This window comes from Pholcus phalangioides, unplaced genomic scaffold (assembly GCF_987345545.1).
Source record: "Pholcus phalangioides strain wild (caught in Gottingen) unplaced genomic scaffold, Ppha-v1.0 ptg000024l_1, whole genome shotgun sequence".
Taxonomy (NCBI): Eukaryota; Metazoa; Arthropoda; class Arachnida; order Araneae; family Pholcidae; genus Pholcus; species Pholcus phalangioides.
Window position 1 is genome coordinate 27,055,573 of NW_028301616.1, and position 60,948 is coordinate 27,116,520.

The 60,948-nt window shown below is 33.8% G+C and overlaps 2 protein-coding genes across 4 annotated transcripts; one reads left to right on the forward strand and one right to left on the reverse strand.

The window, feature by feature from the left end:
• Positions 1-6,817: 6,817 nt before the first annotated feature.
• LOC149069115 (uncharacterized) lies at positions 6,818-39,337 on the reverse strand. 2 transcript variants are annotated; one of them, XM_089250895.1, is made up of 17 exons: positions 39,071-39,337; positions 36,628-36,778; positions 31,522-33,014; positions 29,531-29,709; positions 28,256-28,350; positions 26,918-27,170; positions 24,891-25,036; positions 24,323-24,725; positions 20,851-21,015; positions 19,760-19,820; positions 18,336-18,455; positions 16,632-16,833; positions 16,231-16,434; positions 14,225-14,312; positions 12,379-12,490; positions 8,811-8,864; positions 6,818-7,247 (listed from the first exon to the last, which is right to left on the reverse strand). In XM_089250895.1, the coding sequence occupies exons 1-17, from the start codon at positions 39,089-39,091 to the stop codon at positions 7,125-7,127; spliced, it is 3,870 nt and encodes a 1,289-aa protein (XP_089107021.1). In that variant the 5' UTR covers positions 39,092-39,337; the 3' UTR covers positions 6,818-7,124. The 2 variants fall into 2 exon arrangements, with proteins under 2 accessions (XP_089107021.1, XP_089107022.1); XM_089250896.1 differs by lacking the exons at positions 6,818-7,247; positions 8,811-8,864; positions 12,379-12,490; positions 14,225-14,312; positions 16,632-16,833 and having other exon boundaries at positions 16,261-16,434; positions 39,071-39,328.
• A 456-nt stretch (positions 39,338-39,793) lies between these two features.
• On the forward strand, positions 39,794-59,248 carry LOC149069116 (centromere protein L-like). Of its 2 annotated transcripts, none has more exons than XM_089251117.1 (10): positions 39,794-39,997; positions 42,604-42,731; positions 43,034-43,115; positions 45,790-45,837; positions 46,237-46,394; positions 50,864-50,951; positions 53,794-53,917; positions 54,036-54,138; positions 58,415-58,477; positions 58,569-59,248. In XM_089251117.1, the coding sequence occupies exons 1-10, from the start codon at positions 39,919-39,921 to the stop codon at positions 58,647-58,649; spliced, it is 954 nt and encodes a 317-aa protein (XP_089107243.1). In that variant the 5' UTR covers positions 39,794-39,918; the 3' UTR covers positions 58,650-59,248. The 2 variants fall into 2 exon arrangements, with proteins under 2 accessions (XP_089107243.1, XP_089107244.1); XM_089251118.1 differs by having other exon boundaries at positions 53,794-53,899.
• The last annotated feature ends 1,700 nt before the right edge of the window (positions 59,249-60,948 follow it).

The following is a 60,948-nucleotide window of genomic DNA, read 5'->3' on the forward strand; positions in this document are numbered from 1 at the left end:
AACATTACACAGAACATCAGACAGATTACATTGTCATCAAAAATGTTGCCATAAGTCAGCAAAATTCCTAATTTAGATAAAAGTTGCAAAATTTAGGAGGAAAAAACGTTATGAAATTTTATAGCCATAATAATTATGAAAACGCTGTTTTTTCATGGTTTTAGAAAACTTTGTAAATTTAAATAAGCATCATTGAAAATCTGGACAAAAAATGCATAAAACAATTCGGAACTGGAAATAATGGGATCTCCCGTAATGCGAGACACAAGAGGTCCGCCGAATTGTTTCAGACATTTTACTGCTCCTTGGGTTTAGAAAGCTTGAGGAAACACTGTTCTTTACCAGGGGGGGGGGGGGTGTTCCAAACTGACATTCGCTACAGGACGTAGGGAGGCGTAGAATTGACCTTTACCATGGAGGTGTCCGCGATGTATATTGAATTTTACCAACGGTGGGTCCAACATCACCAAAAAGGTTGGGAAACACTGTTCTGGAGTATACCCAAATACTGGGACATTTAAGTTCTTTCTACTTAATTATTAAATAAGTCAATTTATTTTTCTGGTAAATTTGTTGCGAAGAATATTTGAAAGAAGGTGGGTCTCCGGGACCTCTAGGGCTGGTTCTCCAACCTGTCTAGACCAGGGCCATCTTAAGGGCATCTTGGGACTCCGGACAAAATTATTTTTCCGAGGTCAGTACTCCTGCTAGAAATGCCTCTATTGCCAGTTTGCATGCTTGCTTTCGAAAATTTCAACTACATTTCATTTTTCATAGGGCCCTCACCTGTCCTGGAGGTGGGGGGAGCATGCGTTATGGCACTGGTCTGGATCGGACAATAATTAGTCAATCAGTAGTTTTTGTAATGATCAATGGAACATGAAGTTTCGAGTTGTCAATATCGTGAGATCAGGGCCGCAACTGGCTTGGTCAGCCGGTGCAAGCACGCTCTTTGGCGTCCCCTTGTAATGCCGGAGGGGAGATTGAAGCACTTTGTTTCAAACTGGTCATCGTGGCTCCTGGGGCATCGTCAACCTTTGTCAGGGGTGAGCTGGAGATATTGATTTGTGTACGTATTTACGTTCGTATTAAGTGGTTGTTTTGCAAGTTAAAATATCTACAAAACTATTTCGGGGAGCAGCAGAAGAATGAAGAATTGGGCAATGGAGCCATGAGTGACAAAATTTTGAGAGCTACTGGATTAGAGAGCGAAATTCATGCCCTCCCTCGGTCCAGCGTCAGGGTCTGGAGACCGGCCTGGTATGCCCCCCCCCATTGGCAAACGGAAGGGGGGGTTGGGATTCTAACCCCCCCCCCTTGAGCCCAGATTATAGTGTTATTTTGCAGGAAAAAACGTAAACCCCCCCAAAAAGGAAAAGAATCTGAGACCCCTTCGAGAAAATTCTGCGTACGACTCTGCCCCCTCCTCTGGTTGCGTCCCTGCATGAGATAAATGTTTGCAACATGAAACAGATTTTTCACTTGTCATATTCACACCAGTGCCGTCTTAAGGCATGGGCCCGCCCGGGCACGGCCCTGGGGCCTCAAGAGAAGAAGGGGCCTCACAGAAATGAGATGTGGTTGAAGTTTTCAAAAATTTGCCTGGTAGGGCCTCAGAAAAATCACTTGACCGGGGGGCCCATGATGCTCTTAAGACGGCCCTGATTCACACCTGTATGAAATCATCACACTTGTATACGGTGATCATTTCATTAAAACAATAGCCTTCACATTCATATATTTTTCAATAAAAATGATTGGACTAGTCCATGTAACACGCACAGACCCCTAACATTTCCCCACAAGGCCAATCTAGAGCCGCCTCCAGGGGCGTGCCATTGTTGCGGCCGTACCCCAGGCCTCGCCCTTGAAAGGGAACTATGCAGCCATGGTCGTACAAGTGTATAAATACTAGTCAATTTTTTGTAAATAAAACCAGATGGTTAGCTCAAGCTATAAAAATCTGAATAGCGTAAGGAATCGGGGAAAGAAGGGGAGGGGGACCACTCGATTATTTTCACACAGGGCCCCGCGTCTGACAAGGACGGCCCAATCCGCGAATTTTATCTGGACCAAATATACACGTATATAACAAATTTTCGCATATGCAGTCGAATCCCGTTTTAACAAGCACCGTCATAGCGAAAAAATTCTAGTTTTAACGAGCAGTTTTCCAATTCCCCCAGATAAGTTTACATAAGAATAATGCAAAATCCTGGAATGCCTATAACGAAGTGATTTCTCTGGTCTCTTGGAGTTCGTTATAACGGGATTCGACTGCACTGCTGGAAAACGCTTATCGGGCCAGTCCGCGGGAAACGAATATTTTTTCCCACTTCGTTATAAGCAGGTCCGACGGTAAAGATAAGATTAGGAAGATATATTTTTAATATATATTTATATATATATTATAGAGATATTGAAGACGAAGTTAAATGTATAAAATATGCATAAGATAAGCAATATAACCATGCAGAATATCGTTGGTTTACTGTAATGTTCAACCTGTACACTGTTACTGTATGTTCAAACTGATTTCATAGATACGCCCTCGAAAAATACTGTAATTTGCCATAGTCGGCCCGCAATATGGCCCACAAGCCGAAAAAAATGCGGGAAAAATCTTCTGAAAAGTAGTTACGGCACATTCTTAATTAATTTATTTTTATAATATATTTCCCAAATGTGAAACCTCGATATATACTCTTTGGACCGTGGAAAAATATCGTTCTAGGATGGTTATCGTTATTTTGAGAGGCAGCAATTTATAATTTAAATACAGTAAAGCTTCGATTAACCCTCACTCGTTTAACCGTCAGTTTTTGTTATCCGTCATAACCTAAAACAAATATACGGAAAAAAACAGCTCCAGGTTTAAAAGGTCCAAAAAGATCTATAGCCAGTGATCCGATATCGGATCACTGCTATGGTCTGTGCAAATGCCACTGGCAATCATAGATTACTCCTGCTTGTAATTGGTAAATCCAAAAAAACCACGTGCTTTCAAAAATTTGAATATGAACATGATGCCTGTTAACTATTATGCTCCAAAAAAGGTGCTTGGATGGACCAAACAACGTTTTCATGCCTCAAGCTCACGTGGCCGTAAAGCATTTGCCGCAGGAAGCACTGCTGTTAATGGAAAATACAACTCCACTTATCCAGCCTATGGAACAGGGCATAATTGAAAATATGAAGCGGCGTTACAGAAAAGCTTTTTTTTCGAAGACTTGTTTTCATCGGATGATGAAGAATTTTGGAAGAGATGCAACATAAAAAGATGCTATTTTCAATATCGCCACTGCCTGGGCATTTATATTGATCGTTTGTGAAATTAAATACAATATGTATGTATTGTTCATTTTTAAAGGATTTTATTTTCATTTTCGTTCCAAGCCTGCAGTGAAATCACGTTACTGTACAGATGTACTGTACTGGTCCGGACGGTGACGGATAATCGGTTTTACCGTATTGTCATGACCCCCACAAGGCCGGGGCTGACAGGGCTCTAGCCCTGAGGCCCGGGACAATTCTCATAATTTTTTGCTTTTTCACGATATACGTGAACTATAGAAGGGCCAGTGAGAAGTCTGAGAAGGGGGCCCGCGAAGATCCGAGCGTAGGGGCCCTACCAGTGCCGTCTTAACGCATGGGCCTACCCGGGCACCTCGAGAGAAGAGGGGCCTCACAAAAATTAGATTTGGTTGAAATTTTCTGTAATTTACCTGGTAGGTCCTCAGAAAAACCACTTGGCCCGGGGGCCCATGATACTCTTAAGACGGCCCTGGGCCCTACTCCTGGATGTGGGGGCCCTGCGTACTGTCATTTATAAACAAGACTTGGAAAAGTATCGTTGTAGAGGGATTTATCATTGCAGCGAGCTTTCACTGTACGTGTATTCTTTTTCTGCTGTTTCCGTGAATGTTCAAAAATTCGCGCGATAATTAACCAGAATAAGTGATTCAATAACGTAACTTCTGCTGCCATCTGCTGGCAGAATTTACAAACTGGTATTTAAGTACATTTGTTTTGATGTACGGCATAGATATCTCGATTCGAACACAATATAAATATACTACAATCAGCGTACTATATTCAAAATCACTGATTAATTACAACACTGATTTGAATAATTCAGTACATCAATTAGTTTGCGTAAATCGTATAAAACTATAAGTACCTGCATTAAAATTATAACAACCAAAGAAAACTTAATGTTAACGCGGTACAAGGAATTTCGTCCGCACTAGAGTTGCTGGCCATTTAAGCAGGAATTAATTAACTTTCCTTAATTAGTATCTCGTATAAATCGCGGTGAACTCGCAGTTTTTATATCTGATATATTAAATAATTCAATCAGATATTAATAATATGAGATTAATTTAAAATTCTTCCAAAGCAACAGAGCTGGTTAATGACTATTTTATTTTTTAATTAATAATTAACTTAAGGTACATTAGTTATACAGTGATATCTCGGTTAACGAAGACTTTTGTCACAATTTTATCCCAGAATTGACAAAAATCCAGAATTAATGAGAAAAATCCCATAAATGATGAAAATTCAGAATTAATGAGAAAAATCCCATAAATGATGAAAATTCAGAATTAATGAGAAAAATCCCATAAATGATGAAAATTCAGAATTAATGAGAAAAATCCCATAAATGATGAAAATTCAGAATTAATGAGAAAAATCCCATAAATGATGAAAATTCAGAATTAACGAGAGAAAAAACCACAAAATAGAAAATATATTTGGTACATTTCCTAATAAATTTTAATGTTATACTAATCAGTAATAGACTTTACACAGCATGTGTAATGCACCTATTACAATATTTTTGTAAGACTTTTGTTCGATTCCTCAGTGCGTATTTCACATTTTTTTACTATAAAATGATTTATGAAACGATGACACGAGAGAAAGTTTGCATGTTTGATCAACGTAAAATCATCAAATTTTCATATTTTTAAAATTTTATTTGCATTAATTTAATTTTCATATTTTTTCACTTAATTTTCATATTTAAAATTTCCTCAAATTTTGATCAACATGAAATCCTCAAATTTTCATGAAGATTTCGTACGTTTGCAATGCAAAATTTTATGCATCTGATCTTGCACACAAATTTTTTTCAGACAAACTGCAACAATTTTCATCCTCGTTTCTGGTTGGTGACACAAAAATGTTAAATAACACTAGAGGTTTAGAAGAGACATTTCTCCAAATGTTAAGACCAGTCGTGGCCCAGGCTCTGTCCTACGAGGGATGTAAGCCTTTTACCCAGAGGGGTTCAAATGTTAAGACCAGCATTCAATTACCATTGACAACATCATCAATATACAACTGTTATTAAACAGGATAAAATCATCAGTTCACTTCAGTTTTTTTGCAAGAACAACTCATCTTTAGTTTTGTGTATTGGAGTTGCGGTAACTCAAAAATTAGGTTTTTGATGACATTATCAATGATTTTGCTCATATGAGAGTGTGAGAAAAGCATTGTAAGACATTTCATGGAAAATTTTAAATTGCATTTTTCATTCAAAAAAATAGTGCATATCCTTTTCTCAATGTAATTACAAACAACATGTAGTGTACTTGCTGACGTACCAAACCTCTTTGACTACAGTTGGGGGGTAATACCTCGGTTGCCCAGGACCCCATCATGTCAAAGTCGGGCCTTGTGCTCACAAGGGTGAGATTGACAGAGCTCCAGCCCGGGATGATTTGTATCTTTTTTTGTTTTTTAGACTACAAATTCATAATAGTGGGGCCTGTTAAAAATCTGATCAGGGTCCCACCAAAGATGCTTTCCTAGAAGCCCTGCTACAGTATGTGAGGCAATGTTCGGACTCACAGTGAAAACTAAAAGTTCTTTCACAAAATTTGAAAAATTCAACCAATAAGATAATGGGATGTATTTGTCGAATGTAACCTATGAGCTTCATTGGCTGGATTTTTCACGATTTATAAAAGGGATTTTATGAAACTTTTATAGCATAATTCCAGCCTAAGAAATATTTTTGGTGCTCTTTCAACTTCATCTTAATGAGCTTCAATGATATATTGCTATATTACGTGGTGAATATGATAAATCCGGTGGTTATGCAAATAATTAGTTATTATGCATAATCACCAAGCATTTTGGTAAGTTTGATAAATTTCACTAAATTTACTATGTTTACTGGAGATTATGCATAGTACTCAAACGCTGTTCATAAATTTGATAAATTTCTCTAAACTGATCACTCTTACGACTAATTACACACAGTACCCAAGCAAATTGGTAAATTTAACAAGTACTAAAAAAAATTATCACTCACATGCATAATACCACTGTGATGCAATAAACATGATAAATCATACTACATGATAATTCATACATGTATTATCATATCGGTGTGCAATCGTAAAATTTGTTATTGTTACATCAGAGTCAGACTCCGTTCACAACACATACTAGACTCATTTGGAATTTTCTCCATATTTATCAGATTCACCAATTACACTGGGGTATTATGCATAATCACAGATAAAGGCGATGAATTTCAAGTATTCATCAAATTTACCAATGACACTTGGGTATTATACATATTTGTGGTAAAAGCAATAAATTTATCAAACTTACCAGAATGATAGGTAAGTATGCATAATAACTGATTTATCACATTTACCTTAACAATTATGAGTTGTGGCTACTGTAGCTCTCTTCATTCACAAGTTATTTCAGGTCAAAAGGACTTTTCTATTCCCATTTTATAAGCCAAAATATTAACAGATTTCACACAGAGAAGTGATTTCAAATCACAAGAACAAGATTGAAGAATGCTATTTAATAACAATGAAACTCTTATTTTACAGTGTTATTTTACAAATATTTTCATACTGTTTTTTTTTTTAAATAAAAGATTAAAATTTTTCACGGGCACATAATACGTGTGAAACATTCAAAAATATTGACTTTTTTTATGTCATTATGTACAAATGATTGACTTTAATTAAGTATCGTAAAAAAAATACATGAATAAGTGATAAAATTTGTTTGAAATATTAACACAATGGGGTATACAAAATGAATAAAAATGAAAACATTTAAAACACAAAACTTCGAAATCAGCATCATCTAACATGAACTTCTGCCAGTTCAAACTTTAGGACATCATCCAGCAGTTTCTTTGTTTTGACATAGCAAAACATGGGTCCAATAACTTTACCCAAGATATCCATGACATTACACTGAGGCTGTAAAGAATAAAATCCAAAGTAAATCTATGTGTGAATAAAACATTCCAAGTTCATAACACCAGTGTTCCCCCACTTTACATGATTAATTGGTTCCACAAAACAACTGCATAAAGTGAGTTGAATGTAACATGGCTATGATAGGATCGTTTGATCATTATTGTTGCACCACGGTCATTTTCTGCACACAAGGGCTAATTAGACCGGGATCTACAATTTATTGCTGACTGCGAACGGCAGGCTTGTTTTTTATACTCAGCGACAGGTTGGTGCGCTAACTCCTTGATGGGGGACTCCCCGCGGTAGCAATTTTTTTCTGCGGTCAAGTCGCTGTTTTTTGTTGTACCCCTGTGTCAGGAAAGTTTTCTGACAAGGACAAACTGGGTATCGAACTCGCGACACCTCTAAACATCCTTTGTAATTTAGGCGAGCATCTTATCGACTGGGCTACAGCACCCCGCTATGATAGGAATAAGGGGTTTTCTTCAGATCTTGAGCATATAATTTACTTGCTTTGTAATTAAACAATTAATTTGTTTTGAAATTGTTGTGACAGGGTATTGAGATGGGTATCGGGTTACAGGGATGCCTCACGTTTTAGTTGCAATTATATTCTTAAGATATGCAGGGTCATTCTAAATTCATGGGACAAACTTTGAGTGGTGATATGACTCTCAGACGTGTCAACTTTTGGAATTTGGAATCCGGAGATTCTCCCGAGGGGGTACCCCCCGGCACTCATAGACTGGATCAGAAAAATTTTCAAAAAAGATATTTTTTAAATAAATTAAGACAAAGTTCCATTATCCCCCCAAGGCAGGTTCTGCATTGCCCCTGCGCGGAATATAATTCCGTGTCAGTCTTTCCATGCAGAATAGAGAGATCACATCTACATACTGTTCATAAAACATAAGTTTCTTTTTGTGGATGCTATCAGTGATTGATAATCTTGGATATATGAACTCTTAAACGCTTTATATATAGCTTAGTTTTATATTTTTTTTCTGAAGACATATTTAATTGGAAGAAAGAATTTAAAAACATCTTGGCTTAGGTAAATACAAAGCTGCTGACAAAAAAACTTGTGTTTACCACACGGCTGTTAATGGAATACAATAACGATTACTCAGGAATTTCTGCAACCAAGGACATGCCCGATGAATGACTGCCGATAAACGCTATGTAAACAAAGTCACGTCTTTGCCAGTTGCTTAAAAGCTGTCACCAAGCCTTTCTTTTACAGTTGCTCGATGGAAATGACCATGGCTGTCTTCTATGGGTGTTTTCCCTAACAAGGACAGCAGTCAATGACGTCACGAGAACGTGAAAGCTTGAGTAAAAATAAAATTTTCTGCCAAAATCCGGAGAGCAGGAGGAATAATGAAAAATCCGGAGTCTCCTGCCTAAGTCCGGAGAGATGGCAGGTCTGAATATTGGAATTATTTTTTAGAAAATAACGGCTTAAAAAACCAGGCATGGGAAATTATCATGACCATAAGCCTTATACAGTGTGAAAGTGTTAACATAGTGAAAAGATAAAAAAGTTAATAAGAAAAATATTACCTGATATGCTCCATCTGGAATATTCATAACTTTCTTTGTAGTAGCGCTAGTCAACTGGAAATAAAAAGAAGCTTATATAAGTTTTTTCTGATTGGTGTTAATGCAATATCATATGGAGAATATAATCCATTTCAATTGGGAAGAGCAGGATTTGTGAAATATAATCAAAATATAGTAGAGTCTAGAAATTATTCGAGCTAATGTGGACCAAAACCAACTCAAATAATCTTAACCAGGAATTCTTAACAGAGGGTCTGTGAGCTTAGATGAGAAAGCATAACTTACTGTTTTAACCTTAATATACAGGGGTTCTACCAAAATATATCCTGTAAGTCCTAATTTTTTCTTTATCTCATCAATCTTTTGTCACAAAGCAAATATTTCACTTTTTTGTTGGCCTCAGAGGAGAGACCAGACAACAACTTTATGACTGGGTTTTTCAGCACACAGGGACTGTATAAAAATGTATATATTTTTTATTCTGACATTATATTTTCACTGCCAAAATTAGTAGAGATTGCACACATAATGTTGCACAGGTAATGTTTGCCCACGGGAGGGTGATAGGGTAAAGGTGAAAATTAACAACCGCTGGTCACCACGTGGCAACTAGACATTTGAGAGTGGAGAGTGAGATTTTTTGTCATCACTGGTTTTCTTTGAAAGTAGGGAAATTTCTTAATTTTCAACTCCATCGATAGCCCCCCCCCCCCCCCCCAATGACTATTTTACAAATTCAAAAATCAATTTTCTTCAACTTGACCACATCAATATTTATGACCATATAAAGTAGATTTTTGTTTGAGATTAGGCGTGCTTGCCGTGAATATTCCTCATGAAACAATGGAAGTTCAATTTTTTGGAACAGGATATCACTGCTTCGTCACCAACAACTCTCTTCCGCTTTCATTGTGAAACTTATCCATGAAAAATGTTATAAAGAAACTTGATAAATTATTAAACTTTTTAAATTTAGCAATTAAAACGTTTTTGGCATAAGGGCCCACTTGAGGATTCAACTTGCAGATGTGTGGACAGCCAAACAAAGTACACCTTTACACCTATCAACAACAAGGTCGCTTCACTTCATTTCAAGTTCAGCTTGATATTCATTCTTTGGAGATCAGTCTTCTCGTGACATCATTTTGTACTCGATAGGATAATAGAATTCAGAGAAACCTCCAATCAAAAACAAATCTTGAAAAAAAACCTTCGAAGAAAAAAAAGTTTTTCGTGATTCACCATAACTCAATATTTCTGTGCTCAGATGGAAAAATGTTATGTCACTTTTTCAAAATTTCACAATGGCAAATTTGTAAATAATATTTTCCCAAAATGGGATACTGTGGCTTTTTGACTTATTACAATTTGCCTTCTTTGTTTCCTTATAAACTGAAAGAGAAAGACAAAATTTTGCCCCCTTCCAAAATTTTGACAAACAAGACTCCGGAATGTGAAGAGCGCCATTTTTTTGGGAAAAGTGACATAATATTTTGCCATCTGAGCACAGATTTTATGGTAGAAAGGTAGTACTTTCATTAATTCTGAATTATCATCATTTCTATGGACATTCCGTAGTAGTAGGTAAGTGTATGAATGTAATACTTAAACACATTTTGAACATATTTAAAACTAAAACCATACCTCTACGACAAATGGTTGATGAGATAAAGGCAGAATTGGGAGTTACAAAGAATTAATAAATTAATTATAATTAATTAATTAAATAATTATATTGAAGGTTATTCTCTAAAGGGAGTCCATAACTTCATGACACAAGAGGTCTGTGGAACACAAAAGGTTAAGAACCATTGGTGTAGAACTTGTTATATTTCAAGCTTGTTAGTGATGTGACATGATTACTTTGGCCACTTTCAACATGAAATGAATGAATAACCACGAAACGGGCCGCCTTCTTGTACCTGTACCCTCGTCTTTGAAAATTCAGAAAGATGAGCAGTTATACAATAAGCAGTAATTTTGAAACTTGCTGAAAGTAACTGAATGATAAGAGATTTTCCACAAATTGGTAATTGGTATATGATTATTTTCTGTTATTCGATTACTTCAAGAATAAGTCTGCAGCAATATACGAATGAGCAAAGATGCATGTGTAACGCTATAATTAAAAGAAATATTTTAGCATAACACGTGTATGTCAAAATGAACAAACCGAAGTAATTTTTTCTGTAAATTTTGGAAAAATTGGTTGAAAACTTTGCATGTTATATATAAAAAACATGCGATGAAAAGAAGACTTTTAAAAGAGAAAACATTCATATTTTCATGAATATACATACTATTCTCACGAAAATGCACAGAAGTATTGCACAAAGTTAGTACAATATTTTGTTACAGTTACAAGTCATTTGCTTTTTTTTCTGATACAGGGGTGATCAAAAATATTTTTTTCTTACTTAATTTCTTATCGGTTCCTTAAATGCACTCATGACTAAATTTTCACTGGAAATGGTCATGCACAAATATATCATATATATGACCAAAATTTCAGAGATTCATATTCAGTATTTTTCTGGAAATTTGAGAAAATGTCTTAACTCGCAGATGGACACTGACTTCGCTATATAATGTGCATAATACATATTATAGCTCCCCTTCCACTTCCCACTTGATCTTCACTTATAGCCCCCTTAGAATATCCCAGAAATACAAGGGGAGGGGGCGATGCATATAACCTACAGGTCCAGCTTCAGGACCTGGGGTTTATGTGTGTGAGCAATGCATGGCACACATCAATTCATGGTAAATAGTGTCTTTAACATGATTCAAGGCTACACAAGGCTTCAGGCAACATGGGAGATACACATAATACACAAACATCCTTCCATCTGTAGGTCCGTCATTTTGGGGAGGGGTCAATGGGGCTGTTACCCCCCCCCCCCCCGGATTTTTTGAAAATACACTAAAAATGGTATATATATATATATACATACATACATACATTGAGTACATGTTCTTCGTCGTCGTCCCCCCCCCCTTCCTGGAAAAGTTGAAATGACAACCCTGTCCATCTGGATGCACTTATAAGTAATTAAAGCTTATTCAAAGATAGATTTATTTTGTCACATGGATAAGTGTTTGAGGAAGAAAAATAGATCATCATTAAACACAAACTACAGCCATTTCCTCTTGCAATTTGTAGGCTAAATTATGACATTTGTTGCTCAACCTCAGTGATGTTATCTTATTATCAGTCATTGGCAACTCAAATTTGCAAATATGTTTTTTTGGAAGTCTGAAGCTAATAAAAGCCAGATGACTGGTTATAAATATCAACAAAATGTATTCTCAAAACGAAATTGCTGCAAGAAACCCAAATAGAGGTGCTGATTTGCTGTTATTTACACTCACTCATTCTATGACCACCTTTTAAAAAAATATGAAAAAATTTTTATTATGCGATTTGTCAAGACATGCTTATCAACTAATATTAATAAAACTATACAACTAATAAAAATGTATAATTTCATCTACATTGAGCAGCTAGAGAGTAACTAAAACATACACTTGTTAACATGCAAAGTAATCATAATGTAAAGATACATACCTCAACACTTGCTGACATTTTGGGGTCTGGAATCTCAATAGTCACGCTCATATTCATGAACATTTTTGGAGCAATCTGCTCAGCATTACAAGATGTACAGAACATTTTCTTCCTGTGTGAAATAAAATTTAAAGGTAAATATACAGTGTGAAACCTGTGTATAATGATACTGTCTATAACAATAAACCTACTGCTACTTACTTCACTAAACACCAACTATTACGGCCATATCAATATATACAGCAATTTACTGCCATTAAGGAATTGGGTTGGAAATGAAGGCGCCATCTACTGGTGGTCGTCCCAAGCTCATTAGGGAAAATTTCTTATCTATAATCTTCCCCAGTTTGAACCTGGGACTTGACGGCAACCTTCACGGTGGTAGACGAGCATCTTACAACCATGCCACTCAGGCTACGTCACACACAATAAGCAATAAACCTGCCTATAATGTTTTCTTTTTTATCCCGGCAGAATTCCTATTCAATAAGAAATAGTGAAAATGCTCAAACTGTCTATACACAATTTTTTCCCTAAGTCTCTACAGTATAATTATTGACTGGTTTTACTGAAGTTTAAATTCTTGAAATAATTCATACACAGTTAACATTTATTATGTATGATGGCTACCAAGATATATTAAAAAGGTTTTTCCTCTAGCATGTGATAAATTTTTATCTGGACTTATCAAGCTTGTGAACAGACACTTTTGAATGTATAATGTAGCCTTTACTCAGTGTCTTAGAAACATGATGTAAAAACTGTTATTTTTGACTGTTTTTCCTCAAAAAAAATAAATGTTGATGAATGAATGATTGAGTTATTTAGCATTAAGTTAATAAGTTATCACGACGAATTCAGAAAGTAAAAACTTACTGTAAACATTTTTGTATAGCATTACCATAAAACAATTTTTAACACAAAACTAAGTTAACATGGAAATAATTGATATGAGTTATTTAAAAATATATACAGGGTGATTCTGAACTCATAGGGTAAACTTTAAGAAGTGATAAAACACACTTTCATCATAGAATGTGCAGCCAAATATGAAGTGTTCAAATGCACAAATCACTATACTATGAACTACTTAACTGTACATGCATCTCGTACTCATTACTCTACAGAATTTCTAATGAATCGGTATATATACACATACATGCAGGAACATATTTTTGTGTCTGTGCATTTGTGTAGCCCTAACCTAATAATGTTGTCAGAGTCATGCTTGTTCGATGTCATGTTGGTTGTTGGTGCTGTCATCTGCCTTCCATATTTCAAAGTGAAAAAATATAATCCTTGAATCCATGTTATGCAAGTATTATGTTGAAGGTCTGCCTGCAGAGATTTTTTTAAATGGGTGATCGGCTTGCATTTGCATGCAAACACTATGATAGGACTTATTAATGATGCGTGCACATCAAGGACAAATTTTGCTGACAAGATAATTGCAGGTTTCAAAGACAGCAACAAACATGATGCCAAGAACATGGGCCTAACAAAAACAAGTCAAGAAAGGGGAAGATTTTCTTGGAAGAAAGGCAGGCAATGGGCTCTTTCCAATCCATTGGAGTATAAATTTCGCAAAAATGAGCGTGCTTCACCCTCGGATAGTCAATGGCACACCCTGAGAAGTTTGGTACTTGCTTTTGATGAGCTGATGCTATACATTTCTCCAAAAACATTCTCCACCACCTTTGCTATTGTGATTCAATCACACATTCTATGACTAAAAGTGTTTGCTCAAAACCCATTTTAAGTTTTCCCCCATGAGTTTGAATCTATCTACTTTTATTAAGAGAAAACAAATAACTGAAATTAAAATGTATATCAAAATCTTTCATACTGCGAATTCAAGAAGAGGTTTTCTCCAGAACAGAAATTGCATTCCAACCAACATACTGCGTTTTCTTCATCTACATCAGCCACTTTGCCTATGAATCATTTTATAAACAAAAATATTTAACAAGAAGTGACACTGTATCCATGTTATATATATACAATGCTAGAGATGTGAGGTGTTTACATGTGAGAATATTCTCCTGCATGTAAAAATTGGAGAATAATCGAGAATATACATTTTTCTTTTAAATAATTTAAATTTTTTTACAAATTTTGTTTAAATTGTAAAATATAAATTAATTTTCAATGCTTGAATTGAAATGAAACATTTACAACAAAACAATTTTTGGTATAATCACCTCCAATGACAACTTTTAGTTCGAGAATATTCTCCAGGTCATGATGAGAGATTTTAAAAGTTTGGTTATAAAGATTTTAGAAACCTTTAGATTAAAATCTTAAAAAATTATATAAATTTTCAGAAATAAGTTCAAAACAAAAGAAATTAAGCCACAGTTAATTGATAAAGGAAGCAATTATTATACAATCACCTTCATTCTAAGAAGATACAGAAGTGTTGTTTTCTTCAATGCACATACACTTAAACTCTATATCACTCACATTTCTTTAAAAGTTGTGCAATTCAGCCCTGCTGGTTTAATTTTCTTGCTTTCAAACTTTAATATTCTGGTCTACAAACTTCAATATACCCATCTTCTTGACGGGAAGAGAGATGGGGACAGAGAATATTCTTTAGCATATTATCTCAAAGGACTACTATTATAAATTACCAGAGAATTTCTTATCAAAAATAATAATTATTCTCAAGTTATTTATCAAGCTTGATTATTATAATAGGCCTACATGTTATTATGTAAACTCTGGATAATATTCTCTGGAAAGATTTCAGTAACTTTTTTTTTCAAGCATAGAAGAAGAAAACATGTCACTACACATTTGTGCGCAGAAGTTCATACAGTAAACACAACTTAATGTCTTCACATAGGCACTAAGGATTTCTGATAACTATATCTGACAGAAAACCAAAAGAAAATACCATCGCCATACCTCCAGCTTTTGCTTCAAGCTGGAATCCTGTGTTTATTATCATTATTCAGCCATTATGAGGAGTTAGAATCAAACTCTGATGTGTTTTATGAATTATGATAATATTTTTAATGTAAAGTACGTTTCATAGATCCCTTGAGAAAGTCTTTTGGCCAAGTAACATTGAAACTGACTAAGAACTGAAGGAAGGGTTTTTATGTTTTTACATTATATTTATTTCTACTATACGGGTGGACTATTGCAAAAGAAACTTCACGTGTACATAGATTATAGCTGCTACTACTGCCCAAATAGGGCATTGTGAACTAAGTACAGACACAATTGTTGATACAGTGATAAAGTGTACACCTTCTGACCTCCTACAGTCTTGCAGGTTGATAATGATAATTTATCTGGGAGGAAGTCTGGTTCAAATCCTGAGATATATAAAAAAAAATTTCCCATGTTATGATATTCGTCCGTTCTGTATTTTGCAAAACATATATGAATGACAATGTAATCGATAATTCTAATAAGCAGGGTCTACTGTCTTATTCAAATGGGCTTCTTCCAAAAGTTTCCAGTAATCTGGCTATTTTGATAATCTGGCCCACTCTGGTCTGATACGTGCCGGATTAGTGAAAGTCTACTGTAATACTAATTGAATTCATTCATCAAATGAAGAGATTTATCAATTTTATTTTTTCCATATTTATTTATAAGCTTGAATATTTCATTAAATTATCATTTTTTTAAATTGTACTGAAGAACCTCCCTTCCTTCCAATTGCTAACTTGCCAATGCAAAATCCAACTCACTTCACACAATTTTGGATTACGTGGTTATTTGGCGGAACCAGTTAAGCACATAAAGCGAGGTATGCCTGCATTAAATGTTTTTCGTACTGAAAACTTGGAGCAAGCAAAAGTTATAATAAATGAGTTATGAAGCATAAATTATCACCATGAACTTGAACTATGTCAGCTACACCAGATGATGATGACAGAGATTTCCACGTACACTTTGAAGAATCTAGAAAAGTGAGTGCTATGGCATCTTTGGAGGGTATTCCCAAGCGATTTGAAAGTTGACTGGAAGACATGAATGAAGTTCCCACAAGAGGTGAAACTATTGAAACCCTGCTATAACGGTCAATATAGAGAACACCTGGTGAAAAATTAATCCAGATTTCAATTTGTTTTCAAAATGTAATTTGTCAGTAAGTCCACACAGTTAAATATCATTTATCATAAAAAGGAATCTCATCGCAGCCATATTTTAAAAAAATACTTTGGGCGAAAAAATCAACTTATTTACATTAATTAGACAAGGGTGAAAAATTGATGCCAAAAATTGCTTTTCACCTTTTTTCATGACAGCATCAACAACAGCAATGAGGGATCCAACACATACTGAAGCAGGTCTGAACGACAATGGACAGAATTTCATCCTTACATAAGGTGATACCTCATGATCTTTGACAGAATGATCAACAAGATAAAATGTGTCGAATACATGGGAGACTATTCTGACAGCACAAGTTATCCGTTGATATTGACTATTGTGCTATACATGAGAAATAAAGAAAAACAATCAAACATGCAAATAATAGTGTTGTCCGAAAAGTATGTAGACAATTTGTATCTTAAAGATATCACACTAAACCAGATTTCTTAGATTCTCAGCTACAATCTAAACTGAGTAGAAATTTATGGTTTCTGAAATGAACAAATCAAAAAAAATCATTTTCTGGAAGAATTTATCAAACATATGTTGAATTTCACATTTAATTAAAGGAGTGTTACATAAGGAAATAAAAAAATACTCCTACCTGATTTATACACAAATCAATTGGTTAAACATAATAAATAGATTTTTTTTCCTTCATAACAAAAGCTCCACTAATGACACATTTAGAAAATTTTCTATTATTTGGGCACAGAGAAACAAAGGCAAAATATTCAAAGAAATTTCAGGCTATTATGACGCCTATTCACACATTGGTGACGTCTTAATATACTTGGGTGAAGTTGATCTACTCTTCCATATTATGAAGATCTTTTATTTCCATAATAATTTAAACAACTAATTTGATTGTATAATGTAAAACTATTCTAAATTAAATTTTCTGTACAATGCTAATATTTTGTGATAAATTCAAACCAGAACCATGGGAATTGAAGTACTAGGCAAAAAAAAACATTTATCTTCTTTTCGAATGAGTAAGTTATGCATAGAGATGGCTGTGAAAGCCATGAATTGAGCAATTACCATATGTACCTGTGTATAAGCCAGGGATTGAGAAATCCCAGAGTGCCATGGTGAATAAAAAAAATTTATTAACACCAAATTTTTTTTATGTATGATAACTGAGTTGAAGTCTGAGGACAGAACAAAATTATCAAGAATTATGCCAGCATGTCTACTAGCATGGAAAGGGGTCCCTTAAGTCCTGGACAAGTCTAAGAACACACTATTCTGAACTGACTTTATTTAGAAAAAAATGTTTGTTGCTTAAATATTTTTTTTATTTGTCAAGCCCTTGGTATGTAAGCGCAGTAATTATTATTAATTTTTTTTTAAATTTCTTCTCATGTCGGGGGGAAGTTGGCTCATACACAGGTCAGTTTTTGAGGAAAAAATTGCAACCCAAGTTTTATCAGCACCCCATAGCAGGGTATACTAATTCCGGCTTGCAAAGCGAGTTTCACCCGACCAGAAATAACAGAGCCATCTTGACGGCATTATAGGGAGCACCCAGGCCAAGCAATGCACTGAGACTCACAAAAAGTTGGATATAATTGATGGTAATTCTTATGCAAGGTCATCTAAGGCCCCCTCAGGCAGTGCACAGGTGAGCCCCATGCATGAAGGCAGCCTTGCATAAAAGACATTTCCAAAAAGGATCAATTCATTAACACGATACGTATGCCAGTTTGTGGCCAACAAACTGTAGCCATCTTGTCCACTTTGCCAGTAGACTAAAATGCTGTGTTTTTATTATTTTTATACTTAAAATCTGCTGGAAAATCAATTTTTAAGTACAAAGATGTATAAAAGCATATTACCTCTGCAAATACTCTGTCCAGTGATTCGACACAGTAAGGTACAAATGGAGGACATGATTCTTCTGTAACACTTGAGATAGAAACTTCGGTACATGTCTTACTGGCCTTATAGCATACGATCTGCAGAGAAATTCAAACTATTCAATAACTAGTTACTCAATCTAAGAAAAATCTTTTTAGAAAGACAATTTTTTTTAGGAATACAGCTGGGGAGGGGGGACCTCCATTCATCTAAATTTTAAACTTAATCTGAAATCCTCGGCAGACTTTCTTCTTGTATCATTTATTCTCGTATTTTTTTCTAATTCCACCCCATATTTCTCCTAAGATATTGCATGTATTACTTTTTATTGTGATCTAAATGTACTATTACATTTTTATCTTACCGTCATAATAAAAAAAAATTGTAAAAAAATCTTAATTAACTATCTCCATTCAAAATGCAACCATGTTCTTATATTCTATCCCATATTAAGTTTAACTATAAGTGCATAAAAAATCTCAACTTGAATACACAAGTCTACAAAAAAAATACTTTTTAAAAATTGTTGTAGCTTTGATCACTAATTTTTATATTGTTTTCAATGATGATTCCAAAAATGAAATCCATTTTTTTCTATCATGTAAGGTTTTTTCACAAAATGATTTCATATTTTGGGGGGAAATAACTTAGATCCAAATATTTTGGAACTTTTGTTATTTTATCATCTCGTAAATACATACTTCACATTTATATCCCAGCTGTCATAATAATGATAGGTCCTAAAATCAACCTACAATCAATAAAATATATTTGGTAGTATGATTTCATACATTTATTCATCATGTAGTTTCAATGTGATTTGTATACTACTTATGTATTACTATTGAAATTCAATTTTCACTCTATCTCAGAGAGAAGACATCATTTGGAAGCCTGCTGTAGTTTTAGCAGAACTTCTAGTGGATGTAAATAAACACGTGTTTCTTTGTTCTCAAATTCTCGTTCCTGTGAGTTTTTACCCATCTTCAAGTCCTGGCAAAGAACCCAAGAGATCTGAATGATGGAACAATCTGGTGATAGATATTCAAGGAGCCTAGTCTGTGCAATAATATATAACAACAGTACTGGATATGATAAAATAACTATCATAATATATTATAATTTGTTATTAAGAATACGCCAATTATCTCCATTTCGAAGATGCGTAAGTTTTCTACGGAGTATGTGTATTTAAAAAAAAATAACCATCATGCATACAGAAGAAATGCACGTGATGGAGATTTTTTGCATTCATATTTGAATTTAGCACCCCAAAATTAGTCCAGGAAAACTGATTTCACTCATATTATAAAAAAAAGGTTAAGAACTGTAATAACTGATCACAAAATAAATGAATATATTAGACAAAAATATATTAGACCTAATATATTAGACAAAATACCTTTGAACAATCTTGCTCCTTTTTCATCAATTTTCGTAAATATGAGAACAACAAAGGATGTCTGTGAAATTAAAATGTAATTAAAATTTATGAAATTGATATAAATATGAGTATACCATTTTGTTTTACTTCACACACACAGTGAATATATTTTTTTAACTAAAAAATAGACACAATTGAAATATGTAGAAAAATATAAATTATAGGCCTACAGTGAAATTCCTATATAACGATGCACAAGGGATTAGAGAAATGTTTTGTAAAAAATGAGTTATTGATATCGATGGAACAGATCAAAGGGCTACAGAAAGAAGCTACAGAAAAGTATGAGATCTTATGGGTTAGCTCAGCCAAGGAGCAATAGGAGCTTATTTTTTCTGAGAAGGTGGTCGATCAGAAAAATAAGTACAGAACACTATACTTATTACCAGACAAACATCTCAAGTTGCTCACGAGCATCAAAGCATCTGAGAGTGCTCTATTACAGAAGACATTGAAAGTTTATGTTTCAAAGTACCATGTATGATATTTGAAATGTTGTAAGCTGTGTAAATCTGTAAATATGATACAGAATTTTATGTAACTTAATATTCATTTAACCTTTTTATTGCACATACAGTAATTAAAAGTAACTTCTGTGTAAAGAAAATTTCGACAATCTATAACTTTATTTCATTTAACATCAAAATTCTGTAAGGTCTGGATTATTTGAGACAGGTCCAATCAGGAGCAGCTCAAGGAAAAAAATATCTACCTGTGTGGGACCTATATTTTGGGTTTTTTTTTTTGGTTCAAAAAGCTTTTTTTTTCCCTATTTACACTCTGATTTGGCACCTCTCCTAAAGCAGGCCCTGGGTTCAATCCACATTTGCTTGGATAATTGCTATAATAGCTATCTATGAGGGTAGCATTTTAATGTTGCATCAGAATAAATTTTTTTCTTATTATTTTAGATTCAATTGATTTTTAAGTGTTTCTTTTTATCTTACCTTTGCACCTCCCCTCCAACAAGGGAGTCACATCTCACACACTGAGAATCACTGAGCTAATTATTTTCTGAGAAACATCATAAAAAACTGAAACTCACAAACCTTGTTCTAATTAGAGGCTCTAATTCTTTCAATCCATCAAATTTGAAGCACTTCCCCTCTCCATTATCGATGAGATCTCTCCAACCCTGAGGTGATTCTGGCTTATAGCCAATAAGTTGTAGTTCACAAAACTGTAAGTTTGAATCTTGCAACAACAGAGAGTACCTAAAATGCAGGACAATATAAGAACAAAATATTTTGAGAATGTCACGTGAATGCACTGAATTGCATATCATGGAAAATACAATGAAAATTTATCAGTGTATAAGTCTAAAGAAATGTTTTTTTTTAAAACAATATGTAACAATATTAATCTCACAATTCGATGCACTTTTTATTATGCTAATATATTCCATCTATAAAAACAACTCCTTTATAATGTTTCTCTGGTCTCTAGAGTATTGCTATACAGGCTTCCCATACCATTTGCATAGCAGATATCTCTGTAATAACTAAAAGTTTTCAAATGATGTGTGGTTGCTCAAAATGTCTTAAATTTTCCAAGGAATCATATACATAAAATAATAGAATATTATCTTGTTTATGTAGAACCTGCGCTCGAAACGTTTAATTAGTGAAATGAAAATGCAGCCCCGAGAAGTCATTCACAAAAGGCTGAATATTTTTAAATGCAATATTAACTGAGATATTTGACTTTGAAGTTCTCAGCATTTTTTGCCAAGGTGTGGTTTACGAATAGCAAAACGTAAATTAAATTCAAAATTTCAAAAATTACTTAAATGTCAAAGAAATGTAATTGCGAGTTATTTTAAATAAAAAAATACAATGGTCGAGTTCATTCTATTTGTGTAAAGTCCTTATAAAAATGGAAACTTTCGAGCCAATGAAATCTTGCTAACTCAGTGATTAAGTTGCCAAAACATAGATTTTATACATTTAATATCTTGAACAAATGACTTTACAAATGACTTTGTAGACCTGGATCTTCATTTCAATAATTGGAACTTTTAGCACACTGGGACTATATAAAAAGTTAATTTCTTTATTTTTTTACGTATATGATCCAACAAAAAATTTTGCAATTTTAAGTAGCCACGTGCCATTTGAGATCTTTTTGTATAATTGTATGTTTCCAAATTCAACAGTTGCAGAAATATCTGCTATGCAAACAATTTCGGACAGCTTTTGTAGGTGTTTCACTGTATATATAAGGATTATTACAATAAACTTTATTATATATGTTCAATATATTTCTGCCTTTTAGCATAAAACTATAAAAATAATGTATATAATGTATTCTCTGGTACTTCACCCTATAACTAAATATAAGTAAATACAGTTGAAATCGAGTTGGTACAGGAATAAAAATAACCTATCATTTGCTTGCATCAGCTATTGAAAAATCTGTGAATGAATATTGATCCTAATACAGTTTATGCCCGTTCTGTCAAAAATGGACATTATATCGATTGGTCAACATATCAAAAATATCAAAAGAAAAACATACAGAAAAATCAAAAATATATGAAATCATTTGAAGGATCGGGGGGAGGGGAATGGTTTCAGTGCATAAAACAAAATTTTTCAGGAGATTGAAAAGAAAGCTTTTTTTGTCGCAAATTCCTTTTCTACTGCACACGTGGTGGACTCTGATTGTTTTTCCATCTACACACTGTGACTAAAATCATTGTTTCTCTCCCCCCCCCATGCCATATCCTCCTTCCATTATTACACCGGACTGAAAACATTTTTGCTTTTGGTATTTTATTTAGTCGAAAGAGATGAACCGCAAAAATATTAACTTTGACTTTTTTTTTGGACTGAAACCATTTTACCCTGATCCTTCATTTGAGTCTTATCATATTGGCAGTAGTAATGGAACAGTCATTATAACAACCACCGACTAATTGTACAACCACTTAGCATGATATTGGTTTGAATAAATATGAGAATAAGAATAGTTAGGAAATGTGAATATAAGTATATGTACTTATTAATTTCTTATCAGATCTGCAATATATAATGCCCAATACCCAAAGGAACAACACTACTTAAAAATAGGGTATGAAAAAATTATGTTTTTTTATTTAACCAGACTTTTTTATTTAAATTGGGTTTTTTTTAAAATTAACTGACTGCTTATTTTAATTAAAACAAATCCGGTTAATCATTAGGAATGCATATTTTTTCACCTTATTTCTCAAATTTAATTCAACATTAATAAATAATAAACTAACAAACAAATTACAAGCAAGAAATATGAATAAAAATCTGTGTTTATGCAACATGAAACATTATTGAGCCCGAATTTTAACTTCATGGATTAGCATTTTTCTTGCAGAAAGTGATTTTATTCATGAGGCGCTCCCCCAATATAAAGTAAATGCCTGGCAAATATGGGTGAAATCAGTATCGCACACATATATCGAAGGGTTTCTTGATTCATTAGGTGTACAGCCAAAGGGCCATTCAGCATCAACTAAACGAAAAACATATTCTATTGACAAAATTTCTTCTTGCGGTGGAAGCATTTATTATGACACGTTTCTGACTTGCATGATGTTGCTAAATAATTTGCACATTTTTATTCATTTTAATTCACAGATTTAATGAGTTTTGGTTGAAAAACAACCAAAAACTCTAGACTTATATGCTTGCCTTGACCTCACATCAACAGAGTAGAGTGATACCTCAGCTAACAAAACTAATTTGTTCCAGAATCGCATTGGTTAGCTGAAACCTTTATTAGCCAGAACATGATTTTGCACAGGTTTCTATAGAAAATCGTTTAATTTGTTCTAAGTACTGCCCAAAATTTAAAGATGGATTTTTTTTTAACACTAAGGAGCACTATAAAAAAATATTAAAAATCTAGCCAAAGGCTAAAATGAACAGCTTAAAAATTGGATAAATGAAATTTAGAGGAAGATGAGATACTGAAGACCCCCAAAGCAGAATATACCAAAAACTGTGACATACATTGAAGAACAATCAGTGCTGAACCATTTTAAGAAAAGTGTTGAAAATGTTATTATTGGAATTTTTACTGCTAATTTTTACCGAATTTTTAATCTGCTAAAACTGGTGTTGACACAACCGAGTTGTGTTCGTAGGTGTCCCCATTCATTATTGGTTTCATCAGCTCATTTTTATCCGATACGTGCAAATGGTAAAGATAAGCTCCTGGAATGTCCAGACGGTTCAGTTCGATACTAAGAGTCCTGCACTGAAAGAACATGTGCTATAAAAATATGGGCTTTTTCAATGAATTTTCTATTAACTGAATATTTAATTTTACATGAAATTCAGCTCACAACGTGCCTATTTCATATTAGCATGTGCATCCATATCAACAAAAATGTTCATTAGCTAAATCTGTATTCATTAGCTAAAGCAGAAAAATCTTCATTCGCAAAAATATTTATAAGCCAAGACATTTGTTGGCTGAGGTATCATTATACAGGATATATTTTGGTTATAAAAATGAATGGTAACTGCATAAAATAATCACCTTGCATCAGCAGGGGAGTTTGCAGTCACTGTATTGTGACTTGCTTTCAGCTTGTGCTGAACCAAACTTTCTGGCATCACGTGACACCAAATCCTCTGTACCCGTACAGCAACTGATAATTCTTTTTGACATGTACTTTGAAGTGCACTAGTAAATGTCAGTCTAGCTGCCTCAACGTCGTTGATATAGTTCTCCACCTGTTGGTCATGCTTCTCATAGGCATCACTGCAGTTTTCAGTATTGCTGGTTGGTTCTGAAACGTACTGAGCTGTGTTATTTTTTTTTCGATGCTTGCTTTTTACGATGCACTGTTCGTGGGATTTTATGGTGTTTTTCCCATCAACTTTTCCATCTGGAAACTGTTGATGAAGTAAGTCTGTTTTGCTGCTCTGGGATTCAGACTCTGGTGAATGGAATGAAAGAATCAGAACCACAAGAGAATAGTTAGAAAAATCCAATGACACATTTATCAATAACTTTACAGTCTGAGAATATTGAAGGGACAGATTATGTTTATAATCAATATAATTAAGCTCATAAAGATTTTCATTCTTTTTGATAAACTCACCTGGCGCATCTTCTGAATTGAGATATATTACTTTTTCATAAACCTCATCTTCATTTGATTTAGCATTTAAAACTTCTTCTTCCTCTTGCACAAAGAAAGCACATAATATCACAGGATAGGACAAAGATGGTATGTTCAAAGTTTGCCTTGAAAAAAGCAAAATCGAAAGTAGTTTTTTTTAAAGGTAAATGAGACAGTGATTCACACACAGACCAATGCAATAGAGCCTCAATTATCTGAGTTAATGGCGAGAAAAGAGGACCACAAATAACTGCAAAACACAGTTATAAAAAAATAATAAAAAATAAGTTGTGATCTAGCAAAAATCAATAATATTTTAAATTAAATCTGTACACATTTTGAAAGTTAAAAATAAATAATCAGATATATATCCTCATGCTATTCATGTCAAACCATCACAATTTAAATTAAGCAAAACAAATAAAAAATAATTATTTACAGCTGTACGCACTCTCTATAAGCCGAGCCTGATTTTTGCATCAACAAGTAGGGCAATTAGCTGTTATCCCCATAATTTTATCTCCTCAATTTAAATTACATCCTCCACATCAGAAGCCCTAACTACAAATAAAGCACTAAAAATTGAGTTTCATAGACTTGGTCATTAAAAACAATAATTATTTTCTTCTCTTGTTTTGCTTTTCATTCTTCTAAGTTATTGAAACTACTAATTACCCAAAACAAGTGTGCATAACCTAAATAATTCACAGGAATACACAGTATTTTGTCAGAGTGTCCCCCCCCCCATGAATTTTTTTTTATATTCTCAAGAGGGGGATTGTTTATCCCATGAAAAAAAAACCACAAAAATTTCCGCTCTAGTAAAGTGACTCTAAGTAGCTCTCCCTCTCACACTTCTAACCAAACTGGTTTTCATAATCCTCATCAATATATATTTTATTTTATCTTCTTATTTTCAGTAGAATGCAATCTTGCTCCCCACTCCCCTTCCACCCGCTATTTACAACTCCCACAGAAACTAAATCAGTCAATCTAAGTGAAAAAAAATATTAAGGACAAAATTGAGCGTCTGTACACACGAGTTCTAATCAAAGTTACAATTTTGGCCAGGCCAAGCCGACTAAAAGTGGTTTTAACTGGTTAAAACTATTAAAATATATTGAAATAGTCTTAAAACTAATTCTGTGATAGTTCTGTTTCTTTCTTTCATGTTAAATTTTAAATTAAAATCAGTTTTCATTTTCAAGAAACATAGAAATATTTTTGCTAGAAAACAGGGCTGCATTCATTTCGACGGAGTAGTCTTAACCATGTTAATAACACATAGTTAAAGAGTCTTGACCATGCATACAATCTACTTCAACTGTTCTGGTTGATATCAGTTTTGGCGATTTTGGGTGATTAACCATGGGTGCCTTCAAATGGTCAAAACAAAGAGAAACCACAATTTCCATTCTTCATCTTTTTTTTTTAAATTTCACAATTTTTTTATCTGCTCATATATGTTTTAACTTCGTTCCACATTTTCACGTGTCATTATGAGGTAGAGGTTTTGTAAAATGTGGCAAAAACATGGTTAAATTTGTTTTTTACTAATATAATGCTTAAAACTTTGCCCCTTAATTTTTGACATTTTTTATCATGGCTTGAATTTGATCAACCTTGAACCTTTACTCAAATACAATAAAGTAATTAACTAATCTATACATATTTAAAAATATTCTTACTTTAATTCTTCAATCATTAATTAAATTAGGTTATTAAGGCAGTCTCATGTAACTACTTTTTAAGAACTGATGGGAAAAAAATTTGAGGATAGAGTTCTGACCACTTGAAGTGGCTGAAACTGATTTCGACTAGGCTGGTTAAAACCACCCTGGTCAAAACCGATACAGCGCTGGTTCTAATTCAATGATTATGAACAATGGAAATAGTGTCTGTGACCAAGGGGTTCAAAATGCACAATTTAAATACATTTTTCCCCCAGGGATTTTTAATCAACTCCACTTTAAGCAATAAAAAAAACTTAAATAATTGTTCATTACCATGGTGGAAACACATGCAAGACATTTCCTGGTTTCAGCTGCATGTCTTTGGCTGTGTATGATTTGAGAATTAAAAAGCACTGGGCGCCTTCTTTCAGATCCATGGTGGCATTTCTTGATCTACATACACCATTTTCTGAAGAAGCTGAACTTGTTTGTGAAGATGGCAGTTTCAACAAAGAACATTTTGACATCAAAATACTGTCTGTTATGCTAAGAGCATTGATTTTCATTGTTAAAGCTTTGTGCAATGCTGAAATAGGAAAAAATACTTGAATCGGAAGATTTGGCATAAATAATTTTAAAATTATCAGGATAATAGCTGCTTTTAAAAAAAATAATAATAATACCACAACTTTTACAATAATATAGGATTTAAGAGCAGAAATTATTCTGAATCTGTAACAATCTTAAATTTATACTTCAAAATTTTTTTATAAAATATAATTTTCAAGATTGAAATAATAAACTTTGAATATCTGTGGCGTGTTTGAAAAGAAGTACAATAAACATATTTGGATAAATCGAGAAGCTATCCATACTCAGATAAAACATCTTTTTCACGAGCAGTGTATTATGTATTTTTAAAATCATATTTTCGTGATATATGATTTTATATTGGGTTGCCGTATTTCAGTTATATTTGGCATCCATATTTTTTATAGACATTGTACATCTTTTCTTGCTCCACGCAATGGGTGTTAGTAGCATGGCACTTCTCTCATTCACGAGCGATTTCCGCTCAAAGTTTTTTTGGCTTATCTGCTATTTTTTGAAGACTCGAAATACTGTCGTACGAGAAAAACCAAGAAGTTTAGTGGCTTCGGAGATACTGTCAGACCAGACATGACCCAGGCTCCATCCTTTCCTGCAGTGGTGGACACCAGGGGGAGGGGCGGTTCCAGTATTTCTGCAAATTGCAATGTTAACTGGTGGTTAACTTCTTACCAGGAGAATGCTTTTTTCAGTAATTCTGGTTTATTACATCAGCGATAGTGCTGCACTGATGAGTCAAAGTTTGAGTGAGGGGTGTTCCTAATTTTTTGGCCACTGAGAGTATAATAATTGCATAACCAAAATACAGCAACCCAATATAAAAGCATACATCACAAAAGAAAAGGAATAAATAATGGATGACTCAATGTACCCAAATCTACAGTATATGGGGGGTTCCTCCATATACCAGGAATGTATGGGAACTAAGAATTGATTTGTTTCGCACCATAGTGTCTATAATCTGTTACTATTTCAGACAGTGTCTGCACTACACTAAGATCATTTATTTTAAATTTAAAGTTCTATTAAACAAGATACATTGAATTGACACATTGCACATACATGATTTCAGTCTTTTCAGCTTCTTGTAAGACCATATCACTCTCTCAGATTTCTCCCTTTTCTCTAACTTCCATGCACACTCAGCTAATCCACCACTGAAATAATAAATACAGTCTATTTTTAACATCTTATTGCGACAAGACATAGACATAGGGCCTAAACATAAAATTAATATACTTTTCTTCAAATATACCAAATAGCACCAACTACAGTAATGATAAGATTTGTGTTTCATAATAACATTTTGATTCTGCAGTATATCCAATGGTAAGTCATTTCAACTTTAAAGTATCTCAAATTCACTCGTAATTCAGATAATAAGCAAAAATGTTGAATAATATTTTACTGATTTATAAAGCAAGAAATGAGTTATGAGACAAGTGGCATACGAGGATGAAATTGCATGAAGAAAAAATCCTTGTTCGACATATGAGCATTGAATTATTTTCAGCAAATAAATAGCGATTGTTGGACTGTATTTTGTACTATATATACATACATTCAGATAGCAATATACTACTGTTTTTTCAATATTATAGTACTACTACCACTCAACTGTACATGCACCTCATACACATTCCTCTGCAGAATTTCTAGCAAATCGGTACACGTCGGAATGTGTGTTCTGAGCTTATGTGTAGCCTCTAATGCAATGTTTCCTAAAGTGTCAATATCGCCCCCCTGGTTGGTGATAGAATGGTACTGCGGGGGTGGGGTGATAGAAGCTATGGGTATAACACAGGATCCTATGGGTTTGCTTGAGTTGGGGGGTGATGGGAGAGAAAAATTCATGAAGTGGGGGGGGGGATGGAACAAAATGTTCTAGAAACTATGCCTTAACATATTTACGTAGCACTTGTTTCTTGTTTTTGATGGTGGTGCAGCCATTTGTCTTCCATATTTTGAATTGAAGATGGTAAATGTTTGAATTTTCATGTTATATAAGTATCATGCTGTAGGTCTGCCTGCTCTCTATGCAGAGATTTTTTTTTCAATGGAAGACAGGTTCGCATTCACGACTCAAAGTAGGAAAACTGTAGAATACGAACTTTAGCTGACCAACACTGTGCCATCTACAACGTTTGAACCATGATCCACGGGACAAGAGTCCAGCACGATGACCACACAAAGACACAGTGGCTTAATATTATACTGTATTCATTAATTTTGTGCTCTACTCGTAAGTTTCAAAAGAAAATTTTAAATGCACATTATTTCAGCATAAATTAATTTTAAAAAAAAAAGGTAATCCACTTTAGATATTTAAATACATACGAAATTAAAGACTGATACTTCAGCTCTTTTGTGTCCAAGTGATCCCCCTTCATATCAGATTTCACACAGCTTTTATGCCAATTTACATTCTGGAGCCACTCGCTGCAGCGCTGTCCCTCAACGTTCACTTTGCTTGTACCATTATCAGAAGACTGACTCTCTGCTGAACTTATGTGTACCTGAAAATGGAGAGAAATCTTTCTTTAACCAGAGAGAGAGAGAAACCTTTACATGTTGAATTTTGATTTCATGGCACATTCAATATTAAAAGTGTTAACACATTTGCAAAGAGAAACCTAAATTTCATCATGACTTGATAAGATATATGTAGTATCTATGATGAATTATAAAAAAAATTGTAATGTTCCACAGTCATTTCACTGGGTGGACCTCATGACAATTTTAGTCAACAGCAAAGCTTGCATGCATTTCCACCAGACTTCTGAATACAAGCTCCTGCCTGGATGCTTTTCCCAACCACCTTAGCTACAGAAACTCGCCTGAATAATAATGAGGGCATTAAATACAATGGAAATACAAATTAATACTATAAGCAAATTTATTACCTAAACAGAGTCCCCTCCCCTCCCCCACCCTCCGTTTATAAAGTCACTGAGTGTATGAAGTTGATACATTTCTCATTCAGGAACCTGTTCGACAAAACCTTTTTCCTTCTTCAAAGGGAAAGACTACAACAACTTTACCTTCTTTCTATGCGATGTGTACCTGTTTTTCATAATCCTCTTCATGACAAATGAAAAAAAAAATTGTCAGCGTAGATTGGAAAAAATTACGTTATCTACATGGAGACAGAAGTAAATTCAAGTAAGCTTTCGTTCTAAACTTCCAGAAACAAGAAATTCATATTGATATACAAAGAAAATCAGCGCTAGACAAACTGCCAAAAACTCACACACCCAGTCGGGTATGTAACTTAAAACAATGGACCCCAAAATTGATATTTTATCAGCCCAAAAAATAGTACTAAATGTTATCACTGGATTTACTTATTCAAAATTTTTTTTTTAATTATTTATAAGAAAAATCCAAAATAATTGAAATTTTAACCACTAAACAATTTCCTTTTTCTCCATATTGTGTCTGAAAATAAGCACATTTTTGATAAACAATTTTGTATTCAAAAACAGCTCGAAACACTGCAGACTAAAAAGAGGGAAGAAGCCGGGTAAATCAGTGGATTGGCATACAAGCAAATCTGGGAAATCTCATTTTGCAGAACACAAGCAGGCATCCAGGCCAAAAAAAAAGTGTTTAAAAAAGAAAAATAAAGATTTTGAGAGAAATACAAAAATTTAAAAGCAATGCTTTGAAGGAAAGAAAAATCATTTTTATTTTTTTATATGTCTGCTCTGTAATGTGGTAAAAACAATATATGGCTTGTCAAAATGTTTACATGCTTCTGGCATATTGGGCGGTAGATTTGTCCAGCCATGAGAGGAATGCCTACATAAGTTATAAGATGTTCCCTTGAGTATTGTTATATTATGCAATAATACTCAAGGCACCAGAGGAATGTATTGTTATAAAGGAGCTATCACTGTAGGTGGAATATTAACCCTATGAAAAGTGCATCAAAATCAGATATTAATAGTCCTATAGTTACATAGGTCATTATCATTACAGAGGGTATCGTTATATATAATTTTCACTGTATAGGATTTTCTAAGATATTTCATTTTATATTTTGGCAAATTGGAATATTGTTCATTTATTCAGCACCATATAAACAAATTCTAATTCCGCACATCTGTACATGCATATTTATCTAGGACAGGGGTTCTTAACCTTTTTGTTTCACAGACCCCTTGTGCTAGTGAGATAAAAGTGGAGCCACGGAGTAATACCACGGAGCCCCAGTGCCAAACACCTAGACTCTTGAACCTAGAAACCTCTCCAAGGACACCCCAGGGGTCCATAAACCACCAGTTAAGAACCCCTGGTGTAGGACAAGTAAAATAAGATATGCTTACAGAAGCTTGCGTGCCGTTATCAAAGTCATCTTCAATTTCAGCATCTGCATCAGATCGTTTCATAGAACCAAAATGGTACGGTTCTTCGCCATGCTTATTATCATGAACTTTGGCTTCAATCAGAGAAAAGTCTGGAGATTTACTGCTAATTTCACTCACCGTTGCATTAGGATAAGGCGTACTACAAACAGGAAGTTTACTTTTCCTCAATAAGTTTTTCCTCTTTGCTGTTAATGGAATAGGTCGAGGCTTGTCGCAATTATTTCCTGTTGGATTGGATGATGATGATGCGGTAGAAATGACAAACGATCTGCTGTTCTTCGGCTGTGATGCACTTTCTGCACAAAATGATGAGGGTGTTGATATGTGTGGTGTTTGCTCAGTCACTGCATGAGGTGACACTTCAACGTGAGATTCTGTGGATTCACAAGATGCAATAGTGCTTATATATTCATATCTCAAAGGATCTATGGGAAGGATCACAGATGTGTTATACGTTTTTGGGGACTTACATGCCGCAGATGGATCATGTAACAGATCCTGTGGGTGAGAAATATTACCATTTTTCATGTCTTTATCCAATAATAATTTATTGGCATGATTATCTTTACATAGTGATGTTTCCCTTGATGATATAAGCACATGCTCAACATATTGAGATTTGTCTGAACTCACTGGTAATTTCTTATCCACTGAAAACATTGAAGATAGTGGCAGAATTTCAACAGATTTACCATTCGTTTCATTGATAGTGTCCCTCAGCTGTGGCGATGCTGCAGCAGAGGTTTCGGAAAGAGATTGAATCCACCTCCTGAAAATAAATTTTTTGGATTCTTTCATAGAACTGAGATTATCTAGTCTAGGTTTTTTGCAGTGTCTCCTCAGAGACACTATTTCATCGTTCTGATCGTGATTCCGTGTTCTTCCACCATTAACTTTCCCTATTTGATTCCCATCACTTTGAATTGAAGATTCATCTCCAAAAATTGATGACTGCTTCAGCGAACTTAACCTTCGATCAAGTCTCGAGTCCTTTAAGTTATTCAAACCTGTAGAATGACATTTGAATTTATTATGAATTCGTTCCACCTGAGGAATCTTGGTAGATGTACTAACTTTTTCCAAGTCTGTTGATGGGGTGGGTGACTTCATTTTCAATACCTGTGGTTCCTCTGAATTCTCTTCTTCTTTGTCCGCAACACAAAAATTATTTGACAGATCTGCAAAAGCCCATTTATTAAGCTTTTCAACCTTTTTATTTTGATCGTAAGAATGTTCCGTATCGTCTTCCGGAGAGCTTGGTGTATCAATATCCTCTTCCTTATCAGCTTTTTCACCAACATACCCAGTACATTCAACATTTTCTTTTGATACATTCAAAAAAGACTGCATGCTTGACAGTTTGTATGGAGCTGATTTGCGTCTTTTTGTTTGTTGTTCTTTGACATCCATCTTCTGGAACACAGAGAAGCCCAAAAACTCTTTGAGTGCTTCTGTAAAGAAAAATTGACCTAATTTAGAAATACAGTCAGAATAATTTTACCAGAATGCTAGCAGTATTATACAGAATCACCTTTCATTGTTGGAGTATCTAAAACTTCATATACATCACAAGATGAAAGTTGAGAAGAACAAATACTTAACTATTCCTTTAGAATTTCTATCGAAGAGAAATATAATCACAATCAAAACACTAACATACATTGTGTTCATTGTGTATATTACAGCAATGGTCGAGTGGTCATAGTGACGGATTCCCATCCCAATATCCCGGGTTCAAACCTCACCGTCACCACAGTGGTGGTCAGCCGAAATGGGATTACTGTGGTTCTCAACTTTGAGGTGTAAATGCAAGCCGATCTACCCGTTAAAAAAGTCTAGTCACAGAGAGCAACAGGCCTACAACAATATGATTATTCAATCATTACACTTCACTTCTAAAATATAGATGGCAGCACTCAAAAATCAGACAACACTAAATACACACTGAGACAGATTTTTTTTTCTTCTGAAGGAGGTTTTTTTTTTTTTTATGATTGGTTGTGTGCAAAATCACACTATAATCTCTGCTTGGGGGGGGGGGAGAATTAAAAGTTGAAAAAAATCTGAATTTTATATTTCCGATTTTTTTCTTTCTCTCGTTTTTTCTGGATCCAATGTTCAGATTTTATTTTTCTGTGCATATATTCACACTTTTTAATAATGGTGAATAATCTGTATGCAAAAATTTCTATCATCAATAATGCAATCTGAAGAAGTGGATGTTTCTGCACTCACACAATCTATGAATCTTTAAAAACTTATTGTTTATAAATTAATTTTGAAAATATTTTTTCCTATTCCAACCTTTCATTAAAAACAAAAGACAAGCTACGGATAAGACACAGTAATGCATAATCCGTACTAAGAAATTTTTGTTTTAAAAACATGAAGATTTACACATAGGAAAATAGGTAGATATTTTAAAAAAATTTCTCACTAAAAGTACTTTGTTCAAGGTAGTAGATGTTGCTTAGACGAAAACAAAAGAATAAGTTCTTAAAAAAAACACATGACCAACAACCTCTTCCATTCAATAAGATTCCATTGTTGGTGAATGAAATGGAGGCTTTTATACAAAAAGAACCAAGTGCCATTTTTAACATTTTCGAAATATATAGACATCTGAACTACTGAAAGCAGTGGGATTTTTTTATCTAAATAGAATCAAGTGACATATAGGTGATGCCATCTGTGTGCACCTGAACCAACTACCAAACTGAAGAGCTAGCTGAATCTAAGACAACTTTGAATAGCTTTTTCTCAGATTTGATTTATTGATGCTTTTGGTTCATTTTATATAAAAGCCATCCAAATGTGCACATGGTGAATGTATGTAGGGTGAGGCACTGAAAATTTTCATTATTTCCTTCTTGTCTTTCTTGATTTTTTTCCTGCTTAATTTTTTTCAGAAAATGACTAGGCAGCCTCCTGCCCTATACCAATCGGTAATTGATGTAATAAAAAAATTAGACTTCCTTTAAAGGAACGTAGACCATTTTAATTTTGAGGAGTCACTGAGAACGAGAAGTAACTTTGACCGCTCTTTTTGTAATGGTGAACAATGACTGTCCCTTGATTGCTTATGTGAAATCATTTCAGTTGAAAGCCATTAGTGTCTCAGCGTTATTCACCATCATCCCCCCCCCCCAAACCTCTAACAACCTTTAATTTTTCTAAATCTCTCTCATCTTTGCTCCCTTTTCACATTCTTCATTTTTTGAAACACATCATATGGCTAAGATATCTACTCTGTGCTGCTGTTAATCTCTCTGCGATGATGTAAAATGACCAAAAAATATGAGTAAAAGAAAGTTTAAGTTGGAAGCTATAAAAAGACTCTACAGACGCAAATAAAGATGGGACGAATATTCAGCTGCTGCTGGATATTCAGCCCTCTTGCCAAATATTCGGCCAAATACCTGTGCAAATATAAGCACACAAACTAATTTAAAAAATTATATAATTGGAATTTTTCTTATAAATTAACAATTTACTGATGATATTTTAGTGTGTGGTGTATATCCCATTCTATGCAAGAGGTTATGACTGGGCTAATTTCTAAGGGATAAGTCAAACATGAAACTAAAAATAGCATCCTACTATAGTAAGGTGGAAGTGAGCATGAATTACACAAGTTCACTAACTCAAGGATGTACCTAGACAAGAAATGTATTGAGCTACTGAAAGAGGTAAAGAACATCTAGAGTGTAAAAATAGGTCGTAAATTTTATGATGCGTTAATTACTTGAGATTAAAAAATGGTTGACATCCTTTTAATTTGGTGTGAAATTGTAAGAAGTGAAATTGATTCTGTAAGTTCAATATGTTCAGCTAACAAACATTTTTGATGATATGAATGCATGCACTAACATAAAATAGCCTCGTCATGAGCTGAATTTTTGCACCAATCATAATCAAAATTAATGTCACTAGGGCGCGATTTACTTGTGCTTATTTACTCGAAATCTTTTTCAGATGCATCCCTTTCTGAAATTCTCTGAACAATTTCATATAAAATGAAAGATTCAGCCAAAATAGAACATGCATTGCAAAAAAAAGGTAGCCTATGGTTACAGAGCATGCATTCTTTCAGTGCACGACTCTTAGCATCAAGCTGAACAGTCTGGGAGATTATCTTCTTCATCAACATGTATCAGACACAGAAATGAGCTGACCAAATCACAAATGGATGGGCACACTTATGAACTTGATTGGGCTGTGTCAACACTAGCGTTATAGTAGATTAAAACAGGTGTTGGTTGTGTACATAATGGAAAATCATCTTTCATTCTCATGTATATTCTTATTTATGCAATTTTGAAGCTGTTCATTCCCAGTCTTTAATCAGTTTTTGTCTTTTCTATAGCATTCCTTGGTGTTTTTAAAAACTTATCTTTAAATTTTGAGCAGAAGCTGGAACGAGAATCAAACAATTTTTTATAGAAAGCGATGGGAAATCATGTTTTGGCTAACAAATATGATTCTAGAGTAAATCATCTTTGTTAGCCGAGGTATCACTGTAACATTAAAATACAATATATCAACACTAAATTTGATTTCTAATATCATGAGAATAAAACTGTTTCAGTTACCAGTTTTTTAATGCTTTAAATAATAAATTACACAATTAAAATTCAATATCAATCATTTGAAATTACCAATAATTTTATTTTCACAATTAAAAATTCTAATTTTATTTGTAATTGTGATGAATTTCAAGAAAATTGATATTCGGCAAAACTGAATTTACATTAGATTACGATTTACATTAGCCGAATATTCTGTGTTCGGCCAAAATCACTATTCATTCCATCCCTAGATGCAAAACAATTAAAAATGTTGTAAGTACAATAAGTAAAAAATGCTCAAGTAAGAAATGTTTTTGCTTGCCTTTTTTTTAAGAGTAAAACCAACATTTACAGCATTTTTTATACCTAGATAATACAAGTTTTTTGATAATCTGAGGTGGCCTCAGTCTCATCCACTTGCATTATTGAGACCCTAATGTACATTATTCACAAAAAAAATTGACAATGCAAAATGTTATTACATATAGATGAATACCTTTTCTATCCCCTTCATGGAAGCCAGTAGAACAATTTCTCCATCCCTTTGATGCCAGATCAGAAATTTCTAAACATTTTTTGTTCATCAAGTTTTCATCTTTTCCAATTTCCTCTTCTTCGTCATCAGAAATGTGGACATGATCAGTGGCCTAAAATTCAATGATAATTCATTTATCTGTCTTATGCAAAAGATCGTGCAGGATTAAAAAAAACCCATACCTAATTTAATAAATTCACCATTTAATTGCAATGAAGAAAATACTGCGAATTTCACTTATAAAATAATTCTTTGTTTAAGAAGTTTAATTTCAGAACTCGTTTCTTTTTCTTATATAAAATCGCTGCTCAATTTTTTATGAACCGACATTTTTACAAACTAGTCATGATTCCAAACAATACAATCTTTTCTTTAGAGATGGATGATGATTTTTGCTCTGCCAAGGCGCATGAAATCAGGCTATCTGGATATTATGTGAACTTGGGGCGGGGGGAGTGTTATTGTCCCCACAGAGAATTGAACCCAGGACCTCTTGCATACTGGGCAAGCAAACTGATCATTATATAGACAACTTTTATATAGAAGGACCCAAGAGCCATTTTTAACATTTTTGTGATATATCGACATCTGGAATATTGAAAAAGAGTGGGATTTTTTTATTTAGATAGAACCAAGTGACATATAGACTATGATACCATCTGTGTGCACTTCAGCCAATTACCAAACTAAAGAGACAACTGAATCAAAGATAACTTGAAATAGCTTTTTCTGTTTTGATTTAATGGCGCTTGGTGCTTTTTATATGAAAGCCATCTATATCATATAGAGTGTGTGTTACTCAGAACTTTCATTTCGCAGGGATTGGCAAAGAGTAACATATGAATCACAAAATAATAATCAACATCATACAGTTGACTATATTTTGATAATACTAACCACTTTCTTTCTTTCGAACCAAGCTCAACTTCGGTCTATCGTCATAGACAATTTACTACCAAGTCATGCCAGCAGTGTGTGCGGATACCTAGTATTGTGTTTTGAATTTTCTCAGTGCTGCAATCTTAACTTATTGGGAATGAACAGAAATGATTGAATATTTGTACTACTGTAGGTCTCTGTGGCAAGACTTTTCAATAGGAGATTGGTTCACATTCACACTTTGAAGTTGGGAACCATAGAAAACCAACTACAGCCGATCACCAATATTAACTACTTTCTTTCTTTCCTTCAAACCAAGCACAACTCTGATCCACATCACCGTGGGCAATTTACTACCGATTGAGTTGTAGAGGAAGTGTAAATGTGTGTGCCTAACAGCCCAAGTGCATATATAGTGTGGTGTATGAAATGTTTATGCAACCATATACATTTCAAATTGCAAGTGAAGTGTAGTGATTGGATATTCGTACCATTGTTGCGAATATTGCGGCGTACCATTGCGGCCTGTTGCTCTCTGAGGCAAGACTTCTTAATGGAGAGATTGGCTCATATTATTTACCGTAATTATGATATTTACTACTTCACCCAATGTGTAACTCATAACCATTCATCTCAGAATTTCTAACAAATTGATATATAAAAAAATATGTTAAGTGTTTGGCTCAATATATTCATGATGTCAAAGTTATGAGTGTTTTGTTCTCGAGAAGAGCTGTCATCTATCTACAATATCGGAACACGATAAACTAAAAATTAGTCTTTTTGCAATCGCAACTGCTCTCACAATTTATCTATTGTAAACATTCCCTCTGAATGCGAGTTTTAACTATTTACTATCAATGGAGTTGTACTAGAGCAGTGATTCCCAATGTGGGAGATGGAAAGTTCCAGGGGGACGGTAGAAGCCACAGGTATAACATAGGATCCTATTGGCTAGATTGTATTGGGGGGCGATGGGAGAAAAAGGGTTGGGAAACTATGTAATAGAGTGTGTGTGGATACCTCTGTCTAAGCACATATAATAGTGTTTGAATTTTCAGTGCTACGAGTGAAGCGTAATAATTAAATGTTTATACTGTTGTAGGCCCGTTGCTTTCTGTGGCGAGACATTTTGGGGAGAGATTAGCTCGCATTTGCGGTTCAAAGTTGGTAACCATAGAAACAGCCAATCACTGATATCAGCTACTATTACTTCACCCAATGTGCACCTCATAACCATTCCTCTTGAAAGCTTATGAGGTTATATATTATTTATCCTAAGACCTCAACCATTTTTGTTAATCACACATTATGATTGCAATATCACAGTTCAACTGATTGTAAGATAAAACATAAATGAATAATTACATAACGTATTATATAGCATAAACATCAAATGTAAACTCGATCACTGCAATTAGAAACAAATAAATAAATTTTTGTTTTAAAAACAAGATTATACAAAAATGAAGTGATCTTTAATAAAATTTAATTAAATATATACATATAGAGTGGATTTTTTTACATTTTCTCTATGTTCAGTCATCTCAAAGAATTCCGAATATACTCTTCGATTTAACAACCGCTAAAAGTGAGCGATAAAATCGGAATTAAAATGTTAGAAAAATGCATTTAAGGATGATTAAATGCATTCATTTATTGATATAAATGCTTCCAAGTATCATTTCGATCGAGAACAAACCCAAATAACGAATGCTAATTCATGCACCTCGAGCAATAAATTGTAAACAAAACAGCTTCCACTGCGCGCCTTTAACAGGTTAATTTTGTGCATAGCAGACGCAACAAGTTTAGTGGACCGTCCGCCGACACAAAAAAAATAATTATTATAAGTGGGTGATAAAGAGAGACGTTTTAGGAAGAAAAATTCAAGATAAATTTTTCTGTTTTCAGTATTTTAAAATTTATGGTCGTAATTATTCTCATTAATTTAAAAATGGTAAATTTTTTTTAATATTTTTAACGGATTTGGCAACACTCTCGAAAATACCTTGACAGATTTGATGATTTTGTTCATTGTAGACGCACAAAGTATTTTGAACTTTTCACCATTTCAGGTGAATAATAATAATAGAAAAATGTTTAATAAAAGTGAATAACTTTATAATATCAAAATATAAAATTGGATATTTTTCACTCGGAAACATAAATTTATATCTATTCCTCACTATTTTGATATGATAATATTTTTTTGTTATAAGTTCGATATTTTTGGCAACACCTTTGAACACGTTTAAGGCGCGTCAGTTGAAGAGCAATGTTATTTTGAAGGGCTCGATGATTTTAAAAGACTACGTCGTTCAAATGCTTTGCGGCAGTCGCTAAAATAATCCTCTTAATGGTTTGACAAGCATGTCAGGAGTTGGCGCCGGCAGCAGCAGCGATGGAGGAGAATCGAGCTCTAGAACTTCATCCGTCGGAGATGAGCTGGGTGAGTGTAAACATTTGTTTTGAACTAACCATAGCGCATACTCAAAGTTTTCGAGTATTCACTATACTTCAACCAACGTCATTAAATTCATAGAAAGAGAAATATCACCTAGTTTTCATTTATATATGCGTGCATAGCCATAATGTGTTACATCACAACTTATCCTTGTTTCATTAAATTTCACAATAGAACCTGGAATGAGGTTTGAAATTTGTTTGCAATTGGTTAGTAGGAACAGCTTTGGTATAAGGAACAGGTTGGTGATTTTGTGCAACTTTTTTTTCCGACGCCAAATATGACCGACGTTCCGAGAAAAAGCCGCCAGACACTACGTGCGCTAGAAAAAAAAATCGCCAGCATAGAAAACAATAAAAACAAATGGTATAAACAAAAATAAGCTCTGGATTGTTTAAAAAATAAAACTGGATAAAAATAAATCAATCTGGGTTTAAGTAAAACCCGGACCGTTGTAAATAACAAATGAATCAGGGTTTAAATAAAACCCGGGCATTGTTTAAATAATAAATCGATCAGGGTTTAAATAAAACCCGGACATTGTTTAAATGAAGCCCAGACATTGTTTAAATGAAGCCCGGACCATTGTTTAAATAATAAATCCATCTGGGTTTAAATAAAGCCCAGACCGTTGTTTGAATAATAAATCGATCAAGGTTTATCATTGATAAAATCATAGATAGAACTATCATCATAGATAAAACCCGGGCATTGTTTAAAATAAAGCCCGGACCGTTGTTTAAATAATAAATCGATCACGGTTTGAATAAAACCCGGGCATTGTTTAAAATAAAGCCCAGACCGTTGTTTAAATGATAAATCGATCTGGGTTTAAAAAAAAACCGGACCGTTGTTTAAATAATGAAGCGATCAGGGTATAAATAAAATACGGGCACTGTTTAAATAAAGGGAACAATACAACCTTACCAGCGACGAAAATGTAATCCAAACACTCGGAACAAGCACAAATGACAAAATGGCTGTAGGGCTGTTTGAAAAGACGCGCTAAACAACTAACGCCACCTGGCAGAATTTTCCAGAACAACACCGAACTAGAGTGTCGCCAATGTGGCGTGTCCCTTATACCAAAGCTGTTCCGGTTAGTATATTGGATAGTATATTACCTATTATATTTAGTATATTTCTCTCTGCGACGTGACTTTTTAACAGGGAGATAGGTGAGAATGAGAACCGATTGCCCGTTAAAAAGTCTTACTACAGAGAGCAACAGGCCTACAATGGTATAATTATTCATTACACTTCACTCACTACGAGTTGAGAAAAATTCATAGTTAAAAAAAAAACTGATTGCAGATGACAGAACTATGCATAACAAGCATTGCACAGAAACAAACTTCATGGAAGGTTCATTATACATTCTAACATGTACCGATTTGTTAGAAGTTCCATAGAGGAATATGAACGAGGTGCGTGTCTGGTTTAGTAGTAGTGGCATATTACCTATATGATGTAAATTTGATGAATATTTGAACCTTAAGGAAGTAATAAATTCATAACCTCTTCCCAATTCTGGGAAGAATTGCCGTTTGAATTGTCTGAAAAATCGAAAGGCTTTCGATTTTTCAGCCGTATTAAAATCTTTCGATCGGAAATCTAATTCTTCAGATTTTTCGTATCTTCATAGAAAAATCCCTAAAAATAATCAAATTGAGCTTTGTTTGAATGAAAAATCCCTAAAAATTACTGTTCCAGTCCTTGCAATTTCAGGCTGACCTGTTTTCCTATGGAAAAATATAAGGAATCAGGATTTCAAGTAAGAAAAATCGGTAGGATGATCACCAAATATTATGGTTAAAGTAAGCAAATTGGGTAATTATTTCTAAAAAAAATCAGGACGGAAAAATGTGCCCCAGAAAAACTGGATTTATATATGGTTACCAGTCGTATTTAAAAAAAAAAATTCTCCCGTTTTTCCCTTTTATTTCTTAGACATGTTTTCTTTGATGCGGAATGTGTCATCAAGGGATAAACTACGCATTTTTCAAGTCTGAATTGGCTCCTATAGAGTTGGCTATGTCGTGTCATATTGTTTTTAGAACATCAAGTCAGTCCTGGAAACTTGGTCGCTGACGAGCTATTCTTAATGTGTGATTGTTTTATCTAAAAAAACAATAAAACCTTTTCACAGTTAGTCTGGTACAGTACTGGAAAAATCGCAAAAAAAAAAAAAATCAAGGTGCCAAAAAAAATTTTTTTTAAGTTTTTCCGACTTCAGAGTCTAGTGATCTGCTTTTGTGCTAGCAGAGCTGCTGCTATAAATTCCAAACATCTTGTGCTGCTCTCAACTTGCAGTTCAATAACTACACAAATGAAATTTTAAGTGCTAATGCCAATTTTTTTAGTCGCCATGGCGAAAAACCAGAAAATTAAAAAAAAAAAGTTAGGATAAGTAAAAAAAGAGGCCTAAAAGGGCTCTGAGTCAATGGTTGGAAACTACCACAAGACAAAGAATTGAATCAAGTATGATCTTTTGTGTATTAAAATTTGATTTCAAATTTTCAACTAAATATACTATATTGAATAATCATTAGCTGTTTCTCAGGATATTTTATCTCCTCATTGTATTTTAGTCCTATTTCTGGCAAAAACAATAAACAAGCCTTGGAAAACATTTCGAGTTACACCTCTACTTGGATTTAGTTATAATAAAAAGAAGCTAGAAATATATTCAAAGCATTTATCATCGTACATTGAAAGGGTGAGTATTTTTTGAATCTCTAATGTTAAATTTGAACAACTATATAGCAAGTTCCCAAGCTATAATAAATGAGCTTGGGAATGGAGCTATGCCCAAGCTCCATTTCAGGTTAATAGATTTTTAATTATTGATTCTGATTAAAAATTTTTATTTTTAATGAACTTTTGACAAATTGTTGTTATTAGATAGCTTTATTCTGGTTTTCCCCCCACCCATGTTTTTTCAGGTTGGGCGAAATAAGAGCAACTCTGATTGCGAAACCCATTTTAAAATTAACTCATCTTTTTTTGGTCATTTTGCAGGAAGAAAAAAAGAATGGTGCTGTGATGTTAGATAAGGATCCCAAATATAACGTATCAATAAACACTGTTGGTGCCCCACAAGGTGTGCTTATCTAGTCACTAATGAAATGAACAAACCATTTTAATTTCATTTTCTTTTTTTGAGTAGCTTACTATTCTGTATTTGTATGCATATATAGTATTTGCTAATGGATTAATTCTTTGTATAGAGTCACCACTCGGTTTTACAAAAACACATTTTTACAAATTACCCCAGTATTTTCCTACATATAATCCATAGTGGTATATAATCTGCATGAAAATTTTAAAGGAAAAAACAACGTATAATGCATGGCAGCATATTATCCCCAGGATTTTAAAAGTGTGTTTCAGTAATCAATTGTTACGCTAATTATTGAAGTTTATTTACAAAACAATAGCATTATTTGCACACAAAACAAAATTTAAAGTTCACATAAAAAACTTCAAATTCAGACTCATCTGAATCACAATTCATCTAATTCAAAAGAGATTCTCTTCATCTAGAGGATTTTCAGAGTCAGAATCACTGACAGAGTCCAAAGTTTTATGTCCACATTTTGTGAATGAACTCTTTATAGTCACCTCTTTCCAGGCATCACTAACAAACTGGCATACTTCAGCATTATAAGCTGGGCATACATTTCTGCCTTTTCTATAGGAGTGAACTTCTTCAATCATCCACTTTTTCCAATAGGCTCTAACTTTGCTTTAGAACAACCTGTTTGCATCTTAGTCAAACCGTTAGGTATGGAAAGACAAGCACCATAATTTTTGCAGGTATCTTTTACATACTCTTGAATATGAGCTTTCATTGAATCCATAACTAGGAGACCACGTGGCTTAAAAATGCTGCCTTTTCTTTTATGTATACACTATTTGTCCATGAAGTTATAGTTTCCTCATTCATCCACTCTTTCGGATTGTACCAAATTTCTAATCCTTTCTGAAAATTTTCTTTTTTTATTACTTGCAATTTGAACTGAACAGTGTAACTTATACATTTTGTTTTCAAAATTTCAAAATACGAAGAGAGTGTAACAAACAGTTTTTTCTTTCCAAACACTGCTCACTCAGACACTTTGCAGGCGTTATAAAACTGATGCAGTCAGCTCGCTGACCCGCGATCTCAAGTTTTTCTGATTGGGTGGGATATAAAGCAGCTGCAGAAAAAAATATTTGTTAATTGACTGGTTGTGTAGTCTATTAACGGCTGATAACATCATTTTCAGCCGATTGTCCACAGTGGTAGATAATCCAAATTTTTTTATATTTAACCACTTTTTTAACAGATCAGAAATCCGCAGATTATACGCAGGAAAATACAGTAGTCCTCTTTTAATCTCAAACAATACACTATGTCTTTAAATTTCTTTCCCATTTACAAAATTTTGATTTTTGAATTAATTGTTCTAGTCTGAGTTTTAAAACACTGTATAGGTTCATTGTGGGTTCATAAAAGAGGCAATCTATTTTTGATTATTTATGTGATATAAATAAAGATATTTTTAATTATTAACAAATTTCAAAACAAGACTTAATTCCTTAAAATTAGGTCTTGTTTTGAAATTTGAGCTTTCTCTAAGCTTTCCTGGAGCTGAAAGAGAGTTCTCAAAGCAGAATGTACCAAGAACTGCTGCGTATGTCACAAGCGTAACTCGACAGCATAAATATGTAAGGGTCAAGCATACACTCAGAACACACATTCCGGCATATGGCGATTTGTTAAAAATTCAGAAAAGGAATGTGTACGAGGTGCATGTTCAGTTAAGTAGTCCCCTAGAGGGACAGTGGGGGCCACGGTTGGTCTGGAGGTTAAGTAGTAGTAGCATAGAGCGTTGCTGCTGCAGAACAATTTCTGGGAAAAATTTGATAAAAGAGGGGAAAGAAATGCCTTTACGTAAAAAAAACTATTATGGGAATTTTTAATTGCATTACATTTTTTGCCAGCTGGGGGCTTGTTGCAGAACAGTTCAGCAGTTCTGTAAATACTGCAAAGCATCACAGGACTTTGTAAGACTGGATTAGGGAAAAATCTAGATAACAGCCCCAGCTCTACTGCAGCAGTTCTCAACAACCTTTTCTGACTCGCGGAGCCCTTTTTAGTATATTATTTATATGGCGGTACCCTTTAGGCCTTTTGTTTGTTTATCAAATTTATTGATTCATTTTATTATTCTCGAGTGGCCGCGGAGTCTCTGGAAAGTGCACACGGAGCACCGGTTGAGAACCGCTGCTCTACTGTAATATTTTTTTAGTGACTTTTAAAATTTTACAAATAACTTAAGTAAATTCCTAAAATTTTTCCACCTATTATTGGCTGAGAAGCCTCTTATTTTTGTCTATTTTTAACAGCTCTACAGGAATATTTACTCGTAACAAATTTTTCCCAAAAAATGGGTCTAGTCTTTCTTCATATCGAAATAAAGGGAAATCTACCACGCTTACCTCAAAGTTTTTAATTGCTATTACAAGCGTGAAAAAAAAACTATAATGAAAATTTTATCACAAGCATTTTATAAGAAATATCTTTTGCAATACAGTGGTGTCTTGAAACTAGACGTTCAAATTATTGGAACTACATATATACACATTTGCTTGAGAATGGATTAGTGTCTAATTGTAAGGCACCATTTTACATTATGGGGAAATTTTTATTATTTTTCCCCCTTATTTGTCATTACATGGCTTTTTGAAATATCAAATGTGATTAAATTTATATTTATATTGTTTTACAGCTGATAACAGAGCCATAAGTATATTAGTTTCTCCAGAGACAGTTCAAGGTGAGTTGTGAGTGTTGTGTGGAATGTATATCTAATGCATGCAGTGTATTATCTAATTCTTTACATTCTTGATTACTGAAGAAACAAAAGAAAAGCTGCATTAAACTTCAAAAACTTTTTCTGGATATTAAGTCAAGGTGAACTCGGAAAGAAAAGTCTGTTGGTCCTTACCCAGAATCTCAATAGACTTCTCTTTTTGAGTTCACCTTGGCATAATATAGAGCAAAAGTTCCTTTCCTTCATGTATTGGGATGAGAAAAACAATCTCACTCTCGCTACTTGACAAATAAATTGTGTTTCCATTTGAATTTATTTTGTTTGTATCAAAGATTAATTTTGTGAACTGCAATTTATAGCTGCATTAAATTCTATCACATTATTTCATTCTAAACCTTTCAGGTAAACAGGATTCTTTATTCAAAGCTGTGCTTGTTTCAGTGGAACGCAAGAAAGAATCGTGGGAAAATCACTGCAAACATGATTCATTCACTATACTGCCCTTGTTACTTGCTAATGGAAAGCCATTCTATGTGAATGCATTCGCCAAGTTTTTAGAGGTATGGATGAAAAAAAATCCAAAATATCTTTTTTCAAAAAACAGTTCAAATTTTTCAGTATATCTAAATTGGCTGCTGTGTGGTCATCATGCTGGACTCTTGTCCTGAGGATTCAGGTTCGAACCCTGTCAACAGTACAGTTGTGGTTGGCTAAAGTTGGTTTTCTGCTGTTTTATAGCTTTGAGACAGAATGTGAGCCGGTCTCCCATTTAAAAAAGTCTCTCCACAGAGCAGGTAAACCTACAGCGTCCCCCCCCCCCCAGTGCTGACAAAACAATGTTTCTGAGTATGCACATGCAGCCGTTCTTTTTCTTCAGTTTTTAAATCTGGTAACTTTACATTAGGGCTAAACATACACCCAGAATACACATTCCAGCATGTGTCAGTTCATGAGAAGTTCCATTGGGAAATATGTATGTTTTAGTCGTAGTATATCTCAATGATTGATTCCAAAATTTTTGCTTTCATCTGTCTTTCAACAAAAATGCAATAAACTTTGGTCCAAAATGTTTTTCAGTCACTGATAATGAAATTTCGAATGAAATAGAGTGTGGGTGGTGTTTTCCTTGAAAAAATTCATGTCAATCCTTCCAACTCCCATTTATATGTTATCTCTATCTGTTATGAGATCTTTTAAAAGTCATTAAAAACATTTTTTTCATTCCAAATTTCCAATCTCTCAGAAAATAAGGCTTCTGATAGACCACTAAATATGTTCTGCATTAAGAAATTCTGAGTTTTTGAATAAAAGTTTAATCGAGATTATATGAAGGGAATTATGGTGTATTTTGTTATATTTTGGACAGTATATCAAAGTATGGGACAGTATGTATAGTCCTAATTCTAATTTTGAGGAAGAAAAATTAACAAAAGACCAAAATGTATGTTTTTATAAGCACTTTGATCAAGAAAATATCTGTATGCCAGAGGGGTAAAAGATGTTACTTCCATTTTCGTCAATATTGAGATAACTCCATTAGTTTGCAGTACTTTCATTAAACTTTGAGGCGCGGATGCGGGCCAATCTCCTTGTTAAAAAGTCTCGCCACCAACAGGCTACAATGGTAAAATCTTTAATCATTACACTTCACTCATAGTTAAAAATATTGATGGCAGGTGAAAGCTCTACACATAACAAGCATTACACAGAAACAAACTTCATGTTAGGTTCACCATGCATGCACACAAATTTCATGTACCAATTCGTTAGAAATTCTGTAGAAGAATATGTATGAGGTGCATGTTTGGTTAAGTAGTAGTACTTTCGTTACGCTACACATAGGTATAGGACAGTGGTTTTCAAACTTTTGTCAACTCAGCTCTCATAACTGATTCATGGTTCATTTGCAGCTCCCAGAATAGTGTAGTAGATATTTTTCACTTATATAATTACCATTTAAAGCATAAATAGGCACAAAAAATATATTTCTAGCTCATCATGATGCCCCTGACAAATGTTGGAGACACACACTTTGAGAAACACTGGTATAGGATATTAAGTTCTCTCTCTCTTCCCCCCTCCCCATTTTGAAACAGAAATAAATAACAAAGATCAAATAAAGATAACAAAGAAATAACATATTCATAGTATTAAACAAGTTAGCTCCATAGAAAGACATACTAAATATATATATATTTATTTATTTAAATGGCTTCCCTGTAAAACTTTCCTTTTGCGAAATGATGCCCTTTAATTCCAGCATATAGATATGTTAATTTGCAATGAAAAATATTTTGACGAACAGGTAAATTAAGTGAATTCACCAAAATTAACTTCCACCTACAGGTCCCTCCCTCTATGCAGTGTAATTTCATCCAATTTTGAAAATTTGATTTTATGAATTGTAGCCGGTCAAATTCAACCTGGAGTTTGATGTTTCTTAAAAATGGGCTTGCAAATTGAAGATATGACATAGTTAAAATGACAACATCCATTAAAATTTTGATTCACCAGATCTCGCTAATCAACATCTTTTGATAATGTTGCTATCAGAATTTTTATTTTAAAAAAGATTCTAATGAGAAACTAGAATTGTCGTATTTGTGAGGGTATTCAGAATTCTCTTGTTACTGAAGTTTTCATAAAGAGACAAATAATGCAGCTTGTCACATGAATCTCTACTGTTTCATAAAAAAAAGTTATTGGCCTATCATGCCAGCAGGAAAAAAACATCCACACCCACTAGAATTAATCATAAGTACCTACTGAAGATAGAAGTTAAAAGTATTAACACTAGAAGGGCCGGCCTATACGTTATACCTAAAAAGGCCACTGACTTGTTTTGACTGCTGCTTCTGTTTAGTGCAATATATTTAATCACACAAAAGTTTTACAATAAAAAACACCAGGCACTATTCCACATGGTTAATTTGTTAATTTTGAAGAAATTCACCTTTTCGTAAGCATACGGGGTGTCCATAAGTAGACTTCCAACTATAAATATGAAAAATTAAAGGGTAACTGGACAAGATTTACCATGAAAAAAAGGATAGAATACATTGCATTTTCATCACCTCGTACATTGCTCCATTTTGGTGATATGTCCTCCATTTTTATATGTATATCAGTCTTTTTTAATCTATTTATTTAGTTGTTCGCTCAAGCTATGGATGTCATTTTATTATGCCACTGTAAATTTGCTTTATCAAAGAAAAATTAGAGCACTATTAAAATTTCATACTACAGATTAACTTACGAAAAATATACAGTTTAAAAAACAATACATCTTTGTCTTTCCTTTTTCGTCAGCATTATCTGATTTGGACCAGTCACTAATGGAATTACTTTCTCTTTCGGGTAGATATAACAGAAAATCATGATTTTCATTGTCAGAGTTTGCATCCTAAGTCTCCTCAGCCTTAGATTTATTATCTGAAATTCAGCACTGATAAAATTGGACTATTTTGTTCTAAAACATCCTTTTTCTAAGAGCCATTTCTACACGTTGTGAATGAACCTATGTTTTCTAGGAAGATTTCAAAGCAGATGGTGGGCACAGTCGCCCAGGTCTATAAGATACTCGCCTAAAGTACCAAAGGATGTTTAGAGGTGTCGCGAGTTCAATACCCAGTTCGTCCTTGTCAGAAAACTTTCCTGTCACAGGGATGCAATAGAAATGGCGACATGACCACAGAAAAAATTGCTACCGCAGGGAGTCCCTCATTGAGGGGTTAGCGCACCAACCTCTCTATCAGTATAAAACCAAGCCTGCCGTTCAGAATCAGAGATAAATTGTAGGACCCGGTCTAATTAGCCCTCGTGTGCAGAAAATGACTGTGGTGCAACAAAAATGATCAAAGCAGATGGTTGCACGAAGAGTTACGAAATGTCAAACCAAAACAAAATCTGAGCTTGGCAGGTATCAGAAAAAAAGTTTCCTCAACTTTGATAACAGTGGCTATAGCTAAATAATATATAGTGTTTTGATTGTGGATATATACTGGTCCTGCCGATAGACATTTTAGAGTACCCAGTAACACAATGCAAAACAAATGGTATTATTTCATTTATTTTTTCTTATTGATATGTTATTCCAGAATATTATGTTGTGTTGTGTGTGTGCCATCAGGGAATGATAAAGAATAAACCTAAAAAAGCAAAGGTTTACATTAACGCCACCACAAGGGGGAAAATATATCCAATTTACATATAGCAGCCGTTCTATGTGTATCTATCTCCCAAACAAAACCTTCAGTGTCTGCAAATTTTTGTACACAGAGATAAGTACAGAAATAATGAAAAATCACCAAAAATGGAGTGTGTTCGTCAAATACTGCCAAGATTATAACATTTTCAAAATCAAAAACCGTCAAAATGTGTTGATAGTGTTAATTAAATTCATTCATATTGCTTAAATTTACAAGATTTATTTAAAAGTTTGAATTCAATTCATTCAACAACAAAAAAATTACTTTGCTGCTGGAAGTTTGGTTTCTTTCTTATCCTTCTGGAAAAAAAAAAATTATCCCTATCTTACCCATGTTAAATCCAACTCACTTTATGCAATTTAATCTTGTGTGATTGATGATGATTTTGCATAACCAATTAATCATGTAAAGCGAGGGATGCCTGTAAAGTTTTCACTGTATTTAAAAAATTCTCTTGAATTATAATAAATTTATTTCCACTTTCTCTTGTAACATAGGTGAGTCAATGTAACATTATAGTTGGAAGAAAGAAATTTTAAGTTTGAAATAGGAAAATGTGTTTATAAAATTATTATTACCATGCTGTTAAAAAAATTTATCTTTATTACTTACATAAATTCAAGGGTTGTGTAAGGCTATCAGTATATTGTGCATATTCTTTGTCTTTCATGACAATGAGTGATTACTGTGTTATATTTTTTTGAAACTCATGGTTTTTAATGTTGAATTTTGTTATAATGGGGTTTGACTGAAAATTAAAATGTTTCATTTTGTTCAAAAACTGGATCACTTGTTGATGTTTTCTGTCATTTTTCTCATAGGGGGAATTTGGTTGCATTGTTCAGCCATTGAAATTTTCATCTTTTCAACTCATATTAATGGCAGCCATGTGGTTGGATGTGACGCCGGGTAAATTGAGTTCCATTTCATTCAGACTATCACAATAAAACATGTTCGATGAAATTCAGTGAAATCTCTATGTAAAGATTTTAGATGAAAAATCTCTAATTTGTGATTTCCATTATTCATGTGGAAAGTCTAAAAAAAAAAACCAATATCCTTACATATATGAGATTGTTGTTTTGTAGAAGTTTCACTGTTTTTGTAGTCTTTGATACACTATAATTTTACCACTTGTTTACTATCTTCCCCCTCTTCTTGCAAGTGTTTCATGCAGTTTAAAAAAAGATTTACGTGAAATTAAATAGTCATTTTCTTCAACGTTTTTAATACAGCCGATGTTCATTTTTATAAACCCATACTGACATGATAATTAGTTTGTGAATGGGAGAGAGGATACAAAAAATGTTTGAAATTAAAAAAATGAGTTATTCACAATTATTGATTACCAAAAAAAATCAAATTTTTGCTTGCTTCATTGCAAAATTTTGGTAAGTACAGGTTTCCATGGAATTGATGTAGGATTAACATTTCAAGCAAATCTCGCTTCTCCAAAATATTTTGGAGATGGAGAGAACAACTTGCCACAGAAACAAGTGTTCGGTTATCTTTGACTAAAGAGCTCAATGTAATTTTTAGAATCCCGTACTTTTTTGCAATTTCTGTCTTTGTGAGAGTTCACACATTAATTTCTTTCACGGAAAAAAAAATTCATCAGCTTGTCAAGCACATTATTTTCTATTTTGTTGACATTACAAAGAGGAAAATGGAAGAACAGCAGTTTGCCAACTCCTGAGTTCAATCAATTCTTGACTCAGAAATGGCCTTATCAATAAGCTAATGCATCATACAATTCATCAATCAAACCTCCAGTTCATTCTATCATAATGCACAAATAGTGAATTGTGATGTCAACGCATCTTCATTTCATGGTATTGTCCCCCCCCCCCCCCCCACAACCAATAATAATACCCTCTTCCTTTCTAACACACAAGTTTTCAAAATACCTGCATGTTGTTGATGACAAATTGATGAACTGTTTACCTCTCTCTTCTTCCTCTATTTCATCTTAAGATACACAAGACACATCTTTGCACGCAACATTCACATCTTCCAGATTGAAATTTACTTTTGATTACAATGAACTCTGAGGCAATGGGAAGAATAAAATAAAAATGAAAAAAATTGCAGAAGGAAAACAAAGTTTGTAAAATAGAGCAAATTTTAACATTAGCTCTATGGCATGCTGTTCAGGTAACCAGTTCGTATAAAAGCGAGTGCTCATAAATTAGAGGTTCATACAATCAAGTGCTGGCTGTACTTGCAGGCTGAGAATAGGCTAAATATTCTGTGAATCAACAAAAATGAGAGAAGTTTCCTAACCAGCTAAATGCTAAGACAGAAAGAGATTATGTACAGCGAAACCTGGCTACAAAGATAAATCCCTGTACAGTGATATTTTTCAAATTGTATTTAGAATTGCCTATAGTCTGTTTTCCTCTCGATACAACAATATCATTTATTGCATAAGTATAAGTTTCAGTATAAGCAAATGTTGACATGTGGGAAAATTCACAAGCAGTCAAACTGTGCTTCCCTCGACCGATTTCTTCAATTTTCATTATCCAAGGCTATTGGCTGCTGACTAATTTGTTAAACAGTAAATATCTGTAGAAATTAAAGTTAAAAAATTCAGTACCAATGTAAAAATTGTTTACCACTTAATATGAATTGTATTGTTCAACATTTAGAAACAGATTTCTTCAGAATGGTTTCTAGTAAAACATTCTAATATAAAAGTAATTTCTCTAATACCATACAAATGATTAGCAAAATTTGGGAAACAGTTTCATAACTGATATTGTAATTTCTGTAAATCAAGTCTTGAGCATGGTCGAGAAATTCTACAGCGATGCCCATTCGAGAACAATGGAATAATGTAACAGCTATGATCAATCATTAATTCTATGTGAATATTACTGATTAACTCATTTTACAGATCCAGTATAGATTGATTAGACAATTCAAACTGTTTTCAGTCCTCTTGAGTTTCAAATTGAACAAGTTCAGCTGTACTTTTAAATTCCACACCAGTTTTTGCTCTTTTGAGGCTGTCTGATAGCATTGCTATTTTGCACTATCTACCCTTTAAAAGTATTAATGAAGTTGTCTGGAAGCTACACTCTGTGTAGTGCACAAAAGTGCTGTGCAGTAAACCACTTTAGTGGAGAAAACAAAATTATTCATCAATTACAATTTTTTGCTGTGAATAAAAACTCATGAATGCATTTTTTTGAGGGGGAGGGGTGCGTGCTAACTATACCAATTCAGAAGAGATCCCAACAGCAGTATAAATTTGCCACACGAGCCGATCTCCCCATTAACATGTCTCGCCACAGAGAGCAACAGGTCTACAAATAGTATAAATATTCAATCATTACACTTGACTTCTGAAATATAGATGGCAGCACTGAAAAATCAAACAACTCTAGATATGCACCCAGACTGTTAGGTACACACACACTACTATTTTAACACAGTAATGTGTTAATTATTATGTGTGGTTAATTTTTCAAACTGATCAACACATAGGTGATTTCTGAAAATGAGTTGTGATTAATGTAATATAAATCATGGTCAACTTAAGCGGGTCCTAATATTTCAAGTTAAAGAGCTTTTTCCTCCATTGAATTTAGTATTGTGCCAACCATAATTTTCAATCAAGAAGACTTATATGCAAATTTAATCTTCTTTCATAATCATTTTCAATAACTTGATGGGAAAAATCTTTTTTGACCTTGACTTTAATTTTGATTGCTCTGTACAAGTAATTATCTTATTTTTCCTATAGAATCTGGTACCAAGCCTTTACTTCTACAATATAATACAACAGTAGAGGATTTGCCGGTAGCACAGCTTACCATGGAAGCAGCTTGTGCTCGAACGATATGGAATAGGCAAGTAACTACCCATTGGTATGCAAATAACGATAGCTATGAAATGATGAATTCTCATGTTTATTTATAATGCCAGACCCTTTGCCCCCCTCCCATTCATCATGATTCATCCAGTTCTTGTTTGAAATACTTTCAGGTTTTATGATGAAGAGTCAAGAGAAGTGACAATACATGAAATTCTTGGTTTCTATGAAGCTCTCATGACACATTATGAAAAAATTACTGGCATAGACCCAAGAGTAAGTTTCGTTATTTTTTTCACATTTAAACTATTATTAACTAATTCAGCTTTACTATTTACTAAATTGTAATTATTGTAACACTAGTTAGAAAAGTAGTAGTTGGAGTCAAAAACAATATCAGCATTAATGGTAGATCAAAACACTGGGCTTGTATAGCTTAGGCCTGTAGTATAGGTTTAATCTATAATGCATACAGAGCTACCCATAAATTCATTGATAATTTGAGTAAAATTATTTTCAGTTTTTAGTACTGTTAAAATTCTATCTAGCGATTCTTTCTATAATCACCTGTGTAATGATATTTATCTTTTCTGGTCCCCGCAGGGGTGTATGTAGGATTGACTTGTGGAAGGAGTGAAAAGAATTTCTTCAGGACAAATTTTGAGTGCTTACCTTCAAAAAACATTTAAATTAATAAATCGATGAAAATAGCATGTGAAAGTATTTTTCCTCGGTACTTTAATTCCCCCCGCCTGCATACGCCTTTCCTCAATTCTAGTACACTTCTGAGTGTTAATGTATTCAATCTGAAATGATAAATTTGGTGCTACAATATTTTTCTCTGGTCCCTTGAGTATCATTATACAATAGTCTTGCTGTTCGCGAAGTACAAACGGAAATTCTGCAACAGGCAACGCTAGGCTATTCCATGTATTCATGAACCTGTAAAGGTGCTTATACACTAGCTGTACTCAAGTTCTTTTGGGAGTAATAAATAAATACAGTCTGCCCTGCTTTAAATTGATATCAGTCACTCCAGCGTATGATATCAGATTAAGAGAGGTATTCTTTAGATCAATATTAATAAAGCTTCTGGAGCAAATCAAACATCAATGTAAAATAGAAAATACATTGAATAACAGGTTATTACGTAAATTACAAAAAAACATTCACTAAAAAATAATAAATTTTGTGCTTTCTATGGGCTGCGAAAAAATAAAATGATTAAATGCACTGAAGACAGTTTGGACAATTCGAGGCCAGTATTCACTCCCCAAATCCAGGTTTTTCATATGTTTTAATTGGCAACATATTTGCTGTAATTTTCAAATGTTTTTCATCTAATAAAATTATTATGTACATAGTAGTTAGTTAATATATATTTACAGTTTTCGTGTGAATCATCATATTCAATTAAGCTGGCAAAAAATTCTGAAACTATTTGATAAAGCTGGGAACTTTAATATTGTCTCTGTGGGTAAAATTTTGATTCCAGAGGATTTTATTCATATAAACTGATTAACCATTTTAAGGGATTTTTCCATCTTTATTCATATACTAACTATAATACCCGGCGCTGCCTGGGTTTTCTTCAATGAGGCTGTTTGGATCATGTGATATCTCCATCTTTCTTTGAGTAACATGCAAACCGTGCCTAAGTCAACCAATATGGCGACTTCCTGCGTGACTTCGGGAAATAAACAAATCCTGATTTAAAGAAACATAGAAACAAATATTTTTCCCCCTTTTTTAAGGGTCGCTCAGTATTTCAATGCCCCCGAACTTCAAGTTATTTATTTCTGCTTCTAGAAATGCTTAAAGTTGTGGAATTTCTTCGATGTACTTTACGGACCCATAATTAGTTTTAAAACAACCAAAACTATATGGATTTATGCAGTTGAATATCAAAAGATAATATGGAGAACTTAATTTTCACATGCTTGAGAAGATATAAATAAAAAGTTGAAATCAATGTTATTGTCTAGATATCCAACTCAAAAGTAGGTCCAGATAATTACTTCATATTTAATCTCCTGGGCTTTGTATATATCTCTAAGTGGACTCAATATTTCAAAAATCAAGACTTCTATACAGTTTTTAAAATTATTGTTGTGACAGAAAACATCACCAAATTTTTGCATTTCTACGGTGAAATCGGCAATTTTAACACTGATTTCTATGAGGATCACCCTTTTCCTGACCGTCAAAGCGATGCTGATGATGATTCAAAAAGCCTCATTACTGGGAGTATTGAAAATGTGTGGCAAACCATTATAAAGGCATATACACGTCTGAAACGCATTGCTAGGGAACCACGGTAACCAAAGTAAATGTTTGGAAAGTGATTGTTGAGGCCCAAAAGCCATTGTTGCCCGACAGTTTTTTGCTCATTTGGGGCATTTGCCCTGCTCTGGCGAAAATTTAAAGTAGCCTATCGTTTAAGTCGGGTCCCATTTGGTATATATGCAAAATTTGGTGACGATCGATCTAAAATTGTAGATTTGTATAGAGAACATAAACACACACACACAGAAAATCAATTTTACATACATATATATGGTGATAAATCTGGTTATCATATTATAACCAATTATTATGCATAATCACCGAGCATTTTGGTAAGTTTGATAAATTTTCCTAACAAGAGAAGGGTCCCAAGGTGTGGTTCTCAAAAAATTCAAGTGCATTCATCTCACCCAGAAACACACACACAAAAAAATTATTGGTGGAATGCAATTATTAAAATTAAAGCTGTACAAAACTATTGCAAATAACAGTTGACTACTCATCATCCATTGTGTTGCTTGACGATATCTATAAAAAATTTCTTTTCACTTTTTTTTACACTCTTTTTACACTCTTCCCCCTAGCTTTAATTTTTCTTTCCTTCCTCTTTTTCTATGCTGTACTTGGTCATGTGTTGATTGAATGACATCACTCTAGGGTTGTGGGATTTTTAAATTCATTCTTGGCCGCTATTGGCATTTTAAAAATATTAATATTTACAATATTTTGGAGTGATCTGTAATTCTGTCGTCGGATTTTTAAATATTTCTATGCACATCTAAATGAGTTGAATCACTGGTAATTTTTCAAAACTTTTTAAATCACTTTTACTGGCAATTATGCATAGTACTCAAGCATACACATGTATCATTAGAGATTGGGTGTTTGATCATAAAATTTTGTTATTATATTATGGTCAGATTATATTACACTAGTCTCATTTGGAATTTTTTTCATATTTATAAAACTCACCAATCACACTAGGGGTATTATGCATAATCACAGATAAATGTGATAAATTTCAAGTATATATCAAATTTACCAGGGACGCTTGGTTATTATATATGATAAATTTATTGAACATACCAAGAAAATTGGTAAGTATGCATAATAACCAATTATTTTATGTATAATTAATTTATCACCTTCACAATAACATGCACTTCATCTACACGTTTTTAACTCCCAATAACAATTGGCTGTGTTCTCCCTTATATAGATGTTACAAATCAAGATTTCTTTGGTGAAGGTACTCTTTTGGGTAAGCACCCATGCTTTCTTTGAATTTTTCGAGATTAGCCTGGAGGATGTGATTACAGTAAAGAATGTAGAATACAAAGAACTTCCCCAAAAAAGTCAAAGACCAATAAGCATGCTTGAGATGTATCTGTTGATGTGCTTAATGGGTTCTTAGGTAGCTTCTAGGCCAAAAACCACCTTGACATTGAGGAAAAACATAAAACTTTATACAAAAATGGAATGTCCAATGTTTTTCCAAATAGCACGTTGATCCTCCATGCTCATTTCAAAAAACTCACAGAGCATGAGTGTTTAATCAGAAGAGCACATCCAGCAAGGAACTCTCAACTTGGAGCATCTGTATAAGGAGGGATACATTGAAAATATCATGGTAATTACTTTTGGGGGCTAAAACATCAAGATAAAGTACATTTGGTAATGCAAATAGAAAAAGTTCCATCATTTTTTAAATTAAAATTTTAATTTTATTTTCTGTAGAACGTCCTGATATGCGACTTGTATTCCAAAAGCTATTTACAGTTTTTAAAATTATCAGTGTGGAAAGTTCTTTTCGGTTTGTCATTTTCAAAATTACAGTCAGCCAATGGTAAATCACTAATTCACAAATATTAATCTCCTCACCACAAAACCAAAGTTTTAGGGAAATAATCGTTTTCACAATTATTCAGGCCAAGCAAACAGAAATAACTTTTACCCAAACAAAAAGGTTTTTTGTTACATAAGTGTAATTGAAACTAACCAATTTCTATAGCGGTTAGAGCTTTATTAGCTAAAATGTTTCTAATTCGAAAGAGGTTCAGCCATCATTTATTTCAGAGAACACTTAATTTTTTACACAAATCTTGTGAATCTAGTCAGCTATAAAACTGCTGTCTTCTCAGATCAAAAACTCATTTAAGTTAACAGGTATGTGAAATCCAAATGGTGAAAATGTAAGAAGTCTAAACCATTCTGAAATTATTTGAATATATTTTTTTTAATGTCAGATATTTCTTTTCTATTACAGTATTTTGAGTTGGCTTCTATAGGCAACGCTGCAGCTTCAGTCCACAAAGATGGATTAGCTAAGGTATTCCGTGAACTTACTTCAGCAAGCTTCTAGTAATTCATTACCATAATTAATTTGATCATTCATATATATTATATTTTGTGTGTTTCAGTTCCTCAGTAGCGAAGCTGTCATGCGTGTTTTGAGGCATCTAACCGGTTTGGCTCAAGAATATGAAATCACGAAGCAGTGAACATCTATTCTTCATCTTCACTCGATCACCCCCTCATCACTCGATCAATTTCATAAACAAATTTATTGATTTTTTTTCCCTGTGCATGTTGTTTTCCCGCGTTTCATATCTGTCTTTTAACCACATGTGTTTCATTTTTTTTAAATGTCATCAGAATATAGACCTAGAAGTTCTGAAATTTTCTTTTATATTTTTACTATTTATTAAGTAAATTAACACATTTTAATTGACATACCAGTTTTATTGATGTTTTATTTGACCCTATACCCAGCATGCATATGTAAGCTGGAGAATTTTACTTTCACCTACCCCTCTAGTAAATTTTAGAAATGTATATTTGTATATATAATGATTTATTTTTAGTAGTGTATAGAATAAAAAAAATTATGAATTTCATTTTAATTCCACGTTTGGATTCATGCTATGTACAGTTGACATGTAAATTATTTCTTATAAGAAATGTACTTTTTAAAAAATTATAAGATTTCTCGCTGGTGCTTTTAAACATGATCTGTGGGACTGAAAATAACATATTTCCTGATTTTTGTTGTTCTCATCTGTATATATCAATGTTTTATAAATAAATTTGTATGAAAACATTTTTTTTTTAATTAACACGAGTATATCTTATACCTAGGGCCTTTTGGAAATTTTCTTGCCATAAATAATTTTTGTCCATTAATTTTAGAGTTCATATTTTAGGCATTAACACTTGTACAGCCTCAAATAAAGTAATATCCCAGGGGCCTCCTTCTCCTACCTGGCTGGAAGTACAATCCTACCAATTGTGAGATTTAATCATAAACTATAATTATTATTTTCATACATAGACAATTCCTATAGCATCGTTCGTCCACCACGTCACTCACTCCTCCACTCTCTGCCCACGCGCGCCCTCACACACTCGATTCCAGTATGTAGTGCCATCTTTCTCACAATTGGCCATCCTGTAAATCTTCCTTCCCGGAAGATCTGTTTTCCCGAAACATCCACTTCATCATGCACTCAGCACAGCTGACGATCCTCGATGGTACGTCATAATCACCAATCTCGTCGTGTGCGCCTTTCACCTTGACTTTCATCAGTGTGTGTCAAGGTTTTGACTCTCTGACTGCGTCTTCAAGTTGTCAAACCGAGACCACTTGATCACGATCCAATCAGCAAGACACTTTTCTGCGATCTTCAGTCTTGATTTGAACGCCTTCTGATTTGAGCATAGTTTACTTAAGTCTCAACGTCATCACGTAAACCACAAACTTCAATGCCTCTCAGTGAAGGAGATATTGATTTTACACATAACATCGGCACCTATGACCATCTGATTGCAGAGGTTCTTTATGACATCCACTTTCGTGGAAACAGCCTGTCTATCGATGAATATGTCAGCGTAAAAAAAAAACCCTAAGGGAGAGACATTTTCTCCGGCTATACCCATCAATGTTACACCATCAAAACACATACTGGGTGATCCTGGTTATGTCACTTCCCATATCAAGTAATGCATCTATCATGATCTTCACGATTTTTCGGCAATTACTTCTTTTACATTTACCAGGGACACTGATTGTTTTATCGACATCTTTTTGTGAACAATCAATAAATTTGTGGCCGAACCCATTACACCGGAAGCATTTAATGTCATACAACTTTTTAAATGCTCTATTTCTTAATAAATACATTCCATTTGAAAGCATCCCTTCAAATAAATATTGTAATTACCAATACAAGCTGGGGATGATGCATAATCACCAGTAATTGTCATAAATTTAAAAAAATGGGTAATTATGTATAACCAGATTTATCACATTTACCATAACACACATATATTAAAAAGGGGGGGGGGGTTGGATGGGAAAACAATTGTTTTTGTGGTACAGTAATGCTATCAGTTGTCTGTCTTATTTGCAGGGTGCTTAACGGGCTATATCCCATGGCAGCAAATTTGAGGAATGAGTGGCCAAAAAAGTTAGAATGGGATAAGGGCAATAAAATTTGTATAAACCTTAATAAATCTAGGGACAGTCACAGAATGAGTAAGCATATGAGTGACCTACAGCATGTGTAAATGATCGAAAAAGTGACCTACAAAACAAGGAACTATATACTTTTTCCTCAGTCACCTCGTTGGACATTTCACCTGTTGTGGCTTTGTATTTGTAAGCAACCAAAAGAGTGACATTATATGAGTGACCAAAACAGTGTGCATGCGAGTGTATGAGTGTTACCAAAAGAGTGACTTGAAGACAGGTGTACACTTGCAGGGAGGGAAGAGGCTAAATGGATTATATCAAAGGGTGAT

What these genes read in the sequence shown, in the direction of transcription:
- LOC149069115 (XM_089250895.1), bottom strand. Translation starts at nt 39,091, where the DNA reads ATGACTGAACATAGAGAAAAT. An exon ending in AACTCCCCTGCTGATGCAAG is followed by an intron (nt 21,016 to 24,322) that starts GTGATTATTTTA and finishes CCTGCATTTTAG; the next exon opens with GTACTCTCTGTTGTTGCAAG. An exon ending in TGATGCTGTCATGAAAAAAG is followed by an intron (nt 16,435 to 16,631) that starts GTGAAAAGCAAT and finishes ATTTTTCACCAG; the next exon opens with GTGTTCTCTATATTGACCGT.
- LOC149069116 (XM_089251117.1), top strand. Translation starts at nt 39,919, where the DNA reads ATGTCAGGAGTTGGCGCCGGCAGCAGCAGCGATGGAGGAGAATCGAGC. An exon ending in CACTGTTGGTGCCCCACAAG is followed by an intron (nt 43,116 to 45,789) that starts GTGTGCTTATCT and finishes ATTGTTTTACAG; the next exon opens with CTGATAACAGAGCCATAAGT. An exon ending in TTCTCCAGAGACAGTTCAAG is followed by an intron (nt 45,838 to 46,236) that starts GTGAGTTGTGAG and finishes TAAACCTTTCAG; the next exon opens with GTAAACAGGATTCTTTATTC.